The sequence below is a fragment of the Lactuca saligna genome, chromosome 9 (genome assembly GCF_052625555.1).
Source record: "Lactuca saligna cultivar CGN05327 chromosome 9, ASM5262555v1, whole genome shotgun sequence".
Lineage (NCBI taxonomy): Eukaryota > Viridiplantae > Streptophyta > Magnoliopsida > Asterales > Asteraceae > Lactuca > Lactuca saligna.
The window spans coordinates 5,883,460-5,955,548 of NC_136425.1; the positions used below are offsets into that span (position 1 = coordinate 5,883,460).

At 34.3% G+C, this 72,089-nt stretch overlaps 2 protein-coding genes and 1 long non-coding RNA gene across 3 annotated transcripts; 1 reads left to right on the plus strand and 2 right to left on the minus strand.

Moving 5' to 3' along the window:
* Window positions 1–1,224: 1,224 nt before the first annotated feature.
* On the minus strand, window positions 1,225–3,769 carry LOC145017452 (homocysteine S-methyltransferase 2-like). Its single transcript, XM_078975481.1, has 7 exons — window positions 3,495–3,769; window positions 2,541–2,597; window positions 2,242–2,435; window positions 2,038–2,167; window positions 1,748–1,948; window positions 1,613–1,684; window positions 1,225–1,521 (listed from the first exon to the last, which is right to left on the minus strand). Exons 1-7 carry the CDS (start codon window positions 3,669–3,671, stop codon window positions 1,375–1,377), a joined length of 978 nt encoding a protein of 325 aa, XP_078831607.1. The 5' UTR covers window positions 3,672–3,769; the 3' UTR covers window positions 1,225–1,374.
* Window positions 3,770–21,708: 17,939 nt separating this feature from the next.
* Window positions 21,709–23,540, plus strand: LOC145017667 (uncharacterized). The gene is made up of 4 exons (XR_013666610.1): window positions 21,709–21,970; window positions 22,084–22,488; window positions 22,650–22,959; window positions 23,125–23,540. It is a non-coding gene; the product is annotated as an uncharacterized LOC145017667 (long non-coding RNA).
* Window positions 23,541–68,413: 44,873 nt separating this feature from the next.
* On the minus strand, window positions 68,414–69,963 carry LOC145013865 (nuclease). The gene is made up of 2 exons (XM_078972208.1): window positions 69,771–69,963; window positions 68,414–69,462 (listed from the first exon to the last, which is right to left on the minus strand). The coding sequence occupies exons 1-2, from the start codon at window positions 69,961–69,963 to the stop codon at window positions 68,432–68,434; spliced, it is 1,224 nt and encodes a 407-aa protein (XP_078828334.1). The 3' UTR covers window positions 68,414–68,431.
* Between the last annotated feature and the right edge of the window lie 2,126 nt (window positions 69,964–72,089).

Below are 72,089 nucleotides of genomic sequence, written 5' to 3' on the forward strand. Positions count from 1 at the left end.
CATTGATTGTATTTGTTGTCATTCACGATGGAATGAGTATTTTCAGTAATGAAGTTGATAAAAAATAATTTGTACAATAAGATAAATGATTAATTTATGATTGTCCAATATCGTATATTGAGACATAGATAGTATTACCAGCGAAACAATTATAGATTATTTTTAAAATTTGAAAACTCATTGTAAACAATTGGAAGACATTTAAGTTTGATGTTTGGTACTGAGACCAACTCCAATCGATCGGTAAAATACTGATTTATTGGCCAAAAAAGCTCCGATGGCACGGTATAAGAAACGGCAAAATGGGGCGCATCTACAGTAACCCGCCAAAATGGTGGGACACTGTTTACACTGGCAAAACTCATATTCAATATAATAATATAATACTGTATTTATTTTGTATAAGATTAGATGACTTGTTTTTTCTTTTAAGACTTGGTTTTTTCGATTCATTCTTTTTCCAGTATTTTTTTTCCTATAAAACTGGTGTTCTGCTGCCTTCATTTTCATTTTTGTATCTGCTCAACTGGAAATGTGGAGAGTGTAAAATGGTTTTCAAGAAATACATTGGTTGTAGTCTTGTATAGGTGAAAGCATTTGGAGAATGAAAATTGAAAAAGGTCAAGCAACTCAAACCAAATAGAATGGAATTGAGTTTGGAAAGGAACGTTACTTTATATATATATATATATATATATATATATATATATATATATATATATATATATATATATATATATATATATATATATATATATATATATATATATATATATATATATATGTGTGTGTGTGTGTGTGTGTGTGTGTGTTTTTAATTGGGTATTTTTAGTGTGTGGTTGGAATGAGAAAAAAAAAAAAAAAATTAGTGTTCAAATCACACCAATTTAGTGTTTTTTTTGGTGTCAAGGTTGGAATTGGCCTAAAACCATGCGTTCCATTAGACAGTAGTATTGGCGATCCGACTTGATAACAAAACTTTTTTGACCCCTTTTTCGTTACGTTAATTTGAATACACCACTGTTTATTAACTTGGAACTAGAGAATTTTCAAACTGCATGTCTGAATCACAACTCCCATATCTCAGTAAAACGTTGTTTGTAGTTTTATTTTGCAAGCAACCTAATCGAATGATCAAACCCTACCAATGCAGTTATTCTTGAATCTAGCTTAAAAGTTCCAAAAAAAAAAAAAAAAAAAAAAAAACATATATAACATATATAATAACCAAAATTTAGCATAACTTAGATTCAGCGTAGTGCATTGGTATAGTTCAAACACCAGAAACTAGATTAAAGTTGAAAGTCCATATAGCTCATTAGCCTCTACATAATAGGATCATGAAACATCCTTTTTCCCTATTTTAGAACCTCTTCACGCTGATCTGCTGGGAAGAGTTCTGCAGATGGCCTTAATAGTGTTGGGAGTAGTTCTGCAACAACCTCCTATAAGCGACGCTCCTATCTCACACCATTTATTCACATACGACACAAAATCCCCATCCGCAACTCCCGTGTTTTTCTGTCACCACAAAACAAAAACATCACACTGTGTACTGTATACTGTATACTGTGTACTGTGACTGATGTGAATGAAATGAGGGAGTACTCACCACCCACTGTTTTATTTCAGCATCGTAAGTTTCACCGCTGTTTGGATAGATGAGTATCGGTTTACTTGTCACCTGAAAGAAAGATTCGTTTTGTCAGAAATAAAACAAGAAAATAATTATAAAAAGTAATAATACCTTTTTAATAGCTAGAATCAACCCACTGATAAATCTAGGAGGCGTACAGTTGATTCCAACAGCAACAACTTTCTTACATGCATCAGCAATTTTAGCACATTCACTCAACGAATCACCACTCACAACGTTTACACCATCTTTTGAGTTAAACGAAAACCAAGCTGGGATTTTTATGCCTTCTTCAAGAATCTCAACAAAAGCCTGTTCAAGTATAAATAAAAAATTATCATTATTTAATATTCAATAACAATAGGAATCTTAAATCTTAACGATAAACACAATTACTCAACCTGTGCTTCGAGCTTATTTGGAACTGTTTCAAATGCGATGAGGTCAGCACCAGATTCAGCTAAAACTTGAACTCTTCTCCTGTGAAAACTCTTTAAGAACTCAAGATTCATTGCATTGCCATAGTCCCCACTGTAACATAAACACAAGATTTCATGCAAATGATTTTAAAACAACATAATGTCAAGTTATGGTTATTTAGTTACCTGTATTCAGAACCATCAGCCAGATATGCCCCATAGCTTCCTACAGATGCAGCAACTAAGATAGGCCTACAAGATTCACCACATTTTTCATAATATATATCCCTTGCTTCAAGGGCAATATCTACACTTTTTTTAAGCAGGGCTTCACTTTCCTCTTTAGAGAAGCCTTTGGCTTCAAACCCTTGAATTGTTGCCTGTCAAAAAATAGTAAGTATTAAATTGAGAGAGAGAAAGTTTATCAACAAAAAATAGTAGTGACTAGTGATGCTGATTTGGGGGGGTATTGACTATTGAGTCACCTGATAAGATGCTGTGATTATTATATCTGCACCAGCTTCAAGATAATCAAGGTGTACCTGCAAATAATAGAAAACGCTAACTTGTTTCAAACTGCATATCATGAGAATTCAGAACAGGACCACTGAAGAAATAAATGTAGTAATTATGATAGTATAGTCAAGAAATGGTCCTTATAGTGTTGTACACGGGCCACGTGATTAGGATGCTGACAATATATCAAATCTTCTTGTCTATAGAATCATATCAATACAAGTTACATGGTCCTACTTCCCCTTTATGGATCTACATCCTAGATGAATCCTGGTTTTATGAAGACTATAAGACCATTTATCAACAAAAACTAATTGGATAGGTTATCTAAGGCTAATTGGGGATCTGGTAATCCAATTTATTGGTATTCAGAGTTAAAGCTAGCGTTCATCATCTTCTGAATCAACAAAACAGGTGCTCTGTGTGTGCTGCACACGTTACTAACAAAATAGTTGCTCGTCCTGAATGAGGAAGAAAAAGAAACTAAAATCTACAGTCATTCGATTATAAAAGATACACAGTTATTTCTTCGCAACTTGTTTCATACAGAGCAGCTCAAAAATAAACATGAAAACAGATTATTGATGTATAATCATCCTGAGGGAAAAAAATTAATCAACGCAGAGATCGGAACCTCCTTCCAACGGTAAGAATCCTCGAGAAATTTTCTAAAATAAAACTCTGGCTTCTAATGTATAAGAGTTCGATTTCACCAGACACAAGTTTAGCATTTCTGTTCGATCTTTCGTGCACCGACAAAAAGGATGCAAGTTAGTCGGTAGCCATGGCGTTTATTTATAAAACGGTAATAACATTGCATTCAAAAACTCTCAACATCATCGTCATTCGGTAGATTTTTGTTATAAATATTGACGATTGCAACACCAGTAAATATACAGAGTGACAAAGAGGTTTATGGATACCTGACGAACAAGGTTACCAGAAGTAAGGAGGCACTTGGCGCTCCAGAGAGGGTCGTTAAGGTCGGCACCATGTCTTTCAAGCTCCGTTGCAAGTCCACCGTCAATAACGGCCACGCCGCCCGATTTGCGGAGGAAATCATACATCAACGTATCTACGATGCCGTTGCTCAATCCCATTGTTCAGAATAATTTCTATATAATCAACTGAAATAAACACAGAATCGACTTTTCTTCCGACGACGGCAATGAAAACAACTCGATGATCGCTGAATCAGCCGAACAAGAAGTGTGTATTTATAGAAAGGGTCTGAAATCGGCGATTTGGTATAAACTGTACTTGACAAAATGACCCCCTTAACATTCATATACGGCAGAAATAGCCCCTATTCTTTGATATCTAAAACAATTAACTACCTCAATTCAAAAATCTATTCTATTAATACTTCACCTCAAATTCATATTTACACATGTTATTAAAGAGATGCTAACAGAAATTACATATATTTTTCATTTATAAGAGCATCTACCATAATTAATTATTTCAATAGCTTATTATATTTGCTATATAGGATTTACATGTCTTTTAAAAAAAAACATTTTTCTATAAATATCATCTTTACTGAAAACTATTAATTATGTTTTTATTCTCATCCATTTGAATATTTTATAAAGACCATTTATTTGGTTTTTCGTTTTAAAACACGATATTAAATCAAAAGTAACAAAATAAATGTTTAATTTATAAAAGGATTAAAGGATATTCATCTATTTTAATAAATAAAGGTTTTTTTTGTTTTGTCACACTCTCATTTAATTTGTCAAATGTCATTTTATTATTATTTTGAATTAAATTTTTTCCACGTATCATTTTATGAGTTTTTCTATTTTATTAAATTTTACATTATATTTTAATGTAATAATTAAAATAAATATTATAATAAATGAATATCAATTTTATTAATAAAATTACTTTTTAATTTCAAATTTTCCAAAACTAAAACTCATTAATTTCTTTTGTTTATTTATTATTGTTAAAACGTTAAAAGATAAAAAAACATTTCTATTATAATAGTTTATTATTTTTATTTTTCTTTTATAAATTCAAAATTCTTAAATATTTTGATCTTTATATTTAATTTTTTTTTAAATTAACCTATGTAATATATAAATCTTACAAAATATAATAAAGTTTTAAAATAAATAGGATTATGGTCAAATAAAAATGATATTTAGATTAAGTGTAACATGTCATTACACAATATAGATACACCATTAAGAGATGGGAGAAAAATAATAAGTGGTGGATATCATTGTCGTAGATACTCCAATTTAATATTATAAAATATTATCCGCATACCATTTTGTAATTTTGGTTTTGCTTTGTCCTTTTTTTCTTACATATCAATCCTTTTTTTTTTATTGAAGCAGCATATATATATATATATATATATATATATATATATATATATATATATATATATATATATATATATATATATATATATATATATATATATATATATATATATCAAAGGGGCCAAAAGTAGTCGGAAGCTATGCAAAGGCAAAGTACAAAACGAACGGGAAAATAATAGAATCTAAACGAGCACTCCAATCTGTCCGGCTATCACATCCCATATTGCATCTGTATTTGCATCAAGTAAATGTGAGGGAGATAACATTATCAGCAACCTTGGTGGGTTTATAGGCATGGTCGAGTCATCATTTTGTTTTAGAATAAATTAAATAATATACAAAATATGAATGAATGACAAAATTCTTTAATTCTAATTTCTTTTATTTAACAAAAATATATATTGTACATATATAATATAATATAATATATATATATATATATATATATATATATATATATATATATATATATATATATATATATATATATATATATATAATTTTTTGTGGGTGGGTACTCGCAAAAGAAAATCAACTCTAAGAATTTGTTTTTTTTTTTCTTTTTTTCTGGGACAGTTTCCTAAGGTGGCAACGTGGTTGAGAAAATTTGTGGCATTAAGGAATCGTTGATGTTGGGTCCCGCGCCATTTAAAAATTTATTCCTACACCGCAACAATATAATCTCACCTAGCCAGAAGATACACCTAGCCAGAAGATGATTGACAATTTCCATTTCCTTATGACACAGTGGAAGAGAGGGTATGAGACTTTAATTCCTCTAAACGTAATGGTGTCAGTAACCAGGATCCTACCTAAAGAGGCACACTAACCAGACAACAATATAATCCTTTTATTTTTTAAGGTAATATTTAAATAGATGAGTAATTCAAAAAGAAATGTACGACTATTAGTTCACATATTTAAAAGATCTAACTTATAATGTTAACATATGAGTCAATGACTAATCGAAAATACGATATGGTAATTCTTTAGGATGTTTTCTAAATAGAAATACATTTATACAGAAGCAGAATGAATGAAAAAAATTAAATTTATAGCTTTTGTGGTTTTACATGTTTCTGTCTTAAAAAAAATATAAAATTCAAATAAAAATTTGGAAAATAAAATAAATATTGTTTTTAGTAGAAAACAAAATTTGCATTAAGATGTAGCCAATTTATCTAATTTTTTTTACCAATATAGTAATATATGAAGTCTATTAATAGTAATCGGTTTCGTAACATCTCAAAAATCATAAGTGAAAATTTTATTTTTAAGTCGTCAAAAACCATCAAATATTCATATAAAACCATCAAAAATATTTTAATGTGAAAATAGTTATCAGAGTACAATCCAAAATCATAAAAATGTTGAACACGGGTGGATGCTCTGTAATAAGGTCGAATCCTTCCCTTTCGAACTGGAAGTACCTGAATCATAAACTTAAACCGTAACCACAAAGCTTAGTATACGGGTCTATTTCACTCATGAGTCCCTTCCGCCTGAGTCCCTTTCGACTCCATCGGTATCTTTCAACCTGTATGAGTCTATTTCACCCCCTAAAGCTAAGCATACAATCATACTAGCAAGAGTCACGAAGACAATAACCACATACAAGCATATCAGGAAGTGTCACAAAATACCACTACTATCCTACAACATAATCCAGTGGGTCGGCATTGGTGCCTTCAACTCACAAGTATAGTGAGGAAAATCACCTCAAAATGACGATAGACAAATCACACTTTCGAGCTGCTGTTACCATGGCTCCTCATACTGAACATTAGGGGTGAGCATTTGGACCGGTGAACCGGACCGGACCGGACTGTTTTTTTGGACCCCCGGGCCTGTTCTCGGTTCTAAGATTTCTCTCCGGTCTGGTCCAGTTTTTTTCCCGGTTCGGTCTGGTTTTTACCGGGTTTACAACCGGTTGGACATGATTAAGATTTTTGTGACGTTTTTTAAACACACATAACTCATTCGTTTTAAGTCGGATTGACCTACGGTTTTTTCCAACATTTAGTTTACAGTTTGTAGATGAATTTAGACTATAATTTTATTTATTTTGGTATTATATTCACTGTGGTACAATCCTTCAAAGTAGAGCTATCAAAGCTGAAAAAATTCAGTTTTTCAGCAACCTTTTGTAATCTGTGACGTTTTTTAAACACCCATAACTCATTCGTTTTAAGTCGGATTGACCTCCAATTTTTTTTCCAACATTTAGTTTACAGTTGTAGATGAGTTTAGACTATGATTTTGTTTATTTTGGTATTATATTAACTGAGTTACAATCCTTCAAAGTAGAGCTATCAAAGTTGAAAAAATTCAGCTTTTTAGCAAGATTTTGGAATCTGTGACGTTTTTTAAACACCCATAACTCATTCGTTTTAAGTTGGATTTGATGGGTTTTGGTCATAAGACATCCTATGTGCTCATACAAACCTTAATGCTTGGATCTAGGTTTCTCTATTGTACATGCTTTGAATCCAAGACTATAAACCCTAATTCTAGCATACAAGTAATCATATTAATATGTAATTAGGTTTAAGATCATACCTTGATTGTTATGTAGCAATAACAATCCCAATTCCACCTTGGATTGACTTTGGAATGCTTAGAGTCACAAGTGTCACTCCTCTAATGGCTCACAAACACCATAAGCAAATGGAGAAGGTATAAAGAAAGAGGTAAGAGGTTAGAATTCGTATCTAGGACCTCTTGGGAAGGGATAAACGAATTCATGACCCTAGGGGTGTTTATATAGGTGTAGAGATAGGGTTTCAGTCATTATCCTTATCTAGTTGATTATCCATTAAGCAACCAATAAGATAATCCTTGAATCCTTATCATACTCGAATTCTAAGGCTTTCCAACCTTAAATTCGTCCACCATATAAATAAGATAATCCTTACCTTATTTTGTAACAATCACATAATTACAAATCAGCCCCTCTAGTTTAATTAATTACATTTGATCACAAAACTAATTATTAATTAATTATTGACCAATATTAATTAAACAAATATGATTTCTCCTTTAATATATTATTCTTATAACATATTAATAAATCATATTATCCTCTCTCTCTTTATTCATTTCTCCAATCAAGTTGCTTTGGTGAAGGCAACCCAAAAGGACCATGCACCATCGGGTCAAGTACATACCAAAATAGTTATGGACTTAGACACTAATCCAATAGGATTGACCTACGGTTTTTTTCCAAAATTTAGTTTACAATTTGTAGATGAATTTAGACTATAATTTTGTTTATTTTGGTATTATATTCATTGAGTTACAATCCTTCAAAGTAGAGCTATTAAAGCTGAAATACTTCATCTTTTTAGTATTATTTTATACTATAATTCTGAGTCCGCGTTTAGCACATGTCGTAGAGTTGTAAGTGAGTATCAAACTAGTTTATCGATATTGATAGTTGAAGCTTTGTTATGCACCCAAAATTAGGTGATAAAGTTTACAAATTCAATAGTTGACAACGTTGATGACATCTTGAACGATGATGATATAACTTTGGGTAAAAAAATTACAATATTTATTCTTTATTTATACAATTATTACTTTTTATTAAATACTAACAACATTTTCATTTGTGTTTATGTAGAGATTGCACAAGCTTTAAATATGTTACATATGGATGACAATGATATGGGGAAGAGGCCAATGGAAGATTAGATTATGAGTTTATGAAATTTGTTAGTTTGATTGATTTTAAAGTTTAAACTATGATTTTTGTTGTTACGGTAATACTTTTGTATGTTTATCTTAAAATTGTTTAACTTTTTTTGGTGAACTTGATTTATATGTTAGTTGCTTTTATTTGGAAAAATAATTTCTTCAAATTGCAAGTTATAATATTATACATCAATGTAGATTAGTTAGGCATGAAACGGATACATATTAATTTTGCAAGTTATAATATTATACATCAATGTAGATTACTTATTATACTTTATGCAATTAAAGTTGTATCGGTCCAAACGGGTCCAAAAACCGGAAAACCCGGACCTGGACCCGGACACGGACACGACTTATCCGGTTCGGTCCATGGTTGGTCGTGAGTGACTAGAAACCTTCGGGAAACCAACTCGCATGGATGCTATTGCCCGTATCGTGATGTTACGTTCCAACCAACTGCCACCATATTCTTCTATTTATTTGTTGACCACTTGTGTCGCTGATAGCCGATGTTGTTGCTCGTTTTCCTTGCCACCTGCCTCCCAAAGCGGCTGAGATGGTTGTGTTCTCAGAACTCCATCTCGTATGGTGTTTGTAGATGTGTGCTGAAGGAACCGAGAAGTTGGGTGCGTGTGATGCTGGTTGGAGATCGAGGAAGAACCACCATGGCCGCCAACCATGGTGGTCGCCACCACTGCCATCCCAGAGACGTCGTTGTCTCCGCCTTGAGCCCCCAGGTGGGTGGCTAGAGAGTATTGTGAAATCTGAAGTATGTGTGTGTATTATGTATAGTTGGAAATTCGAGGATAGCCACCGCCACCACCGTGAGGTGGTGGCTACCACCATACACGACCATGGGTGTGTGTGTTTTAGTGATTGTGTGTGTTATTTGAAATTTAGCATTGTAAAGTGTAACTAGAATTGGAATAATGAAAAGAAAAACCCTAACCACCACCGGTCGTCGTGTCAGGTGGCGGTGTGCTTTGATTGCGTTTGGACCTCTTTTGGGGGACGTTTGGATAATGTGTGACCAATGAAACCCTAATGGGCCAAAAGAAACCCTAATGGGCCCAAAGAAACCCTAATAGGCCCAAAGAAACCCTACTAGGCCCAATGGAATGCTAATGGGATAATAAGGCCCAATGTGACCTAAAAGCCCAACCAATGGACTAATGAACTAGTATTGGGTTGGAAAACCCTAATTAGGGTTTGGAAAACCCTAAGGGCATAAAACCTAACTTGTGGAAATTGATCGGGACATACACACGAGAATTATTTAATAAACTTGAAATATTAAATAATAATCATTGGCAAACTAACTTAAGGTAATAATGGACTTAATGGATTAAGTCCTTAATGGGTTAAGTAAGAAACACTTAACCCTAATCATCATTTCATGTGAAAACCCTAATTTTAGGATTGTGGGCTTAGACTTATCGGGACCCACATTTGGGCCATTGGAATGGAATTGTGTATTAAGCCCAATCACACCTTATGACTTATTTAGTAATGTGAGGGACTTAATGGATTAAGTCCTTAATGGGTTATGTGAGAAACACTTAACCCTGATTGTCACTTTATGTGAAACCCTAATTTCACTCGGGCTTGGTATTGGGCCTTTCTATTGGGCTTTAGTAATTGGATTATTAATGGACCATCCGAGAGTTATCATATGGACTAGAATAGGTTGATGGGTTAGGTTAAGGCCCATATGAGGGGTTAGGCTCAATTTGGAAAATTGGGCCATAAATGGACCATAGTTTAGGCATGTATGATTATGTGATAGTGAGCTATGGGAATACCAAGAGTTTGGACCATAATAATTGGATGGGCCTTAAGAAAAGACCATATAGAGGTTTGGGCCCAATTTGGAAAATTAGGCCATATGTTGGGCTTTGGCCCATTACTTGGCTTTTAGGCTTTTGAAGTGTGAGTTAGACCTTGGTTTTGGAACCAATTATTAATTGGGTATTGTTTGATGTTGACAGTTCGGGAAACTGTCAACCAGCAGCTGGAGTTTTATATGCGGGGCTTCAGCAGTGTCAGGCGAGTTATCCTCACTATACTCAAGGGTCTAAGGTACCAAGGTCGGCCCTTTGGATTGTTATCTGGTTATGATATGCTAGTATGATCTGTTAGATCGGTATCCTATAAGGTAGGATAATATTATATGTTATGTGGTATGATCTGTTAGTTCAATATCCTAGAGGGTAGGATAATATTATATGTTATGTAGTATGATCCGGTAGATCAGTTTGTTGTCTATTGACTGTTATGTGATTATCTGTTGTATGTGCACATATTTGTTTGGCGGTTGAGGTTTATCTGCTTTGTGCGAAAGCTAATAGACCTGGGCATTCCAACCTGTTGGTTGTGGGTCATGAGTATTCCATCCCAAGGATGATTGGACTCATAGTGTGTTGGCATTCCAACCTGTTGGTTGTGGGTCTGGGGTATTCCAACCTGATGGTTGATTGGACCCATAGTGTGTTGGCATTCCAACCTGTTGGTTGTGGGGCGTGAGTATTCCATCTCGAGGATGATTGGACTCATAGTGTGTGGGCATTCCAACCTGTTGGTTGTGGGCCTGGGGTATTCCAACCCGATGGTTGACTGGACTCGTAGTATGCTGTTTATGATTATATGTGTATTATTGTGGGGAACTCACTAAGCTTTTTGCTTACGGTTTCAGTTTATTGTTTCAGGTGCTCCAGATGTCTTGGCAAGGCGAATGTGTGACCGTACACATCCTCGTGTTTTGGACTTATGGGTTCTGGGATACTCTGATATTAAACTATTTTGAAAACATTTTGTAATAACTAATGGTTTTTGGATGTTTGAAAGGTTTTAAATTTGCTTGATTTTTATGGGTGTTACATATTAATGATAAGTGAATAAATAATCATCATCTTGAAAATTTTAACAAAATGAACATGTTGTTCATTAATTAATAATTTTATTTATTTTTGTTTAACATTTATTTAGCTTAATTATTTTATATAAACCTTTTTAAAAAATCATATCATCATAATAATCATTATATTCGATTTGTATATGACGAAAACTAAATAAAAATTTAATTTAGAACTATTTTCAACTATTATAAGGTTAATTTCAGTTTAATTCATCCGTCTACAGACGTTAAAAAAAAAACCAACTTCTTGTTGCAGTTTGCAGACGTTTGATCCATCTCTTCTGCTGAGAGGGTTGTAGATGTGTTTCACAGACTATATGTTTAGCTTCAAAAAACAAACAACACTAAGTTTACATAAAATTTTGATTTTGACACTGCATTATTTTTTGTCTCAAATTGAACACTACGTTTTCCAATTTTAATTTTTTTTTTACCATTTGACCGATCATCACAATTGCCTACGAATGTGGCATAATGACATGTCATTTTTGATGACATGAAATATTAACGTGTCAAATTTGAAAAAAAAATGTATAAAAGACGCTACGTTTTTCATTTTTTTTCAATTTTGAAACTAACTTTTATTTTTTTCAAATTTGACAAAAAAAAATTTTGTTCAAAATCGAAATTATTTTTTCAATTTTGTTCAATTTTGATAATTTTCTATTTTAAATCATATATATATATATATATATATATATATATATATATATATATAATGTTTAACACTATATAAATGTATTTTGTTTTATTTAAAAACCATATTTTTTTGTATAAATATAAGGTTTTTACATTCAAACCATAATGTTATGTATAATTATGTATTAGTTATATTATAACTGTATTTATTTATTTTTATTAAATATGCATCTTTAAAATGAGTTTGGAGGTATAAAATGTAGAGTCACATAAGCAAATATGATATCGAGAACATAAGGGTCCAGGGATCACTTTAATTATGAAGGGACCATTCGTTTTACATATATATATATATATATATATATATATATATATATATATTTGCTCTTACATACATACTTCTTCACTTAACATTATTATATAAATTTTTTTTCTCAAGAACATCAAACAAATGTTTTTTAATTTTGGATTTTACATGAAATCCAAATTAAGTTTTCTTGGATTATCTCAAATATGGTTTTGTGTTACTCCGTCAACATACCATATCAGCGCTACATAGCCAAATAATACTTGAAAAGTACGTTTAATATAATTAATACATATTTATATATTAACATTACGGTTTGAATATAAAAAAATTATGTATTTATAGAAAAAATTATGATTTTAAATAAAAAAATGTATTTATACATTTTTAAATGTAATATATATATATACACACACGCACACACACATACAAATTCAATTAGAACAAAAATAATAATGTCCGATTTTGAAAAAAAAATTGGAGTATCATGTCATCGAAACTAAACAAAATTAGAAAAAATGACGATTAATTTGGAAAGAAAAAATTTATTGCAAAATTTGAAAAAAAAAATGAAAACTTAATTGAAACAATAATTGAAAATTTAGTGTTTTTTGTGTAATTTTTTTTTTGACACGTCAACATATCATATCATTATGTCATGTCTTTATGTCTCGTCATTAGACAACAAAGTTAAACGGTTAAGTTTTTATAAATTGTAAAAAATTAGAAAACACAGTATCCAATTTGAAAAAGAAAATATACCGTCAAAATCAAACATTCGATGAACAACTTTTTTAAGAATTTACCGTAAATCTTAATATAACTCATTATAATTTATAAAGGTTCTGTATAGTTAATTTATTACATTTTAAACAATGTTTGTTTTATTTTTCAAATATGAAATCATTACTACGTTTTTATCATTAAAAATAAAAAGTGATTGATGGAAGATAACAGAAGTTAAGATGAGGTTGCCCACTTATTATTAGTTATGATATCCTACTAAGCCCACAAGCAATTGCATAAAAACCATACCACATGATTTCCTAATCTTACTAAACCGGCAAGCACAAAAAAAGTTGTCACAGTTTTCATCCTATTCTTTATGTTTGAACTATTCGTTATCTTTATCTGTTTCACTTAATATTTAATATTTAATATTTAATATTTAATAGACTTAGAATTGTATTTATTTTATTTGAATCTGCTGGAGTAGCACCACATGCTACTCGGCATGTCTTGATGTGGCTCGGTGTTCATCTCCCCATCAGCTTAGTAGCCGAGTTCGGGATCCAGTTTAGTAGAATTTGTCGTTTCTCTCTTCTCTTCATTATTTCATATTTATTACTTTTTTTTTACCGCTTTCTAATCACAAAATTCAAAATTTTACCAACTTATTTCTAAATAAATACCAACAACTCAAACAAATTCATACCATTCTATAAGCCTTCAACACTCATCTTAGCTCCTTCAATTCTATATTTGCAAATGTATTCTTCAAACTCCTAATCCGATTCCACTAACATAGGGAAATCCTCTTGTAACTTGGAACCCGATATAAGAGGCGGCTTTGACCCGTGTATGTGTTGATGTATTGTACGATCCTTTAGTGGGCAACGATGAGACAGCTTTTCGGAAGAAAGTTACCACATGTTTCCTTAACGAAATGCATTAAGACGAGCACCGAAAGAAAGATCATATCTATACTAAATAAAGGAATACCAACAAAGTCGCACAGTGTAATGCTTCGTTCAATAACTTGAAACACAATTGACAAGGTGATGAAAATGATGGTGAAAAATTTTCAAACGTTTTAAACCAAACTCTTTAAATTTTCTGAAAAAAAACACTTCTAATATTTAGAGTTTCAAAATGTTGTCAAAGAGTCCAAACAATAGCGTACAATTAATTAATAATCTTTATTTTTATTATTATCTTTCTTAGTTTTAACTTAATGTTCAAAATAATATAGATAATAAATTATTTGTTTAAATTAGGTCACTATAACATAATGAACTTAGGTGTTTTGTTCGATTTGATCAATTATGTTTTTTTTTTCTACAGAATAGGACATTTAATTTTTTTTGTACATATCAATTAAATCATTATCATTAGTTTTTAATCATTCATATGTTAACCCGTTACTCTAAATTACATGAATGACCCCTATGATCAGTGGTGAACCCAAGATCAAAGTAAATAAGTATCCGACAAAAACATCGCATAATACACAATACGAAAAAAAAAAATCCGAAAAAATTACACTACTGAAACTTTTTTGATGGGTATCCAGAGCTACCCGGGATATATACTACATCCGCCAATGCCTATGACATAAATTTCTTTGATAGTTGGTCCCTTACCAGCTATGTTTTAAATTACACGACTAAAAATGCTACATTTTTGAAACTCTGGGACCAAAGTGACAAAAAAACAACATAAATTTGTTCTTCTTTTCTAGAACCAGTCACAAAAAGAGTAAAGTGTTGTTGCATTGTCAATGATTTTTCTTTATCCTAACCCACCAATCGGTCACAAATCGAGACACATGCACGAAGAAGACTCCATCTCTGGCATTTTCTCCTTAGTTTTTGGCTATTCACTAAAACCAAATAGATCGATTTCACCAACAAAATTTGTCGGTGACGTTAACCCCCAACTTTCTCCATCTTCGGTGGCCATGTGACCACAGAAAACAACAATCTGACAACCGACCCATCGACTATCTATCAAACAACAAGAGTTTTCACTAAGAAATCATGGTATGAACTCGAAGCAAATGAAATCAACCCTTTCATAATGGTACACCTTCACTTTTCCCAATTTTCTACTAATGGATTCGAATTTTCAAATTCGAAACTCGACGTTTTTGTCTTCAGGTTTTCTCTGTTTTATGGTTTTAGCATTGGAAACACGACTGCGGTTAGAGAATTTATATTCCCGATTGCATCTAATCATAAGTTCACAATCGAGTTTAAACCTTCCAGTGGCTCACCTTCTATGTTTGTAAACGGCATTGAAGCTTTCACGACACCATCAAATCTATTCCGGTCCTCCTCCACTTTTCCACGTATTTCACCTGCCAAAAGAATTAGTGATCTAGAGAAGTTAGCATTAGATTATGCTTTCAACCTAATCCATAGAGTTAACATTGGAGGACAAACAATCTAACATAGATTGTGACACATTAAGAAGAACCTGGACACCTAATGATCCCTTCATCTTCAACAATGGACCAACGAGAAACATCACTTTTGATGGTCGGATTAATTATGTCGACAACGGAGAAATCTCATTTGATGCTCCTCATGATGTTTACAAAACAACCAAACAATTAAATAACAATTTGGTAAACATTATAAGCACAACCCTCATAAATTCCAACGGCATTATAATAAGCACATTTACACTTTGGTTCCCAAAGTTTCAAAAATATGACAATTTTGGTAGTCTAATTTAAACATGGTGAGGGACAAACTATGAAATAAATTTAAATCATAGGGGTCATTCATGTAATTTGGATAACTAGTTAACGGATGAATGGTTAAAAACTAACGATAATGGTAACCACTTGGGTTGTGGTGACTTGGTAAGGCATGTGGAAGATATGGTGGATAACCTATTGACACATGTTCAGATCCTGACACCACTCAACCCTTGTGGCCATAGAGGTTCGCCTGCAGTGACTCCAGGGCATGAAACAAAGCTTTATGTTTGCAACGGGGGATTAGTTGGTGCGCGAAAGCTGGCCCAGAAACCCTCGTTAGGGAAGTTCCCTTTCCAAAAAAAACTAACGATAATGGTTTGATTAACATGTACAGTAAAAATTAAATGACCTATTGGACTAAAAAAACATAATTGATCAAATCGAACAAAACACATAAGCTCATTGTGTTAAAGTGACATTTTCCCTCTGAATTAATATAAAAAAATAAAAAACCTGCCTACACAACTTATTTCCATTAAGAATGTGGGGAATGGTCACGTTTAATACACCGAAAAAGTGTTGTCACCTTTAAACCACATTAGCTTCACCATCAACCCACTAGACATTGAAAATGGTTACCACTAACAATATTCATTTATTTATTTTTTTTAATTTTTTGTAACATTATAACAAATAAAAAACATAATTTATAACATAAATATATATTTTTTATTTTTTTATTTTTGTAACATTATATTAAATAAAAAACATAATTTATAACATAAATAAATTTTTTGAAAACACAAAAAAAATAAAACCATAGAAATTTAAAACCTAAATTACTAAAATAAACATAAAACATAACATATAAAACATTACACTACTTAATTAAAAAAACATAAAAAACCATAGAGAAATACTACTCGTCGTCGTCACCGTCCTCATCCGCTTCGTCGTCACCGTCCTCATCCTTTTCGTTTTCATCGTTAATCCCCCTTGGAATTGTCTTTCTCATATGTGCTCGGTCAAACCGTGACGTAGATTGTGATGTGTTTCACGGTTTTGTTTTTCCAAAACCCTAGAGAAGTATGTCGGACTGCCAACTTGTATTTCTGTAGGTAGATTTAATATATCATTCCCGGTATATGAACAAATAACCATGCACTCTTCTTCTATTATCATGTTATGTAAAATAACACAAGCAGTCAATATTGCCATTAGCTTTTCCCTATCTCATGTTCGTGTCAGATGTTTGATTATGTGTCATTTTTGTTTTAGGACTCCAAACGCTCGTTCCATATCCTTCCGTGCAGATTCCTGTCCTAACTTACATAATTTTCGTTTTTCATCGGCTGGAAATGAATATGACTTGACAATTGTAGCATACTTTGGATATATCCCATCACCTAGGTAATTCCCATACTTATATTCATTTACATTCACAACGAATGACATGTCTAGTGCTTTACCATGCAAAATATTGTTAAATAACGGAGACACTTGAAGCACATTCAGGTCATTGTTGGACCCTGCTATACCAAAGAATGCATGCCAAAACCATAGGTCATGTGAAACAACCGCCTCTAATAGAACAGTTGGGACCCCATGATCACCTCGTGTGAATTGACCACACTACTCATTGGGACCATTTACACACTCCCAATGTGTACAATAAATACTACCAAGCATCCCTAAAAAACCATGTTTAGCTTGATGAACGGCATATAACTGTTCGACATCACTTTTAGTCGGATGTCGCAAGTATATGTCATGGTAAAGCTCTATAACACTCACAGAAAAGATGTGTACATTCTCGACCCGTACTCTCAAACATTTTCAAATACTCATCTGATGCGTCTACGGTTGTTCCATATCCCAAGTGTCTAAAAGCGGTCGTACATTTTTGTATTGTAGTAAACCACGTTTACCTTTAGCATCCCATCATAATTGGAGAAACTCATAATTACATTCCAAAACTCTAGTTATACGTAAGAATGAATTTCTACTAATACGGAAACGTTCTTCAAATTTCGATAGATTATATAAACTATTAGGGGCAAAATAATCACATACCAAAAGTTCATTTGCCGCCTCTCGATCCCGGTTGATCCATTTTCTATGCTTCTTCTCACTGTATGAATTTTCACATCTCTCACGAACCATGTCTTGTGCCACAAACAATAGTGTGTGCAATACCAACTTGTCATCAGAATCGTCATCCACTTTTTTGTTGAATGTGTGTGTTTGGTTTGAAAGAGTTTGTGTGTTTTGTTTTGAAAAATATGTATAAAATCATTCCTAATAAATGAAAATAATTTTGCCACATGTCAATCTCTCATTAGCTTGGACACATGTCGTTTTATGGTATTTTTGATTAAATATTTTTTCTATTTGCCATTTTTTTTTTATCTTTTCTTAATTAACACATCATATTTACACCTCAATTAATAATTACTTTAATTAAAAATAACCAATAAATTACAATATTGATACTCATATAATATTTAATATGTTTCCTTTTAAATATAAATTTTAAATTTTAAATTTTAAGTCTAAAATTTTAAATTTAAATAAAATTTTGTTTACACTTTTATATTTAACTTTTGTTTACACTTTTATATTTAACTTTTGTTTTACAAACCAGTATAACATACGGATCTCACACCTAGTTGATGTATATATAGAAAAAGTAAATTAAAAATAAAAAACATAATTTTTTTTCATTAAATGCTTTCAACGGTCGAAAATTGACCAACCAATCAACTTCTTCATCTTTTTCCATCCTTGTCCACAACCAACCCACCAAAGATGGGAGCGGTGTTCACGCGTGGAGAGACCCTCCATGTAAGCAGTTCACGCGTGGAGACCTGTCCATTCCGAATAACCTAAATGACAAAAAATCAAAAAGGTATGACAAATGTAATGTGACACTGACTTGACAATAATAACACAAAAAAACAAAAAGCTTAAATCCGAATCATGCATATCTTGTTATCAAAATATCAAACGAAACGAATGATTTGTATTGTTTTACAATTCTGAAGACCACTAAGAAATAACAAAGAACCTACGGTGGTTGCCATTTTAAAAGCCCTTCCAAATTAAACGCATATTTAGATTGCCTCGAGGATATGCTTGTTACGAAAGATAAATCGAACTTGAATCTATTTAAATGGAAAAATAATTCAAAGATTATTTTTGATGAAGAAGTTGAGACAGCATTTACATTTTTTAAAAGACGAAATGGAATTAAATCCTTTTCTCGTCTTGTTTCATCATCGTGAAAAAAGTATATAAATCGACCAAATTCAGACAATACAATGTCTTTGTGTTTTGTCATGTAACATTAAGCGTAAATGCAACTTTTTTGAAAGTTTTTTTTTCTTTATTTTTAACTCAAATAACTCGATTAGAATTTGGACGTGAATCTTTTTATTTGTATTTTTCCATTATTTAGTATTTAGTGGGTGTTTGTTTTCCAATTGAATGAATCTAGACTCTTATTCGATCAGAAACATAAGGATTAGATGGGCCCATTTTTAGGGCTTGTGGAGTATAAGATACTAAAAAATACTAATAAGAAAAAAAAGTACATAAATGGTCATTGCATTTTATAAGACATCACATTTTTTAGTCTATAACTATTCTTCTTGATAGAAACGGACCTTGCTTTCAACTAATTGCGTAGTTGGCCCCAAACCATATAAAATTATTGTTATACCCTTTCTAATATCTTTTATTATAAGACCCTTCACCATCTGATTTTAAAGTAGTATTTAAAAGCATGTTTTAAATCTTTAAAACCAATAGTTCAGAGTTTCATAAAGTTTTGTGGAAAATAATTGGTCTCAAACTAATTCAAGTTAATAGTTTAAAAAGCCGGAGATATTATTAGGTATCATAACAATGGTTAACAATGGTTACGCAAGCGATGTCGCGTTGGATGCATCGAGTTTTATATTCATGTGAGGTGTGAGGTTGGGAGTTCGATTCCCTTAAACTATCTTTTGTGATGCTACATGAGGGGAATTTTTCCTTAAAAATCTCTACGGGAGCTGAGTTTGCCATGTAAAGGAGCTTGATCCCGGAATGCTCGTTAAAATATTACGAGTAGGCTTCCACTTAATTCGTTTGTCGTTTCCAAAAAATAACAATGATTAAGTTCCCTACATCACGGAGCGTTCTAAATGTCCAACACATCTAGTTTCTCAATACTTTAACCGGAGCACACATCAAAATAAGTCATTCAATCGATTTTCATTGTAAGTTATCTGATTTCGATTCATTTATAATAGAGAATGGAGATATGTCATTCTCGAATAATATATGTTATTCACATATAAACCTATATTCACATATGAATACATTATGTAAGTTTCACATGTTAATATATTATATAACATATGAAAATTATATTTAAATGTAAACATATAAACAAAATATATTATTTAACATCCACATATGAATAAACCTTGACTTGTGAATATACCAAATAAACAAAATATATAATGTACTATTCAAATGAAAATATATATTTACACAATATATGTTAATAAATGTACAAATAAAAGATGTAAGGTTATATGTTATTCACATGTGAATAAATTATAAATATACAACAACATTAGATGAAATATTTCATATAATGGTTGGAGTCCATATGAGTTGACTTAAATAAACATGGTTAAATATTCCCCATAAATACAAAATAAAAGTCAAATCATCGTCATCTTGCAACTTCTAATCCTATGTGAATAACATATAACGATGCAAGGTTACATGTTATTCATATGTGAATAACATGCAAAAAATACAAACAGATATCCATGGAGCATTTAATCAAAAATTTGGTGTGCACACAAGTTAACATCTATAACTATGATAAAATCTCCACTCAAAATACAAACAATTAACCTATAACTAGAGGAAAAATAATTGAAAATATCAAATATTATGAAAAACTAGATTTTGCACAATTGATTTAAATGAAGACTAAGGTTGTGAACAATCTAATGATTGTATGGTTCTGTTGACGTATTTCTATCATTGATGTTGTGTGATGTTGACTAAGGTTTGATTGATGAAATTTGATAAATAAAGAAAGTTAGAAGATGTTAAGATTGATAAATTTGGGTAATTTGTAACCACTTTTTTAGATATTTGAATATGGACTTTTTGATGGTTCTAGGTTTTAGGAATCGATGGTTTTTTATTATGAATAAATGGTTCAGATAAAAAATCATTTTTTTAATAATAAATCGGTTATTTTAGATGAATAATTGAAGACTTTCGATGAAAAATCAATGATGTGGATGAATCTAAAAACTTTAATTAGATTAGCTGTCAACGAAAACATAAAAAAAAATGATTATGAAAATATCTTTATCTAATTTAAAAATGAGGCTTTTTTAAATTAATGGTTCAATTTTAATTTTAATTTTTTTTTTGCGTTCTGAATTATATATTTGTTCTCATTTGAATATATATATATATATATATATATATATATATATATATATATATATATATATATATATATAGAGAGAGAGAGAGAGAGAGAGAGAGAGAGAGAGAAAGAGAGAGAGAGAGAGAGATAAGTTCAGGTGTTTAAACTAATTATTGTGTTATTGTATGCATAAATGTGGACCAATCAAAATTAAATAAAAATTTAAATAATTAAATAAATAAACAAGGATATTTTAGTAATTTGATAAATAGCTTCCACAAATAGTCCCTATAATTTTGGTCAACACCACCAGATTTATAAGGATTGATGTTGTGATTCGAGCAATCGTGTTTCACTTCTCCACCGGTAAAATTGAAGAACGAAATCAATTCATCTCGCCACTCAGAATTCTTTCTCCTTTCTCTAAATTCTCTTCCATAACCAACCATTCCACCATCCCTTTTTCCTCGTTAACTTCAATCCCACCAACGCAGAGGTGCGGGATGGCCATAGGATTTCCTGCACACCGGTGGAAGCGATGGTGGTGGAAAGATATGTGGAGGCGGTGGCTGTAATGGTAATTTACCTGAGGTAATTCATTGATTCTCAGCAATTATGCGAAATACCTGAGGTAATTTACAATATTCATCATTCACGGATTTCAATTTCTTCTTTTACTGGATCAAGTTTCATTTGGCTTCCGATCTATTGGCCAATTTTGATCTGATTGATTCATTCAAACAGGTGCGAGGTGATTTCTCGAGGGCTGAGGAGTATTACAGCTGAGCAATCCTGGCAAACCCTAGAGATGGAAATGCTTTATCTTTAAAACGCCATCGTTTTCATGTGTATAAAAGACGACATGGAGAAATTTGGGATTCATCTATTGATGCTTTTTCATGTCTATCTGGTCCCACAATTCAAATCGCGTTGTAGCAAAGCCTTGATCGAACGGTTAACAATTGAGAACGTAGTTGATGTTCTTCAACTTGCGAGACTATCTAACGAACCTGATCTTCACCTCAAATGTGTAAAACTTGTGTCTAACATCTTCAAATCTGTTGAGAAAACTGAACGCTGGAAGTTTCTTCAACCAATGATCCTTTCCTCTAGCTCGAAATCCTCCAGGTCATCGATGAATCTGAATTGGTGAGTATTCTGTTAAAACTAATTTCTTCTTTAAGTGGTCTTAATAACAAATAAAAAAAAGTTTATATGTCTATGTTCAACAAATCAAACATTAATCAGTTTAATAAATTGCTTTCTATCTGATTATTGATTCCGATTAAATTAATGTGCAACTGAGGAAGAAAAGAAGAAGCGTAGGAAAGAACAAAACTTGTATCTTCAGTTGAGTGAAGCCATGTATTGTTCAGAATATATTTGCACATAAGGTTGCATAAGTGTAGGACCATGCAACGAAGAACCCACCAAGAACATGTATCCATGTAGCAAATTCTCAACATGTCAAGGCCTGTAACTCTCGATTCAACACGTGGCACATTGTAAGAAAAGAATGAATGTAGGGTGTGTTAGGTGTAAAAGGCTGTGGCAACTCTTCAAACTCCATTCTTCCATCTGCAAACTACCTGCTTCAACCCGTAAAGTTCCACTTTGCAGGTAACACTATAAATGCATTTTACTTCTTGGCATCATTTTATATCTTTAAAAGACTTTATAAATCTGACCACTATTTTGACTATTTTGAAAGTGAAGGTAGTTTGTCACTATTTCGATATCAAATTTTCTTCTTCTTATATGATAAAAATTAATTTGTTTATGTAGATGATTCAATGGATGATATTGGTGAGATTCCAATTCTATTGGAATTGAATAACGAATTCCAATTCTGTTGGAATGGAATCATGAATTCTAATTCTGTTGGAAGGAAGTGTGGATATTTTCTTACTGATTTATGCATGTTCTACAATTCTTGGTTATTGGTTTTGGTGCAATTCACAAGTCCACATATTATTATTACATGCTTTTGATTCATGGCAGTTAATTTTGTAAAATGTCTAATTTCATTGATGATAAAGGGCTTGAAGATTTTATGATGGCTGAACAATTGTCACTAGTCTTCACAAAGGAAATAGTTATTCTTCTGATAGAATAATCTACAATAGAATAATAAGAGTATATGTAATAATATATTCTCCTAGAATATTCAGGTTGAATAATATACATGGTTTTGTTTGTTATTAGTGAGTATTTCATTGTCATAGACTATTATATCAAGTTTTTACATTTTTAAGAATGTAATGAAAAATTTGAAGTTGTATACAAATATTTGTTATTAGTCGGTGTTGACATTCTAATAGAATATCATTCTAATATATATATATATATATATATATATATATATATATATATATATATATATATATATCCTGAAATTTCTAAAGAATATGATTTTAATAGAATGACATTCTAACTGAATAAACTCGGGTTTAATTATAAAAATTACGTTATAATTAAAATTAAAGTAATTAAAAAATTAGAATTTTAATATCAAGAGAGTTCATTATCCCAAAAAATATGGAAGTTTCCTTTTTTTTTTTTAAATTTATCTCAATTGTCTAAAATACCCTTAGAATGAAATTAGATGGTATTTTTTAATTATCTTTAATTCAATAATATGTATTAATCACTTTCTTAAAATAAGTAAAATGATTGGCCCATATTTATGCATATAATAACACAATAATTAGTTTAAATAGAATAACCTAAGCATACACACATACACACATACATACATACATACATACATACATACATATATATATATATATATATATATATATATATATATATATATATATATATAGTTGGGTTCTGATGATGACTCTTTTTTCGGCGAGTACTCGTAAGGACACTATAAAAAAATTGAAAAAAAAATCTAAAAAAATACAAAATCATAAAATCGAGCATAGTACTATATTTGGGAGAAAAAAATTAGATTTTTTTTTTGCATTATTAAAATTGAATCACGAATCATAAAAATTGAATCATTGATCTAAAAATGATCTATGCTTTAATTTTAATAATCCAATTTTTTTTTTTCAAAATTTATTCTCTCCGATGTAGTATTATGCTCGATTTTATGATTTTTATATTTTTTTTCAATGTTTTAAGATGTCCTTACAAATCCTCATTTTAGAAAAAGTTCTCACCCGATCTTTTATATATATATATATATATATATATATATATATATATATATATATATATATATATATATATATATATATATATATATATATATATATATATAAAATATGGGTTCCTCCGGGTTAATTTGATTTAAAATCTAAGAGCAAATTAAAACTGAGAACGAAACAAACTTTATTCATATTATTTGAATAAAATGTTTTATAAAGTTTGAAATCATGTATTAATAACTTTATTGCTTTGTTGAAGATATTAGTAAATTAAGCACCTTGGGAAAGAAAAAGAAAGAACACAAAGCAACAATATGTCCCTATCCCTTTTTTTGGATCTTAGTCGTATTGAGCCATTGGATCTCATTTGGTTTGGTTGTTATCTTGATTTTTATTGATGTATAGTATATCACACATATTCGTATGAAGTTTTGGTGAATTAGTTAAACGAACCTTAACTTTATGAGTTACCAATTTTGGCACATGTGAATCTTTCTTAAAATGGAACAATGAAACATTAATTTGGTAAAATGGCAACAATATACCCTGTAGTTGGATGTGGTTGTATGTAGACGTGTTTGAAAAGAATCTTTAAATTTATATCCTCATTATTTGACTCACCTAAAATATAATAGACAGTGTATTTAATCATGTAGTAGTGAACTAAAATAAGTAAGGAATCGATCATATTGAAACGATATTCTAATTAAAATAATGCTAAAAATTAAACTAAAGAATGAAACTTTAAATAAGGGTTTTTATCTGATTTTTCAAGTTCAGAGAAACTTAATTAAAACAATCACTAAAAACACTTCAAACTAAAGAAAACAATTAGAAAACGAGATTTAATCAAGATTTAAAAGATACTTCCGTTTAGCTTCGAGTCCCTTTTTTTCCTATGTTTAACTTCAAGACGATGGATTAATTATGTTGGTTACCAAATTAAAGATTACTAGTTATCTTTGTCTGATTAGCTAGCATATATCAATTTATGAACTTTAACTACAATGATCATGCAAATTAAGAACATCAAACTGATTTAAAGATATATTTGGACTATGAATGAATAGATCTAAGAATTATATATCTATGATCAAGACAAATAATCAAGCACATCTTATGATGTAATAATGTTCTCTAGCATAGTTTAAGCAACTAACTTTACCACCTATACTATGATTTGTTCAATCACTAGCTCTAGAAATTGAATGATCACAAAAAACTAGGAAACAAGTTCATGTAATTAAATTGATGTTCTAACTACACATAACTCAAAGGCGAAGCAACAAAGATTGAAACTTTATCAGGCTAGGATAATGATCTATCAAACACAAGCTAAAACCAACATCATTAATCTATCAAAGTAGAAACTAACACATAATATTAGGGTTCATGTCATCTAAACGTGAGTAAAGGCTTATTAGCCCATGATTAAAGCAGAAATACACATAATCAAAAAGTAATCTAGATTAAAAATTATAAATCTAGGCAAATCGAATGATTAATGATGAACTAGTGTAGATCCCATGCTCCACATGGGTTAGAATGACTTTTGTTTTCTAATTAACTGTGTTTGGATTAGTCATGGTTAACATTGGAATATTGTCCAAGAAGTGATCGTTCATATTAAGAAAGTTGATAGATGGTGAAAAGTACGTTACATGACAAAAGCATAGAAATGATATTTGAAAGAGAACAATTAAGATAGAACACTCCAACCGTTGTTTTAGTGCTTTATTTTCTATGCCAAGAATAAGACTTTTCTTATTTAGAAATTCCACCTCAGTAGACACCTCAAAACCTTTTGTCTGTCATAAACCAGCGCCTCTATAGTAAGACCTTGTTATAGATCTGAATGATTCTTGACCAGCCTGATTAAGTACAAAATAGAAATAGAAATAAGAAAATGAGTGAATTCATTGACTGTATGAGGGTATAAAAAGAAAGATACATTTACAAACTGTGTCCCATATTTGAAGTTTTACTGGTTTCTTGTCAATTGTGATCATTCTGGCTCCAAATTCATCATGTTGGGATGAAAAACGAGATGATGAGTGTGGAATCTAAAGAACAATCATGAATCAATTACCATAAAGTTGCAAGTAATCTGTTAAAGTTTTTGTATATCATTGATTTGGAAATAGGACGTACAAAGAACTTTTTGAGGAAAAGCTTACCTATCAATCTAAGCTAATGATTATATATATGGAAAATAAAACATTTACCAAAAATACAAAACCTGAAAAAGTCTTCAATAGTTAACAAAAATGCCAAATCAGTTTCAATATCTCAAATACTCAACAATCTCCCCTAGATGTTGAAACCGATGAAGATCACGATTTGAATCTTCTTGGCATTACTCCCCCTAAATTGTGAGACTCATCAAAACAAGGGGTCTTCAAAGAGAGAGAATCAAATATCATATTCCAAATGTGAACTCCCCTTTGAATAATCAACATTCCCCCTTGAATCTTCAACAAATACCATGGAGAGAATCCGAAAAGTTAAGAAGAATCACCAACAATCTACTATATCACAAAGAGTAAGTTTGCAATTATTGATCTCTAGCAACCTACTCTATCACAAAGAGCAAGATTGCTAATATGGATCTCTAGAAACCTACTCTATCTCAAAGAGTAAGTTAGCTAATATGGATCTTCGAAACCCATCAGATTTGAACAAATGATGAAATAAATTCTTTATAAATTTTCGAGATTTTGAGGTTTAGAAAAAATTAAAAGAATAAGAAAAAAATATTAGAAGGATTTGGAAAGAATTAGACCAAGAAAAAGATAAGAAATAAAAATATTTCAGGTAGAAAGGGTAAAAGTGGTAAAACCCAAGAAGTTGAAAGAAATTAGGATCTGGGGTTAAATTTGCCAAAATGTATAAACTCTGGGGACTGAACTTGAAATTTAACCACCTTCTTTATTTGATCGGAACAACGACGCTACGTTGACCATGAAAAGTCAAAATCAGTTGATTCCAAAAATTACGTTCGTAAACAAAATTAATCCCCGAAGCCTGTGAAATTCCGATCACCCCTGCAAGTTCCGATTTCAGATGATGTTCCAATGGCGAAGACTAAGACCAAAATGGTGTTCTGATTTCAGATTCCAATTTCTATTACCAATTCCGATTTCGGTTTTTAAAATTTCTAATAACACTTCCGATTGCAGACTTCAATTATGAAATTAAATCAGTGAGTTTACTTGTTCCGGTCATCTTCTGATCAAGACCCATATTGCAACATTTTCCGATTGCACATGTCTGATTTGTCAATTCCGATTACTGATTTTGCTTCATTCTTGATTTCCGAATAAGTGTTCCCATTCAAGCACACAACTCCTATTCATAAATGTAATGTCCAGATTCATGCTAGTCAATTTAAAGACAATAAACGTCAAAAACTACTTTTTATAGAAGATTATCTAGATAAAATAATCTTAACCAAGTTATAGTATATGTCACAAGGGTTCCATACATATAAAGAACTCTAAAATCCGACTTATAACAAAGAAGTTATGACCCTTTGAAGTTTTACGGTTAAACCCGCACGACACCGCATAACGTAAAAAGTAAATTTTTGTGAAACAAATTTTTAGCCTTAGCGACCTAAACGAAAGTCGTAGTAAAAGTTACACCGAAATCGTGCATATAGAGAACATCCAAATCTGACTTCGTATGAGGAGGTTATGATTTTTCTAAGATTTAGCACAGCAGTGCACAGTCCGGAAATCGAATTATAGATCGATCGATTTTTAGCCGACAAAAACTAAATGAGAATTGAAGATGTCATTAAATTTGAGCTTAATGATATAAAGACAGACGAAAACGGATATCGGATGACAAAGTTATGAGTTTTTAACAGACATTACTTGTTTAAGCCTGTTAAAATATAACTTAAAAAAAAAGTCAAAACTGGCAGACGAAGTCTAAACGAAATTTGTAGATCCTGTCGATACATACGCGTGGATATAAAGAACGTCAAAAATGGAGTACGTATGCGAAAGTTATAGATTTTATAATATAATTAGTTTTTGGAGTAATCTGAGAGTGACACGTGGCACAATCCTGATTGTTGCTTCTTCCCCACGCATTGCCACCAGATGTTGACACTTGGCACCTCAACATGACGTGTTGAGCCATTTCCATCCTATATATAGAGGCACAAATCATCCCATTTCTTCACACCTTTCCAATTCTCTTCTACCATACACTCCCAAAGCCTCAAGGCTTTTCTCATGACCTTTTTAGGAGTTAGTAGCGAGTCCCTGATCACCAGAAGGCTCCGATAAGAAGAGCTTTCAGATTAGAAGTTCCGCCCGTACTGAGCCGGGTTCTTCGCTAAACCCCATTGTAAGTGAGTTATGCTTACCCTACTTTAAGTAAAACTTATATTTAAGTTCATTATCGTTATTATGAACCTATAAACAATATATGTAAGTATTATAAAATATACAAAGTGTTATTATAATACATTTTAACTTCTCGCGGTATGGAAAATCTGGTTTGAAGGGCCGCCTAGGGTTGTTGGATTTCAGAACAGCTTAAAGGCCAAAATGGTCCTGCCCTCCGGTGTTTCATATCTGGCACATGTCTATACATGGTGGTTGAAAAGTATTGTTTAACATTTATATAATACAAGAAAAACAATATTACTTATACTAATAATTAGTTGCAATGGATATTAGACTAAGATCTAGTGATAATGACACTAGGTTTCGTCGAAGGAAAATAAGATTGTTAGAAGCAAAGCGCTGCTCGAGTTTGGAGTCATCACTTTAAGAAGTGAGTGCATAGTTACTTTCATCTTACACATAGATATGAAGTATCTAATATAAATACATGATATACATGCTTATTATCTGTGTTCCTGATATCTATGATAGATGAACGATTTAGACATGTTTTCGTGATTTAAATTGTATATGTATTTTTATACTTATAAATATGTATTGAGTAGTGACGGGTGATGAGAGATAGGTGATGATAGAAAGGTGATGATAACTATATCATGACAGATATGTGACGATAACTAGGTGATGTGAGATGAGAGGTGTAACAACCCATATTTCCAATAAAAATTTTCATTTTTAATTAACAAATCGTTTCCAATAAACATAAAATGTCAATCACAATTGTTTTCAAAATCCACAGTATCAAACATTTTATTCATAATATCAGAGTGTCCCCAATAAAATCGTCGGAGAGTGCATGTCACGCCATCAAGCCGGGCCCTTGCCCTTAGGCTCTGAAGTACCTGAAACAACCAACAAACTGTAAGCTAATGCTTAGTGAGCTCCACAGAGCATACCCTACACAATCCACATAATCACATAATCGATATTAGCTCTATAAGTTACACATACCACATAAGCCATGCATACAAACATATAAGGATGCCATGGAAACCTTCCAAGGTCTTATACCGAGTGCCACTGGAACCCCCACATGGTCTTAACTACATGCCATGGGAACCCCCACATGGTCTTCACTAACTGCCATGGGAACCCCCACATGGTCTTTACTAACTGCCACTGGAACCCCCACGTGGTCTTGACTACCTGCCATGGGAACCCCCACATGGTCTTCACTAACCGAATCAATATCATATGAGATAAACATGTAAACATACTAGGATGCCTTGGAAACCCTCCAAGAACTTATACCAAATGCCATGGGAACCCCCACATGGTCTTAATCTACTTCCATGGGAACCCCCCGGGGTCTTCCATACAATTGTCATACCGACATATCACATAATCAACTAACAATTTACATATTACATAATGGGACGGCCTTGGTGCCTTTGACCAGTTGGTATGGTGAGGAGACTCACCACTTAAGAAATGCTGAACCAATAAGATCAATCTCAATCCACAAATCCAACTCAACAGCCTAAAATCGCCAAGTGACTTATTTGTCAAAATACCAAAATACCCTTAAAGTCAAACTTGATCAACCATGGTCAAAGTCAAGGTTAACATTCCCTGTTGACCCCAACTCGTCGAGTGCATCTAGCAACTCATCGAGTTCCATCAGTGTTCAGAAAACTAGGATAAGCCCTAGCTAACTCGCCGAGTTGTCTTATCAACTCGTCGAGTTCACTCAATATCCAGAAGGTGGGGAAACCCGATCCAACTCGTCGAGTTACCAGGGCAACTCATCGACTTTTCCCAGTCTTAGCATATTTATCCCTTTTCAGTCGAATCTAAAGCCCCAAACTACAAATCCAGTCCCCTAAGGTTGAGATGCCACGTGAAGTTGCTAACTTTACATCCATGTAAGGCATGAAAGTGCTAAAAACACTTAAACAAGCTTATCAAGGGTATTAGAGCATGATGAAGGGCCAAGAATTGATAAAGTTGTCAGCTTTAAGTCCACAAAGGCCCTGAGATATCCAGATCTGAAGCCAAATCTTCATATCATGCTCAAATCCAATAATAGTCCTAAACTAGGCTAATAATGACCATAAACTTTCATAGAAGAAGATCTAAGCAATAAAAGGCTAAGGTTTCGATTTTATACCTCAATGTAGTTGCAACACCGGAGGAAATCCCCGATCTACTAGCTTCTACTCAATCTATCTTTTTCAAGCCTCTAGTTCCTTTCCAAAAGAGCTCCAAAAGTCACTCTCTAAGCTTACGCACACAATGAGAGGAAATGGGTGAACTAGGGTTTCTCTGGACGATGGGGGCGATAAGGGGAGCTACTAATGAGGCTTAAGGCCTTTAAATAGGGTACAAGCCCTAAAAATTAGGGTTTTCCTTTTTAGCGTCTACTTGTCGTGTTGGGGCCTTCCAACTCATCGAGTAGACCCTTAATCTCATGTCCAATATGATCCTTACACGAAGAGTTGGAGCTCCCCAACTCGTCGAGTTCCAGTCTAAAACCCTAAAAAATTGAGAAATAAATAATACCTGATACAAGCGTTACAAGAGGAGATGACATAACCTTGACCTGCGATGTTGTGATGTTGTGATGTATTCATATACCAGAGTATAGATGGCAACCATTGAATAATCCAAACAAGTCATGTGGAAACACCAGCAGGCTCATAACTTGTAGGTGATAAATTACGAGTTCAGGTAATGGTGTCACTACATATTTATGCAATGATGCTCTAACCCTTACGGGACACGTATTGGGGGAGTAATCCCCGAATCAATACTGCCTATGCAATGTAGGCGATGATCCTTAGGGAAAGTCCTTAGGAACAAACATATAAGGAAATGCGATGTAAAGAGATAAGAGGTGAATATGATATAAGAGATGACCCTTAGGATAAATCTTTAGGGAAGATTAATTGAAGAAAATGGGGATGAGTAATTGGGTTAATTGTTTGACATGAAGTATGTGAAGAAACAAATTTACTATATTATTGTGAGTTGAAAACCCTATGTACTCAACAGGTTTCCCAACCCGACCCACTCATAGGTATCGATAAGAAGACACATTACACTGAGAGATTAAAGAAGATGTAAATCATTAGTGTAAATGAATGTAAGGTCTGCTTGTATTGACAATGACATCCCAAAGTTTTAATATAAACAAAATACATTTCTTCAGAAATTCTTTGATAATATATTTATCATGTTTTCTGGGAACAAATTCCACAATATTCTTCTTTAAAATTAATACTCTGATTTTTAATAACCATAAATAAAATTTTTTAAAATGACCGTTAAATTAGGGATGTCACAATAAACTCGTGGTTCAATTTTGAAACTATCAAATACTTCTATCTTCATAAACAAAATTAGTTCCGATTGTAAGGCATCAATTCCGATTCCGATGAATTCCAATGAATTCCGATGATCAGAGTTGTTCGGAATATTAACAATAAATTCCGATTTCTAAATAAATTGCGATATCTAATTTCGATTGTTGAAATACTGTAATTTCCAATTGCATAGCTTCTGATTATAATTTAAAAATTATGACACCGAACAATTTCGATTTCCTTATTCTGAAATCGATTTTGGTTTTTGATTCGTGATGCTTTGCTTTGAATTGACAGAATTTTGTTCCGATTTCAACATTCCGAAACCTTCCGATCAAATTTCAACTTTGACCATAATTCTGAATTTGACCTCTTTAAAGGTCCTTTTGACAGCTTGCATCCCATCTTTTTGTAGAGATTGTAAGATTTTGTCCCCTTTTCACTTTTTGACAGCCTTCACACTTTCCAATCATGACAGAAAATTCACCTTTTTTAAAACTTGTGTTGTCAATTTTAGCCATTAAAAATCAATAAAAATTGGTTTGTTCAACATAAAGAACACCCTTTATTAACTTTTTTTTTTTGAAAACTTTTGTATCTTTTATGAAACTTTTGGAATCCATTTGAGATTCAAAATTGATGAAGACTTCCTGCAAACCTATTTCTTTGAAGAAAAATGCTCATCTTCTGAAAATGATATTTGTTTCTTAGTTGGAAAACAAAAATTACCAAATATCTTATTAAACCAACCGAATACCCTTTTATCTTTTCTCCATCTTCTAACATCTCTATCTGAACACATTATTGAATTAACATGCTTGATTTGTACTTTTTGAACTTGTTCACGAGCATGAGAAACTTGTACTTTTGGCATCCAAACCTTTTCACTTTCCTCTTTCTTTCTTTCTTTCTTTCTTTCTTTTCATATTTTGAGACTTCAAAACTGATTTTCGGATCAGAACATGTTCATCACATTTCATGATATGAACATTTGAAGTCTTTTGAACACAATCATTTGGAGTTTGGTAAATCAGAACATTTTGAATAATAAGATTTTTGTAAGGCATAGTTCCTTCAAAAGAATTACAAGAACATGAAGAATTATCGGTTTGAGTTCCAATAGAACAAGACATCTTCACTTTCACGATTTCTGAATTTTTGCATTGAGATTTATCTTTATAACTACTAGATCCGGAATGTAAAGCTTCTGGAAAAGTTGAAACTATTAACTCCCCCTTAATAAGAACATCTGGAGTCACCTTTTTCTCAGAAAGTTGAAGGACTTCATGAGTGTCGTTATGAACACCAAGAACATCAAGCACATCTTCATTTTTTCATTTCTTTCTTTCTTTAAGTTTCGTTGTTGTAACGCCCGTAGATCCGGGCTATTCAATTTAAAGACGATAAGCATCAAAAATGACTTTTTGATGGAAGATTATTTAATAGGTATAATCTTAACTAATTTATAGTATATGTTACAAGGATTCCGTACATATAAAGAACGCCGAAATCCGAATTATAACGAAGAAGTTATGACCTATCGAAGTTTCGCGATAGAACCGACACGACACAGCGCGACGTAAATAGTGAATTTACATTAGAGCGATATATGGTCTTATCAATCTAAATGAAAGTCGTATAATACATTAAACCGAGAGCGTGCATAAAAAGAACGTCTAAATCTGACTTCGTATGAGGAAGTTATGATTTTTCGAAGTTTCAGCATTAGTAGTATGCAGCCCGAAACTCGAGATTAAGGTTGAGTGATATTTAGGAAAAACTTTCTAAGTGAGAATTGAAGATCTCATCAATAGTAGTCCAACGATAAAAAGACAGACGAAAACGGAGTTCAGATGAAGGAGTTATGAATTTCAAACAGAGTTTTCCTGTCTCGGCCTACTAAAAATAATATATTAATAATATATTAAAATTAAATTCAAAATTAGCCGATGAAGTCTAAATGAAAGTTGTATATCTTGTTTTTACCTACGCGTGGATATAAAGAACGTCGAAAACGGAGTTCGTATGCGAAAGTTATGAATCTCTGAAGTTCGGGGCGCGAAACCCCAAAACTATTAGAACTCACGAGGTGAACATATGTAGTTCACGAGGTGAGCATTATTGACTCACGAGGTGAATAGATGATGGACGTCTTCCAGGGCAAGTGGCCATAACAAATGCAATGACGTATCGAGCTCACGAGGTGAATATTAGAAACTCACGAGGTGAATATTAGAAACTCACGAGGTGAACCTAGAAAATTAACCCTATAAATAGAAATCAAGGGTCAGCCGAGTTTGGTTGCTCATCTCTTACTCTCTCTCTCCTGATACTCTCTCTAAGCCCTATTTTAACCCCCGAAGGCCTGGTATCATTTCCGAGCCCCGAAGCAAGTCCTGAAGCCCGAAGATCCCGAGAAGTGAAATTCTCAAGCTGAAGCTCTGTCTGCGAGAAGCCGGTTTGTGTGAAGATCTTCAAGATCTACCGTAGAATACTACTTTTACAAGCCATAGTGTTGTCCGATCATCTTTTGATCAAGTGAGTGTATAGTCACTTTCATCTTACACATAGATATGAAGTATTTTATAAAATACATGCTATGTGTATATATATATATATATATATATATATATATTGTTGTTGTTTACATGTGAGAGTGTGTATTTACTTTCTTCTACCGCATAGATATGAAGTATTTGCTATGAAAGACGTACTATGTGTTTATACGTTGTTTTTTTTACTTGAGATGGTTGTCGAATGAATGTTTTATACAGATTTTTAAATGATTTAAACTATATATGTATTTTATATCTACAAATATGTTGGGTAGAACATGGGTAGTCGAAATAGTTGGTGTGTGATGAAGCATGAGTTTGAGGATGAGACGAAAGGTGAACCTTGGTAGTTATGGATTTAGTATCGTATAGATGAATGCTGATAGCTATGGATTTAGTACTGTTAGATAGACGATGATAGATATGGACCTAGTACCTACACTGGTAGTTATGAATGAACCCTGATAACTATTGTCTTAGTGCCAAATAAAGAATCCTGGCAGCTATTATCTTAGTGCCAAATAAAGAACCCTGGCAGCTATTGTCTTAGTTCCAAATAAAGAATCCTGGAAGCTAGTGTCTTAGTGCCAAATAAAGAACCCTGGCAACTATTGTCTTAGTGCCAAATAAAGAACCCTAGCAGCTATTGTCTTAGTGCCAAATAAAGAATCCTGGCAGCTATTCTCTTAGTGCCAAATAAAGAATCCTGACAGCTATTGTCCTAGTGTCAAATAAAGAATCCTGGCAGCTATTGTCTTAGTGCCAAATAAAGAATCCTGACAGCTACTGTCTTAGTGCCTAATTAAGAATCCGGGCATCTATTGTCTTAGTGCCTAATACAAAGTGAACGAATAGATGACCCTTAGGGTAGACTCTTAAGAGTAAGGAAGATAATGGGGATGGGTAATTGGGTTGATTGTTTGATGATTAAATATAATAATTATATTATTGTGGGTTGAAAACCCTATATGCTCACTAGGCTCCCAAGCCTGGCCCACTCAATTTTCTTTGCATTACAGGTAATGGCACAAGAGTATAAGTTGGTGGACTTGACAAGAGATTTTAGATTATAGATCAGTAGTTATAAATAACTGTTGTAAGGTCTATTTTATACTATTTATGCTTTTGGTCTGTATCAGAACATGACATCCCGAGATTTTGTTATTTAATGAAAATACATTTCTTTAAAGAAATGCTTTTGATAAATTCTTATCATATTTTGTTTTGGGAACGAATTCCGCAACTGTTTTCTTTAAAAGATTAATCTGATTTATAAAACAATGCATAAACAAATCGGTCTTTTCTGGCCGTGAAATTGGGGATGTTACAGTTGTATTTTATTCAGAAGTAAATATTCTTTGATAATGGAAAATTGCTTTAACAAATATTTATCTTCATCTAAACGATAACTTTCTAATCCACCACAAGAAATCCATGTGAGATCACCGATCTTCTCATCATTATAGATATTATACATCTCAATGGCATTCTTCAACGCAGATTGACCAGGAACATTCCATAACAAAATCCTTCTTTAAGATGAAATTTTGGATCTGTAACCTTTAATCCAAGTCCTTTAATGGGTTTTAATACAAAGTTTTAGGCGTACCAGGAGTACGCAAGGTGTATTCCTGTCAGGTGCAAACCCCAATTTAGGGTCTTGGACCCTATTTAAAGGCCTTAAATTATGTCCAGACCCTATTATATTTAGCCTCCATCAACCATACACTCGAAGTCAAAACCCCAACCTTCCTTTTTGAAATATTGAGCCTTTTGAGTGACTTGGAATGTTTTTGGTACATATTGAAGAGGAAGGATCTCATTGGAGAAGTGTTGGTTAGCTTGAAACTTGTGGATTCATACTTTGTGCATCTTGATCTATCTTCTAGAGGTATAAAGCTTCAAAATTTATGGTTCTTTAGTGTAGATATAATTATGGGTTTTAATAATCATGTTTTGGTCCCATGGATTTAGTTTATGAGTTTAAGACACTCCAAAACCATTAGACTTCATATCTTGTCATTTCAAAGCTTGCTAAGTGATAAAAATCGGATCTTTGGGGTTGAAATCCACCCATGCATGAGTTGTTGGCCATTTCATGAAAGTAGAATGATAGATCTAGATTTTGGACCTCATAGAGCCATGTTATGGCTTAAAGAAATCGAATTTTTGGATTAAGACCTTAGTTAGAAGTAGATTTGAAAGATGGACATGAAGGTATTAAATGGTTAAGCTCATTTGGCTGAGATTTGGCACCCTCATGCGTACGTATGCATACGCTCAACGTAATGCATGAAAACCCCATCTGAAAGCTTCAATAGGTTGTACTTTGTGCAACATCTTTCTATACACGGGGTGTACTCCTGGAAAGCTTATTATGGGCCTTTTGGGGGTTGGGCCACAAGATTTTGGGTCTGATTCGGGAAGGGTAAAATGGTCTTTTACCCATTGGAAGGATAGGATATGGTGTAACACCGTAAATTTCAAGACAAATTTTTTTCATTTAAAATAATCATTTTATTCTTAGAAACACTTGTTTAAAATCTCATTCATAGTCGATTTATAAAACGTTACTCCATTTTCACTTGCATAGAAAACCAGGATCCTCCAAAATATGACTCTTTCTCTGGTGTGTACAATCAAGCCGGTGCCGTCCCGTGATACTGAAAGAAACCTGAAAAACATCACACAAAACACTGTAGGCACGAAGCTTAGTGAGTTCCCCAAAATACCACACATAACACATATTAGCCACTCGAGGCTATAACTCTATGGGTCCGTGCACCCAAACTCTGTGAACCCTCGGGTTCTAACTCTGGGAACCTTCCGGTTCCAACTCTATAAACATGCACAACATAAATCACATAGAAATAATGCAGTACAACACATCACGTACATATAGCATACAAATACTCTGATCACATAACTCTGGTTACCTACTCAAGGTAAAGTATAGTGAGAAGACTCACCTGGCAAGCAGAAAGCAGATATCCCCACACTTGAATCTCGAACTCGCCGCCGCCTAACACGTAAGGCAAATACTCTCGTGAATATAACTCTCGAGACTAGAATAAATCCTCTCATAACACCCTTTTATGGGTAAAAGACTATTTTACCTCTCTCTTGGCCCAAAGGCCACATCGTTGACCAAACCCTAAAAGTCAACGGCTAACCCTTGGTCGAAATCAAAGTCCTCAGTCTAAGTCAACCCCTGACTGACCCTACTCGCTGAGTCAACCCTGTGACTCGTCGAGTTCCCATAATCAGAACTTCACTCAATCTGCGACCTAACTCGCCGAGTCACCCCGAGACTCGCCGAGTCCAACAACTCTGAGTCCACTCGCACACGACTCACCGAGTCATCCCTCGAATCACCGATTCTCGACTCAACCAGAGAATATTTGGGACTCTTCGACAAGACTCGTCGAGTCCAAGAACAGACTCGCCGAGTCTACGACTATCTTCAACCTACTCGCCGAGTTGTTCATACAACTCGCCGAGTTCCAGGCCATCTTCATCCAACTCGTCGAGTCCACCCATGTGACTCGCCGAGTACCACCGGTCTGAATACATTCCGAAGCATTCCAGGCCATGCAACTGCTCCAAAACATAGATCTAGTCTCCTACCACTCATCCATCAAGTAAAGTGACAAACTTTACGTGAATCCAAAGAGATCTAAGCCGTTTGCACATTGGGCTAGGGTTTGGGACATGTAAGCTTCACTAAACACTCCAACACAGGGACTTTCATGCTCTCTGATTCTTCTCCCTTCCAGATCTGAGGTAGCAACCTCAGATCTAACCTCTAGACTTCCCATTTCATCCATATGCAAATTCTCACAAACCCCAAAATGAAGAAACAACATAACAACAACTCAATAACGAGATATTACCTCTAAGTGATGCCCCAACTGCAATGCAATTCGAATCCAAGCAAAGCCCCTTGCTCCAAGCCTTCAATCTCCCAAAATTCCTTCAACAATTACTTCTCCAAGCTCCAATCCAATCAACAATGGTGCTTCTTCGTGATTTAGGGTTTTCTGGGGCTCAAGGGGTGATAAAGAGGCTGGGAGGAAAATATAATGATCTTTATATAAGGCTCAACCCCGAGAATTAGGGTTTTCTCCACTCAGCGCCTACTCGCCGAGTCCATTACACTGACTCGCCGAGTCGGCCACTTAACACGCGACCAAGTCGCGACTCTACTCGCCGAGTCCGCATATGGACTCGCCGAGTCACTCTTTCCCTATTTACTCTTTTAGCCCTTCAACTCTACTCTTGATATTCCGGGATGTTACAATTCTCCCCCACTTAAATTAGGCTTCGTCCTCGAAGCCTACAACAACTCAACTCCAGAAATACTCCCACAACGTGCCACCTGGCCTTAATCGGACCAGATCTCACAAGGCATACCCATCGAAACTCGAACACACTTTCCCTTTCCTTACGGTGTCCTGACCACTATCTCGAACCGGGCACCGGATGTACCCTCTGATAACCACACTCAACGATCCAAGAATTACCCATGAAGCATCACTGTCCCAAATCTCAATAATCACTCGACCCATAAGGGTTAGAAGCCATGAACCATTGGATCCCCGATCCGAATCCCATTCTATCCAATCCGTGACGACAGAAAGGCCCACTCTTCAATCCCAGAGCAACTCTCATGAGTCCTTTTCTTGCAATCAAGCACCCAAGCCGCACCAGCCTTCACACTCTCGGGTTAGGAAAACCCGTCGCACTGATGACATCTCTAACATCCCCAGGAGAAACCACCACTACGCACACGACCCTTGATCAGAATCAAGCTGGGAGTCCCAGACTCCATCCTTACATCCAACCTGAGACTCTTGGCTCTACACCCACGGAATCCTTTCCGCATCCTCAGCAGACATCCCATCATGATGTCATTCCATAACACTGTCACAGACACAATGTTCGAACACCATACTCCAAATCATCCATTCTCACTACAACTTCCACTTCCGCGAATCGACACTTTCCTCAGCAAATGTGGGTCCGACACTTCCTCCCATACAACAGCACAAAGGGTGGCATACCAATGCGCTAATGATGGCTGTTGAAAAAGAATAACTCAACCAAGGATAAATACGTGCCGCAACACCCTCCGAAATCTAATACATATGCCCGAAGCATGTCTTTGAGCATCTGAATCGTTCACTCCCTCTGAGGTGTCCTCAGACATCATCCTGATAAGATCTAGCTCATCTCATATCCCTCTTCGAGACTGGGCACCAGGTCAGCTTTTGACTCCACAGCTGAGCCTCTAAAGGTCACCCAAATCATGATCCAAATATCCCACTAACTTCCTCCCCGTGACCACTATCCCGGCCCCGTGACACGCAAGTCACAAAATTCTCTTTTCCTTATGCAAGAAAATACAATCCAACCGAGGATCGTCTCCACTCTGATCTCTGGTTTCTGCTGCGCATATCCCTTGCGCATCTCACCACATTCCCTGACAGAGACGGGGACCCCAGTCTCGCCCCCGGTCCAACATCCAGGCTCGAAAAACTCAATACTAGGGCTACTCAAGCCCAAAACTCTTCCACATCATACACTGATCGGAGAACATTCCATCATCACACTCCCTTGCCATCTAGTGAGTACTACGGCTCCCCGTGGTATCACAACATCGTCTGACTAGTGAGTACTACGGCTCCCCGTAGTATCACAACACCCTCTGACTAGTGAGTACTACGGCTCCCCGCAGTATCACAACACCCTCTGACTAGTGAGTACTACGGCTCCCCGCAGTATCACAACACCCTCTGACTAGTGAGTACTACGGCTCCCCGCAGTATCACAACACCCTCCGACCCCACTAGCTCGTGCTCTGCAGACTATCATAGGCGGCTACCCATACTCGTCTCGAATATTCATCACAGACTCTGGAGGCAATCGACATAACAGATGCCCACCCTTGCGAAGATCCACTCTCTCAAATAATCTCCCTGGATGCCCATACTCGAAGGGCTCTCACTAGATCCATAGATACCTGATATACCACAAGTCATCTCAACTCAAGATTCGCGAGTAACTCCGAAATAAATATATCAATACCCGGATACCTCGGAACACCCCTACCGAACATCACGAGATCCTGCCACAACCATAGATCTCCTGCCCCAAGCACCATATAGATGCAATAATGCATTCCCTCTGAACCCCATAACTAGATCTTCATTTTTCCCAAGTTGCAACTTCGGTGTATTCAATTTCTCAATTGCAATACGAAGAAACGCTAACGCTACGAAATACACTGATAATTCTCCGAAACCCTTTTTCCCACCGCTCAAAATCCAAACAAGGATACGCATACCGACCCGGGAGTTGGCTACCCAATCATTCTCTATCTACTTGCCCCAACACTGACCAATACCAGATTCCTGACTAATAAACACCTGTCGTGGAGACATTCATCCTTCTCAAACAAGTACTTCCCGCATTAACTCACTCTGACCCCTTTCCTCGATCACCGACATCTCTGGTCTCATGATTTCTTGCTGCATATCTCTATACTCCACTTATAACTGCTCTTGACAAATCTCTGCTTTCTTACATACGGCAGCCGGTTCTCCCCCACTTAGGGTTCGAACCATCACCAAATAGCACACAACCAACCCATAACTATTTTCTCCAGCAAAATCGCACCTGCCCCCGGAAAGTGCTACACAACGCCCGATAATCCCCCTTAAGGAAATGAATCGACCTCATATACTCTGAACCTCTGATGAACTCCTCAAGAACTTCTCGTCACGTCTACCTCTAGTCGTTCCAAATCTCGTACCAATCTAGTACCAAACAACTCAACTGCTCAATAACATCCCTGGCTCATAGACTGAACCATAAAATCATCGTACCCCTCACCTCAACTCATCAACCAACGCTCCAACACCGGGATCATCCCAAGAACAAGGACCCACTCCCATATTCAACACCCCATGGATAGAAAACTCTCTGTACCGCTAAACTCGACTGAACTCCCCACTGATACCACTACCATACACCCGACTAAACTCAATTAGGTATAGCGTGGCCCTCGACTATCTCAGTCCCAACTGACTATCTGCTCATGATAGATCACTGCCTCGCGGCACACATGCTACCTGATACTCTGGTGGGAAATCATCATCAATGACGACCTGTAGGGTTTACCCCTAAACCCAAAACCAAAACATCATGCTTCTCATATTTTCACACGTACATAATCAGTACCTCCCAGATCATAGGAGGTGACATCTCCTTTATCGACTGATCGCTCAACTCAGATCGAAATTCTCCCTTCTCACTGACTCCTTACTAAAATACTCTGAGGGACTCTCGATCTCCCTCTCAAGGGATGCCTCTTCGAACTTACTCATGACTGAATAACCGGAGAACCACAAACATCCTTCACTACGAACCATGGTACTCATTCCATGACATCTCTTCTCAATATGCCCCGGTGTATGATACCCTAACCATAACATCACTCCTCCATCCGCTCCGATGTATGGTATCCGGACCATAACATCACTCCTCAATCTGCTCTGATGTATGGTACCCGAACCATAACATCACTCCTCAATATGCTCCGATGTATGGTACCCGGACCATAACATCACTCCTCAATCTGCTCTGATGTATGGTACCCGAACCATAACATCACTCCTCAATCTGCTCTGATGTATGGTACTCGAACCATAACATCACTCCTCAATCTGCTCTGATGTATGGTACCCGAACCATAACATCACTCCTCAATCTGCTCTGATGTATGGTACCCGAACCATAACATCACTCCTCAATCTGCTCTGATGTATGGTACTTGAACCATAACATCACTCCTGAATCCGCTCCTTAGAACCTTCAGAATACTCCCTGTATCAAGTATGGGTCCTCTGCTTTTAGTAGTACGGGCCCATACTACCTGCCACATCTACCCATACTTTCCACACGGACCATCCCAGAGCTTCTAAGTAGCTGCTCGACCTGCCCTTTCACTAATCCCATCGCGCGTGCTCGCTCCCCAGTGAAATTCTCTACTCTGCAAGCGCACTCATCTGGCTAGGGTTACTCCCTAGGCTCTTCCGTTGTCCTCCCCCTTCTTTGCTATCAGCTGCTGAAGAGCTCCTAATGATGCCAGCCATCTACCTCCTGAATATCGTCATATTCACTTGGTAGCTGACTCCCATCATCGAGAGTTCCACAAAGCACAAAGCAAGCAGCATTCGAGCATCGAAGAATACATAGGACTCCCTCTCTGTGATAACTCCACCTTCTTGGCTCATCCTCGAAAGTACCACCGAACTCTGTAACTCTACCCCTCATGGGTTCTAACTGGATACTCTCACTCATCACATACTCAAAAGCATAACACATATAACAACGAGTCCTAGGCTAAGGCATCACAAATCAGGCCACTCTAGTCCTAACATATGAAATACCTAGCCTATCTCTAGCATGCAATAATATCTCATAAAGTGCATCATACATATCTCATAACACAAAAATAAGGGTATTTTGGGAAATCACCGTTCGGGCTCTGGCTGATTGTACACACTGCTCCTTCTTGCTTTCTCTTTAAACTCTTATTCATTTTTAGAAAATTATTTCCTTAAAACTTTTCTTACTTCCTCAGTTTGAGTCCAGATTTACCCGAAGGCGCATCCGAATCCCTCAAACCAAGGCTCTGATACCAACTTGTAACACCGTAAATTTCAAGACAAATTTTTTTTATTTAAAATAATCATTTTATTCTTAGAAACACTTGTTTAAAATCTCATTCATAGTCGATTTATAAAACATGACTCCATTTTCACTTGCATAGAAAACCAGGATCCTCCAAAATATGACTCTTTCTCTGGTGTGTACAATCAAGCCGGTGCCGTCCCGTGATACTGAAAGAAACCTGAAAAACATCACACAAAACACTGTAAGCACGAAGCTTAGTGAGTCCCCCAAAATACCACACATAACACATATTAGTCACTCGAGGCTATAACTCTATGGGTCCGTGCACCCAAACTCTGTGAACCCTCGGGTTCTAACTCTGGGAACCTTCCGGTTCCAACTCTATAAACATGCACAGCATAAATCACATAGAAGTAATGCAGTACAACACATCACGTACATATAGCATACAAATACTCTGATCACATAACTCTGGTTACCTACTCAAGGTAAAGTATAGTGAGAAGACTCACCTGGCAAGCAGAAAGCAGATATCCCCACACTTGAATCTCGAACTCGCCACCGCCTAACACGTAAGGCAAATACTCTCGTGAATATAACTCAGACTAGTTACCCAATCCCCATTATCTTATTCATTTCTTAAGGATTTACCCTAAGAATCAACTATCACTCATTACTAAGGATTCATCCTGAGGAATAGGCACGAAGTCCATTGCTACCCAAGGTTTATATTACAAGCACTAACAACGTCGATCCCCACATACTGATTCTATACAATGATCTTACTAGAACTAGCCTAAAGGATCGATATGAACAACCAACTAACGAAACTACTTCGTAAATTCCCTAGCAGCAAACAAGGATCGAAGAAGACATAAAATGAATGGAATAAGTTTAACCACGAACCTTTGTTCGTAAAAGAAAGAACCACCAGACAATTAAGTAAGGGGTAATTCTTAATGCCTAGGCTGTGATCTGAAAATACTAATAAAGTATAGTGAAAATACTAATAAAGTACTCTCGTACGCTCCCGTACCTCGACACGTAATAGTGTCAAAAAGAAGAACTAACGGATGAACACATAGTTCAAAAACACCTAATGAACATATAGTTCAAGAACACCTTATGAACATATAGTTCAAACATACCTACCGATTACAAGTTTGCTAACGTTCCACTGGACTATCTAAAATAGTTTGTGGCCGTTGTCTATACTCTGCTAGATGACTAGATCATCTTAAACATCGATACCTCTCGGCACCTTTTATTTCATCACACATCATCTAATTCATCTACCCATGTTTTACACAACATATTTGTAGATAAAAATACATATACAGTTTAAAACTTGTATAAAACATCTATTCAACAGTCACCGTAATTAAAGAATTAATATAATTACACATAGCACGTATTTAAAAGAAAATACTAAATATATATGTGTAAGGTGAAAGTGACTATACACTCACTTGAGTAGGTGGTGACTCGGCACTCAGACAGTGCTTCGACACTCTAAAACAATTTTCCTTCGATAAAACCTAGTATCAATTCCAATAGGGTTTAGTCTAATGTCAACCATGACTAATTAATAGTCTAGCTATTATTATTATTATTATTATTATTATTATTATTATTATTATTATTATATAAGCGTTAAATAACACTCAATATAACTCATAATAATAGCCCAAATAATTATTTTAAGGACCTAATAACATTACTATAATTATTTGAAAGCTATATTAAAATTTGTGTAAGCGTAGCTCACTTACAACGGATTTTAAAGAAAATCGGGCTTTATTTGGAGCAGTGTTTCGAAACCGAAAGACTCTTTTTTTCGGGACTCGGGAGCCTCAGGGCTTCCTTAGGGTGCTAGGGGATCACCTAGGCTTAGGGGAGGGTTAAAACCCTTAAAGAGAGAAAGTTTAGAGAGAAGAAATGAAGAAAGGTGTGAGATTTTCGGAATGGCTCGCATGCTATTTATAGTAAGTTTTTATGACACTCATGTCGTGAGTGTCATAAGACTCACGTCGTGAATCTCATGATTCACTCCGTAGACTTGCCATTGCGTGCCTAGCTTCGGACGGTGGCCATGACACATCACGGTGTGAGTGTCATAAAGATCATGTCGTGAATTGGATATTATCCTCTCTCAATTTCTAGATTCTAAATTATGAAATAATATCACGCGCGTCATAATTCGCATGTCGTGAACTGGATCTTAACAACTCGCAGCTTCTAGATTCCGAATTATGACAAAATTTCGTGAGTGTCATAAAATACATGTCGTAAATTAGCTAGTTTAGGGTTTTTAAAAGCTAAAAATTCGGAATGCCATAACTTTTGCATACGAACTCTTTTTTTGACGTTCTTTATATCCACGTGTAGGTGGAGACATATTATGCAAATTTAATTTAGATCCCTAAGGCTAAAAAGTAGTTTATCATAAACTAAATTTTACATTTCCCAGTGTCGTGCCGGTTTTGACGAAAAACTTCGACGGGCCATAACTTCTTCGTTATAACTCGGATTTCGGCGTACTTTATATGTACATAACCCTTGAGACATATTCTACAACTTGGTCAATATTATTTATTATAAATAATCTTTTGTTGAAAAGTCATTTTCGATCCCTATTATCTCTAAATTGATTAGCCCGGATCTACGGGAGTTACACATGTAATGATCGTTTTAAATTTTAATCAAAAAGTAATCTTTTGCTTTTAGAAAGAGCACATGAAGAAAAAGTAATGGGTTTGGGTAAAATTGAACTAGTGGATAAATATCCATATTTATTTAACAAAAAAATAATATCAAAAGCTACATGTCCTAGTCTAGTATGCCAATGTTCGTAAGAAGCTTAGTTGCATTTATTCCTTAAAGCAACTAAAAAAATATTCTGCCCCCACTCAAGCACATATAATCCGGATGTGAAAAAACTTGTTAGAAAATAGAATATCTACTAGGAAATCATTTGTCAATTTATTAATAGAAATCAAAATTTTAGTGATATGTGGAACGACAAGAACATTTAGAAGTTTGACATCTTTAGTGATTGAAGAAGTTCCATTATGAGAAATATGTGAAAAATTACCATTACCAAATACCACTTGTTCCTTGCTTAAATAGGAAGATGATGAATCACGGTTTTAGGTAGAGTTGGTCATGTGTGAAGAAGCATTGGAATTGAAAAACCAGTCTGGAGTGTTAATGTTGCACTGAGCTTGAAAAGTGTGTGCAAGATTAACATTAACAGGAGAACCGTGTGTGGCATAAGTAACAAGATCAGGACATGAATTGACGTAGCGACCATTATTTAGGCATAATTGGCGATGTAGGGGGAGCCTTCCTCGACCATGACCATCGGAGGAACCCCCCATTTTACCGATTTGTCCTTTAGAAGAGGGATTAGAAGCGCAAGTGGATTGGGTATTAAAATCATCCGGAGGAGGATATTTTCTTTATAGAGGCAAGAAAGAGCTCATGGCTCTCTGCTTGAGATAACAAATCACGTAGACATGGGTAAGGACATACATCTCTCTGAGCTGTTAAGAATGTATCAAACGAAGGTCTAACCCACGTAGGAACTAGTGGGTCTTATCCATCTCACTAACAGGATGCCCAATAAGACTTAGTTGATCACAAATAGCCTTAAACTTGAGAGCAAGCTCAGAAACAATAAAGGATCCCTTGTTTAAATTCCGAAGAAGATCTTGGAGAGTTTGCACCCGTTTTTGGGAGTCATGACAATATACACGTTCAAGAGATGTCCAAACCTCTTGTGCAGTTTGGAGACCAACAATCTCACTCATAACTTCTTCTGAAAGAGAAGATTAGAAGATAAGCAATGATTTTTGATCATCCTCTTTCTATGTAAGATATTAAGGATTGGGGGCAAACTTACCCTCAACTTGAGTTGTCACTGGAGGAGCATCATTGCTTCCATCTACATGATTAACAAGCTCTTGGAAAGCCAGGAGAGAGAGGATCTGATTTTGCCAAAAAAGATAATTGGAGGAGTTTAGTTTAAGCATGAGAAGATGAAGAATAGTAGCAAGAGGAAAAGAAGTTTTTATTGAGCTGTCGGCCATTGAAAGAAAAAAGAAGGCGATTTTAGGGTGGGATCGTTTATAAGGTTGATACCATATAAGAGTTTCAAATTTACCTTAAAATTATAGATTGTATATTGATGGTATGTATAGTACACAAATATAACAGATTATAACAATCTAGCCATACAAATAGTGATTTAAAAATTAAATCAAATATAATCTAATTCTAGTGAAGTATCTCTAATAATAAGGTGCGACCCGCATGACTCGTTAGGGGGTAGTTTCGTCATTTCCCAATTGGCATCTATTTGTGGATGGTTGGTGGGTTTTTTTATTACACTTTTGCACATCCGATTTGGAGGCACTTCTTTAGAGATTTTGAAGTCTTGGGAGCACTTGAAGAACATTAATAACATCAACTTTTATCTACAAAATCTTGCTTCATGCTTGGTACATTTTACTTTTATTTTAGTTTCTTGAGTTTATCCATATTTGACTAAACTATTCTTGGTTGATTTTAGTGAAATCCATGGATTATCAGTTGTTTGAAGACTATAATGATCTATTGGTGATTTTGATGAAAGTGTTTTTCATTTGAACTTCCTTCTACGTATATATCTTTATTCATAAGTTTAGATATGTATGCGGTGATTAGTTAGCTAATTTATTGATTAAGTAATGGGTACTCAAATTAGCAAGCGACAAATGGCTCTTGTGTTAGTTTTCACTTCTCACAATCATAAAAACATTTTCTCCAACGTGGTATTGAAAGCTTTTGAGTCCTCTTGGATTTGATGATTTTTTGGTTCTTAATGATAGTTAACTTTAACTAATTACATGCTTAATGGAAATTATGAATTGAACTAAATAAATATGTTATGAGCTTCTCTAGCTATTTTACTAACTAAGAAAAGTCTAGGTAATCTCAAGTTTTTTGGATTACCATAGCCAAATTAAATTGAACCATGAGCCTTGCACCAAAATTGCTAATGATAATCAACTAAGTGTCCATATGATTAAAGCCAAAGTCAACCATCTTTCTCTTATTTATTTTACATCAAACATTTTTTTGTTGAATTGTGTTTTTAAATCCTAGTATAATTATAGTTTTCTTTTAAACACCTCAAAAGATCAAAATCCCTAAATATTAGTCTATTTTAGTTTTACTAGTGTTTGTACACCAAGATTATCATAATGTAATAAAATTGAATCAACCTTCGTGAATACGATCTCTTTACCACTATACACTATTTTATTGTGTAATATTTAAGGTATTTGTTTTTTGGCCTCGAAAACCACTATGTTCATAATAAATTCACAAGATACATTTCAAACGAATATTATTTTAAAATGTTTATGAGCCAAGCCGCCAAAATCATGATGTGTTTGAACATACATAATAAAGTTGTACATGATCAAAGTTAGGGGTGGCAAATCAGGTCATCGTGTCGTGTTTTTGTCTGACACGACACGACACGACAATGTTTCATGTAACACGAACACGACACGACACGACATGATGTCGTGTTTTTTTAACTAACACGAAAACCAACCGATTAAAAAACGGCAAACACGACACGACATGATAAAGATAACATAATAAAAAAATTAGTTTATTTAATTAATATTCAATCATACATAACACGAAAACATGACAAATACGACAAACACGAAAAACATGACAAATAAATGTTAAATCGTGTCAATTTAGTGTCGAATTTTAAACACGAACACAAAACGACACGACATCGTGTTTTTTACACTTAACACGAACACGACACGAACACGAATTCAAATTTAAGTTTCATCCCAATTTTGTTTCATATCGTGTCGTGTCAATAATTGTCACCCCTAATCAAAGTCATGCTTTCTCGCCAACACTAAAAAAACATTCATCCGTCAATGCAAACCCCAAAAAGTATGTATATAAAACAAATTTAAAATTCTTGGTTGGTAAGAGGGTTAAATGATTATTGGCCACAAGTAGAATACACTTTAGTTCAATTCCTATTAAAAAACGTTCTTTTTAGACTATGTATTTCTATCATTTTATGCATACCAACAACGAACTTAACATTTTGTCATTCTAGAAAATAAGATATTTTACCTAAAATAGACGAGAGAAAAGAATAACATAAAATAAAGTGCAAATTTGTGTTAAAGAATGCCGATATTATAAGCATTTAACCCTCATTATAGAGTTTTAGTCTTTAGTAAGTTTGTTTATGCATGTTTGTTATTTTCTTTTTAATTGTTATATATAAATTGATGTTGTAGATATTGGCTTAGGACCGACTAGGGAGTGTCTAGGTGCTTAATTCTCGCTTAGACGATCGGTAAAGCTATCAAAACCGATTAATTGAAACACTTCAAAGAAGTTCCAAATCGATAAAAACTGTTGAAGGAAGAATTTCAATATGGAAATGAAGCAACTAGAACCAATAGACTTTCTAAATATGTTCTAAACTTCTTATGGTTATAAAAACTTACATCAGTTGGATAGTGAAACATATTTTATTTTTTGCTTTCTATAAACTATTTTTTTTATATTTGTCATATATTTTTCTAAAAATCAATTACTTTACAACTTAGGTAATATGACTTCGTTTACACCAACTTGTCATATCCTTGCTGCAACCAAGGCCTGAAGGTGGGATGAATTAAATGCTAGAGTTTTTTTTTTTTTTTTTTTTGCTTGATTTGGGTGTCAAAGACTTGTTCAGGACAAAGTGAAAGTTATGGTCAACTGTAATTAAAATATCCTAAAATACTAAGTAAAAGTTTTATTTTTAAAACAACCAAACCATTCATTCATTCATTACAAAAGGTAATCAGAGTGTAATGTATTCTCAAAACATCATAAATGAGTCATAAAAGATAGTGCGGAAAACTGCAGGGGATGCAGTGTAATCAAGTCGGATGCTTCCCTTTGGAACCAGAAGTACCTAAACATTTAAACATAAAAGCGAAAGCACAAAGCTTAGTGAGTTCCACAAAATACCACATACCATATATAATATCACATGTCTATTTCAACCCCAAGTGAATGTTATGAGCCTAATCATAGTCTTACAATAACTTCATGTCATGGGCCAAATCATGGTCTTGCATTCATTTTCCAGATGCCAAATACTGGACAAAGTCAACTTAGATGATCACCACATTGTGGCCAACCCATGGCTATGTCGTGGAAGCTAAACGCCAAAACAGTCGCGAAAAACTAAACCGCCACGTCGCGACGAGAACCTTGCACGTCATAGTTCCTGTTCATCAACATCTTAATGGATTAAGCCCTTAATCAATTAATCCCTATGCTCTAACTTTCCACGAAGCTTCTTGGGATGTTAAAGGCTCATAAAAATCCATACTTGATAGACAAGCATAACTCATGCATGTCCTTCACTCAAACTAGGTCAAATGAGAAGAAAATGACCTAAATCTTGTGCATGACATTCTAAACACCAACAACTCTTAGATCCAGAATACATAACACTCAAGGGACCCTGATGAACCATAAATTTGAAAATTTTATTCCACCCAAGAATTCAAACTTTAACCATGGATCAAAGTATGCTAAACAACCTAGATCTACAAGGAAGAAACCATAAAAATGAAAACTTAGGGACTTACAAAGAGTCCAGAAGATGCAAAAAAGAATGGAGATGGGTTGCTTGTTGGACCTTGCACTAGAAACTCCTTCTTCTTCATTCCAAGTTCACAAAATCACAAAAAATAAGCTTAAAAGATTGCAATGAGGATAAGGTTTGATCAAGAGCACTTTGGATGTGATAGAAGTTAGGGATGGAGGAACCCTGACAACCACTTCATTTAAAGAGGGCTTAATGCCCGAAAATCGAGGGTTTCACATTTTGTCGTCACCATGTCATGGTGATTGCATGTCCATGTCGTGGCGACTTAAATGATACGCGATCGTAAAAATACCTTCCAGGTCATAGTGATCCACACCACCACGTCCTGGCCAACCCAATTTCTCAAAAGTAAAAGTATAAGATTAATACCTAAATTGTCACACCCCCGACTGATGGCGGAAATGTCGAGCGGTACGAACGTGGAGAAATTGGATCGAGACACACACACACACACACACACACACACATATATATATATATATAGAGAGAGAGAGAGAGAGTGAGAGAGAGAGAGAGAGAACATAACACATAATTATGTCACAAACATTTCTTTTATTTATTATAATTATTTGGGATTAAATTTTTTAAAAGCCAAGCACACAACCTAAACATTACTAGAAACGATAAACATATGAAACTGAACTCCAGCAAGCTTCCCTGAAGACCTCCTCCTCCTCGGCACAACTATCATCCACACTCATCTCCCTGAGAATACATGTATTTTGAAAACGTCAACAAAATGTTGGTGAGTGCACATGTTTCTATAGTTTTCAACTTTTATATGGTTGTATTAATTTAATAATTCTTTTTCTTTTAGAAAATTATTTCGTAAAGTATTTTATCAACCGAAGCTTACTATCTTTTAAGGATATCTAACGATCCTATCTTATTATCTTTTAAGATATTTTATTAATCTTAATTTTCTATCTTTGTAGGATATCTAACAACTCTAACGTATTTTATCTACCACTCTAAGACGTCGCTAATGGTAGGCGAATCTCTAACGTGTTTATAATGTATTACCATGAACCCCCATAATCGACGTTGTTTGACTAATAATTGCCTCGCATTGATGCTTCATCGGATGTCGAATAGTGATTAATAAGAAAGTTATCATGTTGGGGGTAGCTAGCAATCACAGGTGGGGGTGTCAATCCTCGTATATATCTATACATATCTTTTTAGCTCTCGCAAGATTAATGATTATAGATACCGGGGAAACTGAATTTAATCTAGGCTTTTAGATGAATATTAGCAGCTTACTAACGCATTAGCCTTAGATGTTTTATCTTTCCTATAATTATCCTAATATAAACACCTTTAATTTTATATTTGATAATTATATCTTTTGATCTCATAATTATTCTGTGTGTGTATATATATACCCTAATTATGATAAATTTGATAACTAGATATTTGGGCAGAGTAACGGTTAGGTACAGTGTATATCCAAGTATGTTAACCAATTCAGAAAACGGTACAACTTTTTGGACGATAATTTTTTAGCCTAATAGTCGTTTTAACAAATAAATGTAATGACACATTTGATTTTTATTATCTCAAAACAAATCTTACAATACTAAGCTATTACATCTATTTTCCTACTATTTCCTAATGATGATCAGTGACGAAAATCTCTCAGTTGTCACATAAATAACCGGGTGTTACAGTAATCCACAAGTATCTTCTGAATTATATTCAGAAAATCAAATTAGAGTTGTATTACACAAGAGTATATCGGAGTTATAGAGAGAATTTGGTAGTGTGATGTTATTTGGTAATACCTCTTATATGTGATATATTTACTATATTGATGAGGGGAGTGTCATAAGGTCCTATTTATGTATCTATATCATTTTTTTGCAGGTGATCATAGATATCGCACAATCCTTTTCTAGAATTTGGCGAGATGTTTTTTGGCATCTTTGTTGGGGTTTCTCGTTCGATTATTGTTGGGGTTGATCGGCATGATCATATGGTAAGATTATATGTTCCTGAGTGAAGGTCCTTTTTGTATGAACCACAAGGTAATCTTACTGTTTGTTAGTCCCCGACTAACCGAGTGACTACCGTATAACAACTTTTTATAACAAATACTAACATAAATAAAATATTTTGTCAAAAGTAAGCAATAATTAAGAAGTCTAGGGATCAAAGGAGACATGCGTCTAGAGGGAAAAAAGGAGCCAATAGTAAATTTGATAAGGAGAGAAATTAATAAATTAAAAAGAAAAATATATGGAATTTGATAACTTAATAGGGGATTAGGATTTAAAGGGTTTTTTGCTATAAAAGCTCATAATTTTACGTATAACGTTTGGTTATGTCCAAAGTCATATTTTTGTGCATTAATGCTTCAATGGTTAGATTTTTGGTGCATTAATGCACCAATTATCGAAAAATATGTTCAGTTTTGCCCCCTAAGCGTTTTTCACCTTCTAAAGTTGGTTACCCCTTTATTGATCGGGAAGAGATACCATTTTTTACCTTCTAAAGTTGGTTACTCCTTTATTGACTGGGAAGAGATGTTAGACTCTGAGCTGATGTGGTAAGCCCACGTCAGCATTGTTGATTTCCTTCTTCAAGAGAAAAAATTAAAGGTGCAAGTGGGTTTTAAACTCATGATCCTCCAACTACAAATACAACACTCCTACCACTAGGTTAAAAAGACTTTTAGTTCTTATATCCTAACATAAATTATGTAATGTCTATTACACAGCAACAATTTAATAATATGAATTATTAACATTATTATTAACATTATTATTATTATTATTATTATTATTATTATTATTATTATTTATGATTAAAAAAATACATTTTCAAATGTATAAAAAAACGTATTTATATAATTAAAATCGTATTTGTATATTTAGAAATATGTATTATTATTATTATTATTATTATTATTATTATTATTATTTTATGAATTTATAGATACATTTTATATGTATATATACGTATTTATGTGTATTAAAAATGTTATTATATGTATAAATAAAACTTTACATGTTTATATATGTTTTTATACGTATGAATAGATTTTATATGTATGGAAAAAGTTTTTATACGTATATTATTATTATGTGTATTATATATATATAATCATATTTATTTGTATATATACGTATTTATATGTATTAAAAGAAATTAAGGAATGAAGATTATGGTGGTTTAGACATTTTTTTAATATACATAAATAAGTATATATATATATATATATATATATATATATATATATATATATATGTATATATAAATTAAGTAAATAATAATAATAATAAATAATAGTTAATATTTAATAATTAATAAATAACCTGCGTGACATCTATTAAGTAAAATATTTCAGGATAAATTTCTAGCAAACCTACTTGGTTTGGTGGTAAAGATCATTTTTTTTATATAAAGAGGAGACCTTGGTTCGAAACCTCCCGGCTCCAATTTTCCTTCCGTGCGTGTTTTTTTCCTAACAATGTCAACAAGTAACTAAGGTAAAATTCGGTTGTGGTGTAAAAATGAACTAATTTTCCAGTATGTTGGGGGTTTATCGCACCAAAAAACCAACTTAGGAAATAACCATACGTTTTGTGTAAAATTGAGGGCTTTTATAACCAAAATCCTTTTCCTAACAATGCCAACAAGTAACTAAGGTAAAATTCGGTTGTGGTGTAAAAATGAACTAATTTTCCAGTATGTTGGGGGTTTATCGCACCAAAAAACCAACTTAGAAAATAACCAAATGTTTTGCGTAAAATTGAGAGCTTTTATAACCAAAATCCGGATTTAAAAAACATAAGTTTTACAAGTTGCATAATACGGAAAACAAACACCACAAGGGCCATTTTGTACGAAGTGAGAAATAAATGGGTCTCGTGCAAGCTTCTCAAAAGAGTAAGGAGGCAAATTGCAATTAATTGAGTGTATATCCACTGAGTTTTTAATTTTTATGAAAAGCATCACAAGAAACGTGATATGGATTCCTAAGCCACGTATCCAAAACCACAAATTGACACGCAACAAACTTACAATAGTTGTTTACCATGCTATTTCCTATAGGAATCGGATTAAAAGGGAAACTTTTACCATTAAAATAATGAAAGCACAAAAAGGTCCTAAAGGAATTCGATTTTAAATATATATAATTTGACAAAACTGCCAAATTGGTCCATCTGGTTTGTAAAAATTTTTGGATGGGATCCAAAAAGTTTTCTACTTGCATGAAAGATCTAAAATCAAGAATTTTCTTTGGTTTCGGTCTTTGAAATTTTGAAAGGATTATTTTGCCTTATTATTTATTTTTCACATTTACTTTATTTGTTTTAATTGTTTTGTAATTAAAAAAAAAACAAAAGAAAAGAAAAATCGGAGGACGACCCCACCTCTCTCTCTCTCTCTCTCTCTCTCTCTCTCTCTCTCTCTCTCTCTCTCTCCCTTGAAGCCTTTCTCACAAATCTCTGAGTCCATGTTCTTTTAAACCCTATCAACCATGATATAAACCCTAACTTAGTGTATAGAAACACAAATCGCGATTTGTGTCTCCGGTCTCCTTCTCAACATTCTCTATTAAGATTCACCATGAATTGTCGCCATGAACCTAAATGATGTTCCAAGGCTTTCACCAGAAGATATCGCCAGAATGATGGGTCGGACAACTGTGAAATATGATTTTGTAGATAGAGAATGGATCAGAAAACCCGATAGAATGATAAAACATTATACAGAAGGCGAATGGAGATCGTTAAGGAATCAAACTCCCATAGGGTCCGATCAAAACCATCCTCCATACCCCTTCTAGTTAAACCCCTTTTCAACTAATGCATCCCTATTCTCTGTTCATTTTTTGAATCTAGTCTCTTTTCATCTCGATTCAATTATTTGACGGGTCTGATGGATGCTTATGGTGGAAGTAGTGGATTTGTATCTTTGTTACAGGTTTTCTGGTCTAGAAATGGTGAAGAAGACTAGGTGGGGAAGAAGAAAAAATGGGGCCATTTGAAGACCAGATTGAGTTCAATTCATGTAGGTATAACACATCTGAAAACCGATGGTGGCGATATCCGAACAAATCTTACATTGCATAAAGAAAAATAGGCATTCTTATTATCTTCTTTCTCATTTGTAAAGATCGTTCTTGTTGCATCTTTTTATACCCTTAAACTATTCATGGAAATGGTGTAGATTTAAAGTTGAAAGAATGGGGAATTGAATGATATAAGAAGAAAATAATGTGAAAGATTACTCAGTAAAGTTGCAACCCATGAACATCAAGTATGGTGGATGCGCACCAAGTGTTTGATCTTTTGTCTTAACGATCTTTCCCTACTACAACTTGTAGTTTTTAGTTATGTTCATTGATTTTCAGTAATTTTGCTTCACAAATTTTTGTTTAAGCCACAATTGGGTATTTAAATTTCTTGAAGCACTTGTTAAAGTACCTAAATAAAAAACAGGTGGTGGTGTCGTGAGAATGGCTTGAGAGGGAGAGGTAGGGAAGGAGAGAGAGAGAGAGAGAGAGAGAATTATTTCTTTTCTTTTTATTTTTAATTTAAAATTGTATTTTAAAAATTAAAATATATATATATATAAAAAAGAAAGTAAAAGGGTATAACCGTCTTTTCAAATTTTTTTGGACTAAAAACACATAAAAACCTTGATTTTGAACCTTCTGTACAAGCTGAAAACTTTTTGGACCCCATCCAAAGATTTTTGAATACCACAGGGACTAAATTTACAGTTTTGTCATAATTTTAATGCATCAGTAGTTATGAAGCCGTTTTATATGAACAACAAGTTTTTAAAGGGCCGAAGCTCCTAACACATTAATCATAGCAGTTTTCACCGTCCGCTAGAGCCAATTTTGTTGTTTTGACTTTCTATATTAAATTATTATTAATAGTAAATTCACATTATTTCATTTGATTCCAAATATCATATAATTAGATAGTTATTTAATTTTTGTAAATAGATGGCTAAAAAGACATTTCATTTTATTATTTAGACACCCTATGCAGTTTTTAAAGTATTTTTATTGGTTGAAATTTCATTGCTTTTTGAAAAAGATGATTATAAATAATTACTTATAGGTTGACTTTTGGATAACCAAATGTAAGAAAATCATATAGGTATACGTTCTAACCCATCCTTAGAATCGAGCTTTCCCAATGAGCTGGATTTGAACGAGTATATGTAAGCATGGTGATTCACAATCAATGGTGTCAATGAGCTTTCTCCGTGAGTCATACTCAGGTAATCAACTAAAATGGATATCTGTAACGTCCCATTTTTACAACCAAAATTTTTCATTTTTATTAAGGTAAAAACTTACTAATTATAAATCCATTTTAAGAAAATCATTTATTCCGAATTACATTTATCGAAAATCAGAGTAATATAAATAACGTGGAATCCTTAATGTTGCTGATGTATGTGTACAGTTCCGCCTTCGCCTTCCTACGATCACCGATAGAACCTGAAACATAAAGAACTGGGTAAGCACAAAGGTTAGTGAGTTCTCCAAAATACCTCATACAACAAATATACTAGCACGCATATCGAGTCTACAATCATCAGATTGGAATACCCTAGCCCAATCAGTCATCGGACTGGAATGCCAACATGCAACGGGTCCACTCAGTCATAAGATTGTAATACCTTGGTTATGTTGACTTGTCGCCTCAACCTAAGCGTTCTTCCCAAGCCTCTGTGCCTATGGCTTACAGTCGACCCTCACTTGGTATCTTGGCCTACAACACACAACAAGACCGCCTCAACTTAACCCACCAACATATGTCGACATATAACAAAGAAGAATCAAGGAGGCACAACAAACAAGGATTAAGGATGCATATAACATAAGCAATTAACAATCATACAGTTCGCTACCGCCTACTAGACCTCTCACAACACACTGCTCCGCTACTAGGTAACCACTAAGGAACGCGTAACCATAAGTAACCAAAGATGAGATAACCACCCGAACAAATGATCCTACTCTAAAGTCACAACCAAATGAGGAACATGCAAGAAAACATAGATCAATAGTTCCCAGTCTATCTTACATCACCACATACAACCCCTAAGGAACTCCAATAGACGATAACCAACCTACTTGTACTCTAACCAGCATACCACTATTGTTGCATCCTTTCATACCAGGATATATAAATCTAGTAGATCACTACCACATAACAGAATCCTACTCACAATGATACATAACCAACTCTACAAGGAATGTGTAACCATATGTACCCAGAGGTGAGATAGACACCCGGAGAGATGATCCTACTCTAGAGCTACAACCAAACGAGGAACATGCAAGAAAGCCTAGATCAAGAGTCCTCAGTCTATCCTACGTGACTACATACAATCTTTAGGGCATCCCTCTAATAAATGATAACCAAAACTAATGGGTCGGCATTGGTGCCTTCGACCCATGGGTACAGTGACAAAAACCCACCTGAAATGAGGAAACATGAAACACTGCGATGTGCTTCCCTTCCTACATTATTTGCTCCCACGAGCCCTTCACTGTCAAAACATGGAAGAATCTTAATCAACACTCCAAAACCCTCAGGTTTGACCCAAATCCGAACTGGTCACAGAAGTCAATGGTCAAAATTGGTAAAGGTCAACGTCAATCGTGATCCTTCCTGGCCACATTATGGGGTCACAAGGTCAAATAGTCAACATGCAGGACATTGCCACGCTGTGGCAATACCAGAACAAAGCAGTCGTGATTTTTGACTTCGCCACGCCATGGCCACTGGAAAATCATCAATTTCATCATTAAGAGCTTAATCCTTCCAGATCCAAGCTCATACTTCCAAATCTACTTCTACACACAAACTTAATGGATAAACTTTCCAACTTTATCTATTATTACCTCGCCATAAGACAAGATCTTAAACCCTAAGTCCATTAAGTCCTTAATATAACCAAAACTCAAACATAAGGCTAAGAACACTCAATCTAAGACCTTTTTCACCCTAGCTTAGAAGTTCATGACTAAATAAGCACCATATCAAGCTCTGGAGTTCCTCAAACTCCAAGAGCACTCAAGAATAGGACCAAAACATCCAAAAATAGGCGCATACTTGAAACAAGAAGAACAAAGGTCAAGGTATGGACTTTTTACCTCCAACAACTCATAAATGTGAAGAAGATCTTCGATCCAAGCTTACTCTCTGCTTCCTTGCACTAAAATAAACTACAATATTTTCCAAGTTTCATTAAATGAAGCAAAAAACCTCAATATAGAGCCACCAAGCTCAAAATTAAGGAAAGAAGGCTAGGGTTTCGGAATAGGGAGATGGAGGCCGAAAAGGAATGACCTAGAATGGGGGTTAACATGCTTAAATATGAGAGAAACCCTAAAAATACATGGGTTTAGGTTGCTACAGCTGCCACACCATACACATCCATTACCACGCCGTGGAGGCCCTCTAAAACATGCGTTCATTAAATTTCACACCACGTCGTAGGCATCCATGCCCCACGTCGTGGCTAAGGGTTTGCTCCAATGCCTCATTTTGATTCCTTAAGTCTTGGCCAACCTTCTTCGGGAAATGAGTGTTACAATATCTCATGGGTCATGTAAATTCTTTGGATTGTATTAATATTTCTCACTTATGTAAGGGGAAATGACACATAAGCCCAACAATGTTTTTCGAATTTTCTAAATTAGTCCCTTAACTTATTTGTATGCTTTATGAATGAGTAAAGTAAACAATGATATGCTTATTTAGTCCATTTAACATGAAATAACATGTCCAATATGATACACAATCAGTTGGAGAATATGTGGTTTCCCAATCAGCATGATGTGGTTGTCCACTTGGACCCAAGGTTTATTAAGATGGTAATATGGGTATTTCACATATAAATTTTGATTAATTTTGTATGTATGAACATGTCCAAAAAGTAATGATCGATCAGATCTAAGGTTCCGACGTGAAGGCGAAAACTAGGTTGAAAAATCTTTAGAGCAAATAGATGAATCCCATTTTGCAATTTGTAGGGCTCATATTGTTTCACTATCGTTCATCCACCACCTGCCGCCACATAGTCAATAGTACCAATCCCATCAGTAGCATGATTTTCAATTGCCTTCTCAATCAGTTGCTTCACATAACCTTTCATTTCATCCAACATCATATCGCCATGAAACGCTTCATCTTTCCCTTTCTCGAGGTTAAATCTCTCAAAACAGCTATTAAATTTATTGTTCCATATCTACTCATTACTGATCAATTATCATACCTTACTTTGAACGCTTTCACCCAGATCACACAATTTTGTCCTGTATACTAAATCAAAATCATCTATTCTCTCACTCAATTCGTTTCTTAAATCTTCAATCTCTTTATTGATTTTTCTGTTCACAACACCAATATGAACTTACATCATCTCTGTAGTCATCTGTAAGAAGGACTTGGTTTCCTTAGCAGTCAATCTATTAAGCTCAAACGAATAAATGCCATTGTTCCCAAATAGCAATCGCAAAATCGTCTCAGAAAAAAGCAGCAGTAGCAATAAAAGTACGAAGTCCTTGGTTTAAAATATGAGAGCAGTCTGTCACAGAGGCTTCTTCAGATGAGCTCTTGAATTGGGTGGAGTTGATTCCTTCACCATCGTTTCGTCAATAGCAAAATTAGTAACAATTATATCCCTACCACTCACCACCGATCTTCGATTGCAGCTGAAAGTGTAAAGGTGACAACGGCGATGCCATATTTCTGGTGATGGTTTGTGTTATCAGAAAACATGTCTTTTTTTGTCGTGATTAGAGTGAGAATTGAAAGAGTGAGAATTTTAGACTTTTCAAAGTCAAAGTCAATGTGGGTCAAGTAAAAATTGGTCAATAAGTGTCTCTATGATAAATGGGTAATCTGGTTACCTCTTTATTTTGTCCAACGTGATCAATTAGACCTAACAAAAACAACTTTATCAACTTTATTCCCTTATAAAACACTCTGTTAAGTTAATGGACTGAAAATGCAAATTCGAAATATATTATTGGGCTAATGTGTTATGTGGTATATTCCGCAAGGAAACTTTTTGTTTTAGGAGAGTATAATTGCTCAATTTGGAGATGGCAAAAAAAAAATTGAAATAAATTTACATATATCTATCTAGCAGTAAATTGGATAAGACTAACATAAAACGTGGATACTGCGATTAAAAAACAGTTGAAAAGTTATTTAAACAACTCGATTTGTCAGATTGAAGCTACCGTGGGCAACTTGAGCTGCCTTTGGCTTTGAGTACACTTAAAGCTTAGCATCTTAATTTCAACCAAACTTTAAGGGTTACAACGAAGTGGAGTAGACGAAGTTCCCATCCCCGTTCTCAACAAAATAATCATCTCATTACGACCCATAATGAGAATCAGTTATCCGCCTATCCCCATTGAGATTCAAAAATATTTCCCTGATGACGTTATAAAAAAGTTAAAGCTATATAATTCCCGATTGATCTCAGACAAAAGCAAAAATCAAATCTCATCAAAATGTATCAAAAAATAGGAATATGGTAAATCATGAAAAAAAAACTAAATTATGGTATTATTAAAATATTAATAATGAATTTATTTATACAAACAGCAACATTTCAACAGCAGGTTAACAACATTTGACTACCAAACAACATTTCAACAATAAGGTATTAACATAAATAAAACCGCATTCTAGAACAATCATTCACATCAATATATAATTTATTTAAAATTAAAATCATGGGATGTAAACAGGCCTATATTTGAAGACCAAATATTTGATTCGTCCCAGCTCCCAAGTCCCAGCCCACAGTGGCCGAGTCTCCCATCACCGGGTATGCTCCCGGCCCAATCTGGAATACCTATATTTCAAGAATTCAAGTCAAATATTATTTTGCCTTTGACAAATATTGCAACAAATTATTTTGGTCCGTCGATAATAATAGGAAAATCCCCAATAAAATCCTAAAATTTTGGTCCGGTTTACGTTTTAGTCCTAAACTAATTTTTGTTTACGAAAAAGTCCTAAAAACCGGTAAAAATATGCATTTTGACCCTTTTTGACCGGTTGGAACCGGCAACAAATTAATTTGGGACTATTTCATAAACTGACACAAAATATTGGGACTATTTCACAAAATGACCCAAAATATTAGGACTTTTCTGCAAAAAAATATTAGAACTTTTCTACAAACAAAAACATTATTATTATTATTATTATTATTATACTAAAAACATAAACAAATATAATAATTTTAAAATTCATTATTATTAATATTTTTAATAATACATATAAATACACTTAAATAAAAAAAAATCATTAAAGAAATTATTTAAAGGTGACGGGGGTGGTGATGGCCCATATCTAAGGTAGAATTGTGTATAAATAGTTTAAGATAAAATGATTTCTCACTTTGTATATAAAACTTCTTAAGTAGAATGGTTTCTTTTCAAACCCAACAGATCTACAATAAATATTTACATTGGTGTCCCATATCAAAATTCGAAAATATTAATTACAATATATTGTTTAATAGAAAGTAATATATCTTGTTTTGCTTTATCACACTATATCTGCTATGTTTCTAAAAAAACCACAAGGATAAAGTAATGAAAAAGAGCAACACACATGTTGGTAATTTAAATAGTTACACACAAGACATACATGCATATCACACCCTCACTATTTGTAAAGAATTTGAAAAATCAGTGGCTTCTTTTAAATTGTTAAATGTTAATATTCTGAATTTAAAACAATAATAACAAATGTGAAATGGCCATATATAAAGTTAGAATATACAAAAAGACATTCATGATTTCAATGCTTAAAGCATTATCATCCGCTCAACCTTCACCTTTATAAAATGTCTTTAATATTTTTTTATTTAAATGTATTTATATGTATTATTAACAACATTAATAATAACAAATTTAAACAATAATATACTTATATATATTTTTAATATAATAATAATAACAATAATAATAATAATAATAATAATAATAATAATAATAATAATAATAAGGTTTTTGTTTGCAGAAAAACCCTAATATTTTTTGTTTTGCAGAAAAGTCCAAATATTTTGAGTCAATTTATGAAATAGTCCCAAATTAATTTGTTACCAGTTCCAACCAGTCAAAAATGGTCAAAATGCAAACTTTTATCGGTTTTTAGGATTTTTTTCGTAAACAAAAATTAATTTATGACTAAAACATAAATCGGGTCAAAATTTTAAGACTTTATTGGAGATTTCCCATAATAATGTCATAGTTAATTATATCCGAATATTATATTTTAATTATAAATCATTAAATTATTGTAATAAAAAGATTTGGATCAAGCTTGTGAAAACCTAATAAATCTGAGTGGGAGTTGACTAGTCTATAAACATGACATGTCGGGTTAGCTTTTTGGTTGCCAACCATCTCGTCTTAGGGGTGTAGGGGGTTTATCTCCTTTAACACTTACTACCATTTTCTCATCTACACTTCACATCAAAAAAAATATTTTCTTTCATTCCTATCATTCTAAACCTACAACACAAGTAATCTATTGATAAAACTGCAAAATTGGTCCTTGTGGTTGTAACGCCGTAAATTTTCAAACAAAAATTTCATTTTATAATCACATAATTCTCATAACAGATTTCACAAAAATCTCATTTATTTAATTTACAAAACGCAACTCCATAATTCTTTGATTAATAATCTAGGATCCTCAAAACATAGCTCTTTTTCTCGTGTGTACAATAGAGTCGGCACCTTCCCAATATCCTGAAAAGTGCCTGAAACACATACCATATAACACGGTAAGCACGAAGCTTAGTGAGTTCCCCAAAATACCGCATACACAAATAATAAGCCTCTTATGGCTATAACTTGTCATGGACCCTCTGGTCTCATGCGTCTCAGTGTGGACCCTCCAGTTGTATGTCTCAGTGAGGACCCTCCGGTCTCACAACTCAGTTTGGACCCTCCGGTCCTATCTCAGTGGAAACCCTCCGATCCCACAACTCGATTTGGACCCTCCGGTCTAATCTTAGTAAGCACATAATATAACATATATATCACACAAACAAAATGCGTAATATCACATAACTCAAATAAGCACATAAGATCCTCCGGTCACACGTAGATACCACTCATGGTAAGTATAGTGAGAAGACTCGCCTTGGATGATGAACAACTCCTATAAACGTTGTTGTTGCACACCAGCCTCTATCTCTGAGCCAAAACCCACAATTAACCCAATTAGGAACTAAGTTCAAACTCTCACTCAAGGTCTAAAGGTAGTCCACTAACCAGCCCATCCATAACCCAAAACCCATTGGGCTTACCAAGGCCCAAATAATAAATGGGATCTCCCGAGGCCCAACTCTCAAGTCTAAATGGCAAGCCCAACACAAGGGTCCAAGGCACATATATATGATATTCCTTTTATCAAAATCTCTAGTGCAACAAGCCCAAACTCCAGGCCCAACACTTAAGGACCAAAATGAGACTTAGCCCAAAAGCCCACAGTGAGGTTACGCGGGGCGTACCTCCCTTGGTACGCTCAGCATACACACGAATCCAAATTGGCCATCGGGGACACTTGGTCAGTATGCGGGGCGTACTGGAATTACGCTCAGCGTACGTCTAGGTTTGCTTTTTCCTACTCCTTTGGTCTTAACCCGTTAAGACCTTAACTCAAATCCCAGATCTAGACTCCCTAATGGCTCTTACTCCATAAAGCTTGTGACTTTAAGCCTTTGCATGGCTGATAAGGTCACAAACACATAGAACTCTTACTCTCTTAACTCAAAATGCTCATATCTCATGCTTGGTTTGATTCTAACGTCCAAGTCTTGATGTTTATGACACTATACCACTGAATACACTCAAAGGGGGTTGATCATAGTCTTTGGAGCTCAATATCTCATAAAGTCTCCAACTTTTGGGTCAAAAACCCTAAAATACTCTACTATGATGCACAAATTAAAAGAGTGAGAAAGCTTGAAGCTTTATACCTCTATATGAAGCTCCAAACATAGATATGCTCAGATCCAAAGGTTTGGACTCTCACTCCTTCTTCTCCAAAGCTTCTTCTTCACTCCAAGAACACACAAAATCACTCAAAGGCCTCACAAGCTCTATGAACGAAGGTTTAGGGTTTAAGGGGGTTTATTGTCTAAGGATGGTGGCCAATAATGAGGCCATCTTATTCTTTATATAGGGACACCCCCTCATTTAGGGTTTTCACTCTAAGCCTAGTACGCCCAGCGTACAAGGTGGCTCCGCTTAAAAGTCACGCACATGAGTACGCTAAGCGTACACACACGTACGCCCAACGTACTCAGCTGCCACCTTTTTCAAATAAGGGACCTATCTTGTCAAAACTTCAAACTTCCATAGCTTCCTCGATCTAAATTCGTTTCCAATGGATCTCATATCCACGAAAAAGTGACGAGAAGCCCTACACTTCTAGCAACTTGTCGCAGCCCCGAGGCTTCCTCATGTCCGGGTTGCAACCCTCAAACCCTAATCACGAACGCTCCGAAACAGGATGTTACCGTGGTTTTGTAAAAACTATAGATAGAATCCAAAAAAATTTCAATTTGCATGAAAGGTTCAAAATCAATAATTTTATCTGGATTTGGTCTCTGGATTATTTGAAGTGACTATTTTGCCATTTTAATTTATTTTTTTTATTTTTCTTATATTTCTTTTAAGACTTTATTAATTAAAAATAAAAATAAAAATATTGTGCCCACCCGTACCCCCACCCTTTATTCTCTCTCTCTCTCTCTCTCTCTCTATATATATATATATATATATATATATATATATATATATATATATATATATATATATATATATATATATATACACACACTATGTCCTTCCTTCAATCTCAAACCACCATTGTAAATCCTCCACCACTAACACCGATCCACACCCTCCACCATCGATGAACAAAAAAAAATCAAGAATCTACAACGTCTATTTGATCCATTATTCTCTCAATGTCAAGACATACCCACACCCAAGCTCTAACACACACATACACACTATCTCTCTATAAAAACCTCTTTTTTCTTCTCACCTAAAGCCACTCATGAATACTTTCAACCAGATGTAATCACCCTTTTCACATACAACATATCAATCAAACACACACATAAATGGGTTTGATTTTCTTACTTCTTACAAATTTAATATTGATTTCACAACTGGGTCTTGTTTTAAAGCTTAGGTTCATGAGAATCAGAAAAAATCGAGAGTCATAATGACCCTATAAGAGATATATAGAATGAGGTTGAGAGGAATGATAATTAGATGCATGCTAGTAGACCAGAGACACCTCCTTCTTTCTCTTTGACTTTCTTTCTCTCCCTTCTCCTTCATGTCGAGCAATACCCTTCTTTCTCACCCTTCTCATTCCTATCAAGCAACACCAAATGACTGCTCTCATTTTCTTTTTGAACCGGGTTTGTGTTAATCGAAGGAATAAAACTTATCAGAAGGAAAAAAGGAAGGGCATCATGTATGTATTTGTGTATGTGTTTTAATCTACTATGTATACGTATTAAATCCAATCGATTGATCTGACATAATAATCGCAAGCACTCCAGAGGTTGTACTAGGGCAGTGGATTTCGTAGTGGTTAAAGTATCGAAATCATCTTTGAGCTTCTGTTGTAATTCCTCACAATTCCTGCTAATCAAAATAAGATTATAAATGATGATATGTTGGTGGTTTGGCAATCAAGTAGTGGTGCAATGGTGTTGGTTGTCATAAGCGATAGTAGGGAGGAGGTTTCATCATGTTTATGAGATCGACAATGTGGTTCCATCGCTGAGAAGAATAGTGGATGTCGATGATGGATTTTTTTGGTAGGGGGGATCTTGAAGATGAAGAGGTGTGGGTTAGGTCAGAGAGAGAGAGAGAGAGAGAGAGAGAGAGAGAGAGAAAGAGGTACGATGGATGGAAAGTGGGCCCAATGTTTTTCTTTTTAATTTTTAATTAATAAAATATGAAAATAAATTTAAAATAATATAAAAAATAAAGGAAAAGGGCAAAACGGTTATTTCAAGTCTTTTAAGGACTAAAACCATGAGAGTTTTTTAAATTTGGGACTAAACCAACATAAAATACTTGATTTTGGACCTTTCATGCAAGTTGAAAACTTTTTGAATTTTATCCACAATTTTTGCATACTTCAGATACCAATTTTGTAGTTTTGTCTAATCTGTTTTTCTCATCCCATACAATTTTCTTTTAAAAAAATATTAAAACATTTAACACCTTCAAATTAAATAAATAAAACTAAAAATGCAAATAAATTTTCATTAAAAAATGAATACTACTAAAACCTAAAAATGATATCGAAATCAAATACATTAATTAAAATTTAAATTTTTTTTTTTTTTCGTTGTCCTATAGTAGAATGTCTGTAGGGACGCTCAATGTGATCAATAAACGCTCAATGTGATCAATAAGATGTTATCAAAGTTGGTAATGAGTTTATGAGTTTCACAATTCCAATAATCATATATGCATTACTTTTTCCTCGGTGGGGAAATTGCTAACATATACCGAACATATAGCATAATTTTCATCTTTCAATATCATATCCTTTGTTATTAGACACATGCATTTTATATTTTCACGTCTTGATCCGGTAAACGTGTAATGTACCTTTTTATTCCCCAACGACTTTTTAGTATATCAAAATCCAGCTCCACGTCATTTCTTGTTGCGCTTTGAGCCACCTTTAACCGTTTCTTTTTTGTGTGAAGCTGGATGTGCAAATGGTTTCACAAAAGTTGCTCAATTTGGTATATCTCATCTATAAGATAGTACTCATGCGTTTATTCTTCTCCGTTTAAATTAAATGAACATTTTGGTATTTCCAAAGCAGTTTCTCGTTGCATAGTGGAGATTGGTAGTTGAAGATTAGATCGACACCAAAATATGCATGACATATAAATAGATATTACAATGCTACAACTTCAGGTATCATCGTTGGGTTGTGGGTATTGTGATCACCTCTCGTGAACAACTGATTAGACTATTTATTACTTTGTTGATGAATTTCAACCCTTTATAAAATATTATTGATTATTGATTACAACTACTGAACTTTCAATTAAGCACCATGAATGTATCTTGAATTACATTCAGCATTTCTATTTGTTAGTAGTTACAAACTTACCATCATTCTTGCAAAATTACTAAAAAAAAAAAACATGCATATTGCAGAATCTATGATTTTTAATTGTTATTCTCTAAATGGGTAACCAAGTTTTCCCTCAGTTTTCTCCCAAGAGGATCAACCTGCTTACACCACTGTTCAACATACCCTGAATCATGATGACATGACAAAGAAACATCTGGTTCTATAAAATCTCCACAATCGATAATTATATTATGAAGCAAACAACATACCACAATGATGCTTGGAAGCTTCTTCTTATCAGGTCTCCACATGACCTTATTAAGTATCCTCCAACTTCCCTTTAATTGCGAAAACGCCCTCACAGCAACCGATCTTGCACCTTCATGCACAGTATTAAAACCAGACATCTCATCACTTTCACTTTCACTTTCATTTTCATTATAAGGTGTTATCAGCCACGGAAGAAGAGGATAATTAGCTCCACCCACTATGAATTCTCTAAACTCTGATTTTAAATTCCCATTTAAACGCTCACCCGCTTCACAAAGTTTATAAAATCCAGAAAATTTTAACAGTTTTGGGATTGTCATGCCACCTGGCCAACCTGTAACAATATCAAGAAATCTTGATTTGTCATCAACGATACCTTGGACTAACATACTGTAGTTTTTAACCTGATCACACCAATCATCTGAAGTTTGAACAGCTGGAAGGGTCATAACTATGTGAGTTGCATCAATGGCTCCACAACAATTGGGTAATTTGAAAGATCTCTCGAATTCTGATTTGATTTTCTGTAATTTTTCATTGTCTGGCCATTTGAGATGGTGTCTGGCGCGTTCTTCCATGGCTTCTATGAATCTCCATGTGACTTGAGAAACTGTTGATTGTCCAACATTGAACGATGCTCCTACTGAAACTTGAGATTCACCAGATGCTAATCTTCTTAAAGCGATTGCAACTTGTTTTTCGACACTGAGAAGTCTTCCTTCGATGTTGATGAGCCCTGAAGGAGGTCGTGATATGAGATCTTCTCGTACAAGAGAACATATGTACTCGAATGTCTTTTTTGAGAGTCGGAAAAAGTACTTGAATCCTTCTTCTTCATCTTGGGGAACCATTGAACCTGCAAGTATCAGTTGGAAATAAATTTTGATATTCGATTTTCCAATTGCATAAACCGATTAGAAGCTAAAAGAGGAAATTATTGGAAGAATAAGCTCATTCTTATTGTACATAGAGAGATAATACAGTCCAACTTCGGAACTGGAGCAAGACGAACCCTAATTTTGAAAGCGAGAACTAATTGAGGAATTACAAAGCTCAATTGGCATGCCGATACACTTTTAGAACTGTTAAAAACTGATTTCACAGTTGCAAATACAAATCATGAGTTAATCCTTAAAATGCCATGTAAACGAAGCGAAGAAATACCCGAAATGGGGGAATTCTTTTCCCAAAAACAATTCCACCAATCTGAATCGACGCCTCTGTTCTCGCTACCACCAACTGCCGCAACTGTGCTTGAACTGGAAGGTACTTTTTTCTTCTTCAGCTTCATCTTCGAATCCTTTTTCATTTTGATCTTCTTCGCAGCAAATTCATGCTTCTCCTTCTTTGGGGCCATTTTAGGGCTCGGTCTCCTGTTATCCGGTTTAAATATGATATCTTACAGGCTGATACCATACAAACCCTCAAATTTCAAGAAATGTTCAGTTATATCCTAAGTCCATTTTTATGTCCATAAAAACCACATATTTAAGCAAAAATTGTTATAATTGTCCTCTTTTCCGATTTTACATTTTTATGGCATAAGGTGGTGTTTGGATACATATCGACACATGTTAAGGGATGTTTGGCATTAGGGGATGTTTGGGAAAGCACCTCCAGTTCTCGTCGGCTTCGAAGAAATCATGGGAGAACAATCAAGTTTGCTACCATTGGCCAATTTTATAGCTCTTATTCTCTGTACTCCATCCTTATATCTATTGGTGGGCTTGATTAGGTTTTGATGGCCATATGCAAATCTGATTTCATTTTATTATTAAAGTTCTAGATGTGAGTTTTTTTCCTGGGTTTGTGTTGAAGTTGTATTTGGTTTCAGATATGAAGAAATCCAAAATCAAAATTAAACAAAGGGCATGAGGAATCCTCTTTTCTTTGGTAAAGATGATGATTTCAAATGGTGACCAGATTGATGAGAAGATTTGATGAACTTTAAAACATCATGGTTGTTCTTGCGCATATGTTGACAGAGAAATTGATGGGTTTTAGGTAAAACAAATAAACTAGAAAACAATTCCTAAGTTCACATGCAACCTACTTTGGATCTATGTTTTATCTATTGAACATACAACTTTGAATTGCAAAACAAGAACCCTAGAGGAGAGAGGCTATAATCGAAATCTACAAACTAGGGTTTAGTAATTACATACCTTTCAATTGTTATAGTAAACAATTGATGATTCCCTTGATCTTGATCTTGATCTTCTTGGAAGCTTAGCACCACAAGTGTAATGCCTTTAATGGAATCACACCCAAACTAGCAAGAAGGAAATTAGAGGAGAGAGGGAAGAGGGAGTATGCAAAATTTCGGCCCTTAGGGTTTCTTCCAAAGAAAAGAGTGACCAAAACATGAACCAGGAGGCTCCTTATATAGCTGAGGGATCTAGGGTTTAGGAAAACCCTAGTTATTCTTTGCTTAGGGCCTAAGCAAACCCAAGGGCCTTATCCAAGCCCCTATGGACGAAATTATTAGGGTTTCCCCTAAAGATTTCGTCCACCCTTATCCAAGGGGGTTCTAGAGCCTTCCACTCAACTATTAGATAATTGCAAACTAGTCCCTGCACCTTATAATTAATTCTTTTAACCCCAAAATTAATTCTAATTAATTTATGGCTAACAACTAATTAAACCAAATGATTTCTTATTAATATATTAATCTTTTAACATATTAATTCATTTATATTAATTTATTAATCTTATAATAAATTAATATCTCTCCTTTCATAATTTCCTTGTCCGGTTGCTAGGTTTGAGGGCAACCCAAAAGGACTGTGCTGCTATCAATTCAAGTACATACCAATTATAGTTATGGGCTTAGACACCTAATCCAACAGAAACCTAACAGAGGAGATGATGGTGGTGTGATAACTAACGACGAAGATACCCTATTTTCGTCGCCCCTGTTCCATTTCCTTGTATCCACGACTTGTTTGTGATTTCCTTGGCCTAACCGGAATGCACACAATCATTGGATTTTAGTGTATTTTTTACTTTTATGTTTTGGTTTTGAGAATTGATTTCAGATGAGCTTTTGATGTTTGATTTCAGGTTTGAATATAATTTTAAGGTTAGATTTCAGATTTGAATATGAGTTTGAGGTGTGGTGGTTGACGATGGTTCTTCTAGCAGAAAGGAGGAGGAGGTGATCGTTAGGAGCACGGTTCTTCTGCTTCTTCTTCTTCTTCGAAGCAGGCGAGCACCGGAGGTGCTTTCCCGATCCACCCCGTCGCTGCTTCTTTTTCCCCTTGATTGGTGGTTGTCGACGACGAGAGAAGGACCACGAAGGGTGGCCGGGACATCCCCTACTGCCAAACATCCCCTAATATGTGTCGATCTGTAACTAAACACGCCCTAATGTCAAAGAAGGGTAAAATCGAAAAATATGGCAATTATGACAATTTTTGCCTAAATGTGCGGTTTTTGTGGACATAGAAATTGAATTAGGAAGTAACTGAAATTTTTTGAAAA

Coding starts and splice junctions, on each gene's coding strand:
- LOC145017452 (XM_078975481.1), bottom strand. CDS start 3,671: ATGGGATTGAGCAACGGCATCGTAGATACGTTGATGTATGATTTCCTC. Junction 2,598..3,494: donor CTGGTAACCTTGTTCGTCAG/GTATCCATAAAC, acceptor TATTATTTGCAG/GTACACCTTGATTATCTTGA. Junction 2,436..2,540: donor TAATCACAGCATCTTATCAG/GTGACTCAATAG, acceptor ATTTTTTGACAG/GCAACAATTCAAGGGTTTGA.
- LOC145013865 (XM_078972208.1), bottom strand. CDS start 69,963: ATGGCCCCAAAGAAGGAGAAGCATGAATTTGCTGCGAAGAAGATCAAA. Junction 69,463..69,770: donor AAAGAATTCCCCCATTTCGG/GTATTTCTTCGC, acceptor TGATACTTGCAG/GTTCAATGGTTCCCCAAGAT.